We start from the raw sequence: 68,000 nt of genomic DNA, 5'->3' as shown, positions 1-68,000 counted from the left end.
TACGCCTGCAATACGGCACCCCAGGCAACGAGGGGCTTTTCTCCCTTCTTTCTACTGCATGGCCGAGAACTGTCCTTCCCCATTGGCACTATTCGTCCTTACCGTCGCGAACTGTCAGAGGGTGCAACGGTTTCCGAAGCCTCGCGATATACATAATAATGTCGACAATTAGCATGCTCACTTACAACGCAAGGACAAGCGCTGCAGAAATTGACGGTTTGCAAGAATGCTGTTGTGCATGCTCGAACACGGCTGTCACGTGCGCCCTGTATAGCAGCCATTTCATAGCTGCCATCCACAATCCGCCTTTTTTCATGACGCGACAGCACATGAACTCTGTCCTAGCGGATTAATCGCGAAAGATTTTGGAAGGGTTGCGCGCGTGGCCTGGCGCCGGTAAGTCCCCCGAAAAAAGAAAAACGCGCTCGGACGCGCGCTCCTAAAGAACTCGTGCCGTGTACCGTGTTGGAATTCTACTGGTAGCTCGACGTCGGTACGGCACCAAAACATGCCTAGCGTAAGACTGCAACTCCACTTTAAGATAGGAATCCGCCAGGGCTTCGTCTGGGTCGTCCAGACTGCACCGTGAGCCGGGCAGTTGCTGCCTTTCATTGATGGCTACCAAATTTAACAAAAAAGGTGTGCGTTACACTTGGACGACACCTAATTAGATCAAGCCGCTTACGAAGTCTTCTTGCAACGTCGGTCCTCACTTCCTGGTGGTGGCAGCGCTACCTGACTTCACGTACTCGTAAAGCGCGCTAACACAGGGTCGATACGCGACCGACAAGACGCTCATTCCAACGATTGACCGACTATTGTGGGTCACCGAAACGATCCGATCGTACCAGGCCTACAACGACGCAACCGACGAGTGCTAATTGTCGTACTGCGACGGGTTTTCTTGTCGACGGCACCGGCAAAATCAGCGTGCCGACCATCGTTCGACCGAACCCCACGCGATCGCCCATCGAACCGACAACACGATAGCGACAGCGTCTTCGCTTGTATGTATAATTATTCGTGCTGAAAATGAGCTAAACACGCCTACGAAGTTTAAATGCACAAGCTTCAACCATATCAAGCCCTGCCCACGAAGTTTAAGCCAATGTCAATCCTGTTCAGCGAAGGCAAATCCTGGCGCCGTCGAGTTCATCCTCTAACGGTGGACCTGAACTGAACTGTAGGCAGTTAGGTCGAACGATACTGCTTATGTAGTGAAGTCCTGGCCTTAGCGATTTGAAATCAACTATACTTCACTTCGCATGACGCGCACACAATGACCAGGAAGTGGCGATACAGCGCTGAGCCAACAACTGTGATATATGTATCTGGATGACAGCTGCCATTGCTTAAATGGTTCGGCCGCTCATAATAACATGTCTCAAGCTGTAACAAAACGGCACATAGGCAGAGATATGTATGTTTTCCTACGTCTTGACATTAGTTCATATCATCGATGCACCTTTTCCACAATATTTGGCGATAACAACGATCTGCAGATGTAGATGTCGATGTAAACAAGTGCACCCCTTTGTTAAATCCGACGCAGAAGGTTGCGATCGAAGCCTTCTTAAATAAGTGATATGTCTGAATACTGCGTAAAAAGAATACAATAAGCGATGTCCCAGTGCTGAGTTCAGCGACAAATTCCAAGGCAGTCGCATCACCCAACGGAACTCGGCGTGCCATTACCGGCCGCACTGTTTGCAGAACAGCGCACTCAGGCTAAGCCACCCTACTCAGGCCTGCTCACCCAGCCATATTGTTTCTCACTATATTACCTAGAGGAAAATCTGGCGCTGCTGCTCTAGAGTACACTCTAACTGCGCTGTGGTATGCATGGTAATGCCGGTATATTGTGGATTCGCATTGGCATCGTTCTTGGAGAGCCAGGGAAGCACAGTCTCGTCTGTCACGATGATTAATTTTTTTACTAAAAGAGCATGCAAAAATCTCTTATATCTTCATTGTTACATAAAAACATGTTTTGTTTAACTATGAATTCTTGTTACTGCATGTACAATTATATGCAATGTAAAAAGCATCAGCGGGCCTCTAAAGTTGGGAGAGAGACGACAAGATTCGCCCTCACGTTTGAAGCATTCGTCATCTGTTCTTTCTTTTCTTCGCTTGATTATGAATTGTAGGTGAGTAAACGTCACTGGAAGATGTAATATACGTTAATGGAAACATTTTATGAAGATCTCACATTAAGAATGCATTATTTGTGTAGCGAAATCTACGTTTTAGCCGAAGCCTCTTACAACACCAGCCAAAACAAGACTCGCCGCCACGTACACCGTCAATCCCATGACGGCACAGGGCACCTTAGCAAACTCCCATAGACGGTGGCGCCAGATTTGCCTCTAGGTGCTATAGTGAGAAACTCTATGCACCCAGCAGTCGGTGAGCGCTACGTGGTTTCCAGGAAATACATGCGGTTCCGAAGAAGCCATGAACAATGATTCGCGATCCCGGAAACGCACAACCGAGGCGCACTCAAAGTGGACACAGGTACACAAATCAACCGGCGAAAGCCCCGGGATCCTTCCAAAATGTTTTCAGCGGCATGCGGCATGCGGCAGCGCAGGAAAATAAAAAAGGCGGATTGCGACACGGGTCGGCTTGGGGTGACTCTCTCTCTCACAATGGGCCGGTTCCGCCTAATATTCCTTTGGGCTTGCCATCGTGGACAGGAAGGGCCAGGTGCGGTGCTGACGCCAACAACGTCTTTTTGCTCTTTCGTGGAAGTAGAAGCCCAAAGTGCAAAAAAACCGGCTCGCACGGCAAGGGTCAGCAGTTCTCTGGAATTCTGAATGCTGCCAATTGATTCTTTGTGGAGGTCGGTGACCTTGAACTATTTAGTTCGGAAGGGTTCGGCAGTTTCGTGGAACTTTGCCTGCACCAAAGGCAACTACTTCAGAAGAACGGGGAGGGAAGAGTGGAGTTTCATTTCCTCCTTCTTTCGAATCACTACATATATTTGTAAGGGATCACGAGAATTTCTTGTTGAAAGCGTCCACTAGTGGTGCCTCTCTATTCGGCAAGCAATTTAGTCTCGCTCATCCACAATCGCGTTCGACTCAGTTGGAGCGGGCTCGCCAGAGAGCACGAGACCAAAGGAAGAGTTGCTCTCTGCCATTTCGCTTTTGCCTGCCTGTAGTGAAGTGCGTGGATATTATTTGAGTGGTCGCATCGCCTATCAGGAGCGACGCCACGTGTAGCCGTGCGGGACCACAACTCGAAGCATCCGGCACTCGTATAAGGTGAGTCAATATCTCGTGTCTTGTCGATGCATTATATTACGGCAACAAATTTTAAGTCGAAATTATATTTTACAACGTTTTTATGAGCGCTCGCGCAACAAGCGTCGATGAATGTTTGGAAAATGACGAAGCCAGTCATAAATGTAAGCGGTTTGAATTGGTAATGAGAACTCGTGTACATGGCCTTTGCTTCGTCTTTGGTTGTTGAGAAAGACATTTCGTCGCCGAACCCAAATGGCCGAGAGTTGGACGAACGTCATTGCTCCTTAACGCGGTGAGGTAAGCTAGCGCTGCATGTCAGATCTTGCGTGCGCATGCACGACATTTAAATGACGAACACTGAAAACACGGGTCCGTAATTGCGAAGCGGTCGCTTTTTGTCATCAGTGGTTGATGTCAGTGAGGCGCATGTAAAATAACATTAACACTATCTTGACAAGGTCACTACTGCCAGGGGCAGGTGCAGTTGTCACCTAAGCGTTTGAAAACGGTATTTTCATTGCGGCGATTTTGTCCTAATAGATGATGAGACAGGGACAATGCTTCGATAACGCTGAAATATTTCAGCATACCTCCAAGTGATAAACTTGGATTATAGTTGTGTTTATTTACGTTGCTGTAGAACTGCTATAGGAAGGGGGCATATTCTCTCCCTATATTTGCTGTCATACATATAAAAACAATTCAGTTTCATTGGGCACCAGATACAGTGGGCGCGTTCAGAAATACTTTATTATACATGTCAGCGTCCCTCTACACATTATGATATCAAAAATAATCACACGGAGGTATGTCATTTCTTGAAAAAACGGATATTTGTGGGGACGACACGATAAGCAAAAATGTATACATATATGCAAATTTCAACACTTTCCTTGTGCCTGCTATTAGTTTACGATACTGCTGAACGCTAGGCGCCGCTATGAAGGCATGCGCTCGCTGCTGATAGTACAGATTGAAGGCATATCGTCTGTAGCTATGCGGGAATTAGTTTATCACTATATATGCCGATAATTTACGTCTCACATGAGGTGCTTGAGAAAGTTCTTTACGAATGCAGGTTACTATATCAGGACCTGCAAAAGCAGCTGTTCTGCGCTACCATAATTTGCGCCCAACAGTGGCGCAACAAGTCCTTGCTGTAAATGATGGGTGCGATGCACAGTGTCTGCGCCTGCATGCCGATGTTATAGACCCCTTTGTAGTCTCTCTATCAGCTTTGTCACGCCATTATGATTGCAATATTTCATCTTGCAGTGGCGCTCTTACGAACTGCTCCTGGAACTCAGCTAAGGCAATTGCAGGAGCCATCACTCGCGACATTGCAACGACGATGGGGCGGCCGCCTTCGTGCATGAACTTTCACGGGGAAAGATGGCGGCCGCGAAAGACTTTTGCAACACAGTCGACCAGATTTGCTATGAAGTTATGCGAGAAAGCCACACGCCCCGAGAATAGGAGCGCGCGGCATTGCCAGCAGTGTTTTACAGCGAAGCACACCGCGTCGTGGGAGGTGGGGGTGGGTCACTGGGTGTGCATACATGACAGGAGCTAGTCGGCGTAGAAACGCGAAGCTAAAAACTAGTTTCACCCCACCTCTTGATAGCTGTAATTATGCGTGACTCCCCCCAGAAGCTGCAGCGCTTCCTTTTCTACTAAGGTGCGAGTCCAGAGGGGACGTAGATAAAACTGCAGATTCGAGGAAGGACAAAAGGCAGTTCACATACAAGGGAAGTGGGACGTCCGGATGGAAGGCAAGCAAGCCTATTTCTATACGAGCTGGATAAGCTTTGGTTCAAGGTACGGCACAGCATGCTGCTGCTATTTCTGAAAAATAAACACCTTACAAATATCTCAAGCGGACAAACTACCCAGGTCACGCAGCAGCAGAGGCGCATTAATTAAAGCGCAATGCAACATCCAGGCAACACTAGCGAAGCAGTCGGCAGTTAAATGAACATTTCTGTGCCCGCCGGGGTAGCTCTGCTGCTATTGCATTCCTAGAGGTCGTGGATTTGATCTCAGCCGCGGCAGCCGCATTTCGACGGGTACGAAATAGAAAACGCACGTGCACATAGATTTCGTGACAAGTTAAAGGGACCCTGAAACGATTTTGACAATTTTGTACAAACGTATTCAGTCGTTAGAGTAGGTCCTTCACATCATTATTTCAGGCATATCAGTGCTCCGCGTAAAGCGTGTGATTTATTATAAGATTTTAAAAATGCACATCACTGCCGATTGCAGCACACTGATGCGGAGGAATTTTAAGCCTCCCCTACCTATATTATGCAAATCTCCCCAATGACGTCAGGGGATCGAGCTATCCCATTGGCTGACCAGGGCGTGTGATTGATAATTTTTCCAACTTTATGGGAACCAAATGATGTTCGTATTAGTTGGAATGTTAGTTGTTTGTTCTTATAAAAAGAAAGAAACATAGAGGGAATGCACAAGAAAAATTTTTAAGTACACTTAAGCACTTCCTGCACCCAGCAAGTGTCGTCTGCTTCTCTTATAACCTGGTCCATCTTTCACGAGAACTGCGCCGTCAGTGTCGGTCTGTGTTTTCGCGAGCGCTATGATTCGACTTTGTTGCTTTGTGGACCGCAAACGTAGCGGCTGGCAATATGTCAAGCTGCGACATCGTGTCCCTCTGTAAGCCAGTAGACGAGTGGACTGACTGCAGTGCATTGTACTGCCGCTATCGGATCCGCGCCTGGATTTGCGCGATTGCGGCCGTCACTTTACACCGGAAGATTACTAACGCAATCGCGTTTCGCGAGTCCGGTATTAGGGTGAACGCAACCGCGAAGGGGACAGGGCCTGGCCGTGTCCCCTTGCATGTCGTTTCAATGGATGAATAGACGCGCAAACGTGAATGGTCTGCGCGGAGCAGCCACCTGGTTACATAGAGCTCAACCAGACACAGTAACAGTAACAAAATGTATTCTTTGCTGCTGGTGTAAATTTCTCGCACGAGTGTAATTCTTTATACGTTTTTTTGGTAAATGTTTAAAATGTTTTACACTTGGTTAGAGCAATATCAGCGCTTTTGCTGGTTAAGCTCTGTGCCAACGGGTGACTGGACCGTGGAGACCAATCATGCAGCTGACGTACGTCTACGGTTCATCAGTTCCTTCATCATCTTGAGTTTATGCTTCCGCCCTTCTGTCGAAACGTTCCGCTAGTGTGTGCTTAACGGAATACCAGACACGTTCGGCGCTGTGACAGAATGCTCGCAACGAACGCTGCTTCGATAGCTCTCGCTTGGTGTGGACGGCCAAGCGGCCAGCGGAGAGGTTTCGCGCGGGCGGGGGGTGTTCCACAACAACCGGGAGTGGACGATGTAACGTCGCATCGTGATGCAGAACCAGTGAAGGCGGAGCTTAGCAACGATGGCTCGGCGAGCGAGCTGAGGAGGAACAGAATGGCTAGGGAGCAGGGTACCTTGTAATCGCTTGTAGCTCCATTAATACGTAACGCTTCACTTAAATTGTGGTGCGAATGTTCTACTTAAGCTGTACCCTACGCGTCTACAAAATTTGTGTGAACCGCTTCAGGGGCCCTTTAAAGGACATTACCCTGTCAAAATTAACCCGGAGTCTGCTTGTACGGCGTGCCTCATACTTCTGGTTTTGGCACGAAAAGCCCCATTAACCAAACCAAGTTCTGCCACAATGGGATGTGCCATGCGAGGCAATGCCTATGCTTAACCCACTCGGAGGAGATGAAATGTGGCGCACAACAACGCCTCAAGCAAACCCCTCTCCCAGTGTGTTCTGTGCACTACACAGACAAACAGCAGTGGTGCACGCAAGGTAACGTTTAATACCAACTCATCAGTCTCGTGTTAAACTAAACGCTGCCGAAATTAGGCTTTCGCCATCAACATCGGCGCTAATCATCGTCAATCAAAGCATCCAGGACAGAATGCTTCGCTTACATCTATTCCCACACAGCGTGGGATATGCATAAAATTTTCGTTGTCTTCCGTTCTTTTCTTCATATTTACCTATGTTGCGAGTAAAAGTCAATCTGTCATCCGAAGTTGTGGAGCCTAGACTTTACGCTTAGGTGCCTTAGTATTGTGATAGTGCCTATGATAGCCGTCTACCTATGGTAATAACCAAGAACCTGCGTCAGCGCACAAGTTGCAGACGCTGAGAGTCTAGCACGAACTGGAATCTCTTGCCTGCTACCTTGAATGATTCACTGTTAGGAGGCGACTTGTGCATATGGGCATCTGAGTCAAGTACTCATTGAGGCCGTTCATTAAAATCCACAAGCTTGTCTAACGCTAATATTTATATCTTTCGAAGCAGAGGCATAATTATTTCACAAGAGAAAACTGCTACATTTACTTTTACAAGGAAATGCCTCTATAAGTTGGTGATAGTGCGTTGTAGTCGCAGCTCCCGAAGCGCACACAATATACCTCTTGCATAAACTTTGGCAGCCAGCGGTTTTCGCGTTCCCTCAAATGAACGGTGAAATCGCGACGAACACCGGTGGTGCGTATTTACGCTGGTGCTTTCACAATAAGGGTTCAACGCCCCGGGGTGCATATTGAGCGAAGTTAAAGCGAACGGACGCCTTTGATTTCGTTTTGCGTCGCCGAGAGGGCGATGTTACCAGCTGCCAGTGTGACGTCGACGTCCCCGCACTTGAGATGCAGATCGCCGGCGTTAACATCACCGTCAACAATTCCGCACCTGGCTTCGCAATCCGGTGGTCAGGGCAACATTACCGTCCCTTTGGACGGACGGGTGGCCATTTCGTTCTTGGAAGTGGCCACTCCAGCGCACCTGTAAGACTGTCGCTTCCAGTAGCACACTCGTTGGAAGTCGGTTGCGGGTCGGTACTGCATGTTTCCGACAAGGCGATGATGTCTGCTTTCGGCATTGCGCAATTCGCTTAAATGTATGGAGCATGTAGACTGAACATTGAGGGACACGATTGAGACTTATTCGGTTCTTGCCGACCGTTGCAGCTTATCGACTGTGTGATCATGTGGTTAATTACCGCTTATTCAGAAAAACCATCCCGTCACGCAGCGTTCGATCCATGGTACCACTGCGATGCTTAAGTGTAAAGTCATTCTTTCAATTTATAAGGTAGAAGCCTTCGAAGGCGGTCGCACGCAATAGTGCGACGTACACGATCCGCAGAGGGTGCCTCTTATCCCATTCGTGCGCAGCCGATGATTTGTCGATGGTCATTGCATTGGCTTGTACTAGGAGAAAGCTGACCCTCTCGCAAGTAACGTTGTCGCGCATGTACGAAGTTACGGTCACATTGCGCCTGCCTATGGGAACCCACTGGGGTCGTATTGCAGGCTGGCGCACTCTAGCGTGTTTTGCCTTGGCCTTTGCGACGGCACCCGCAGATGCACCCGGAAAGTCCCGAGTCACAGACGCTGTGCATAGTCGTTCTTGTTATTTCCTATGTAGCTTAGTACAGCCGACTTTGCAACGGACTAAGTCGCCTTTGTTGACTGTTACGATGGAACGTTTTGCAATGTTCAACCTGAATTCTCTGGGCACAGAACACAGGGCATGCCATTCATTCACTCACTCTACACAACAGACCTGAAGGAAGCATTGTTCATTTGCAAAGCTTTTTGGCGGCGCAATATCGTGCCATCGTGTCAGGTTACGTGAACTGGCATGAGCGCCAGAAGTGTAAGGTTATTCACCCCTTTCTTGACTGCGTCGGTTTGACTGTGTCGGACTGATTCGGTTGTACCCTTTCCCTTCCTCCTCCCTGGTCAGTCGTTGCTGTCACATGTGAACACGGAGGCAAACGCGGCAGTCCCTGCAATGCTTCTGCAGGGGGAGGGAGGGGAGTCACGCCTAATTACGGCGTCCAGAGCGCAACTGTGTACCCGCTATGTCGAAACGTGGCTGACGTCACCTACCTTGCTTCCCGCACCCCTGCCGCGAGGTCAACCCCCCCACACTACCCCTCCCCCCCCCCGCCGCCTTCAACGCGGCGTACCAGGCAGCCACACAATCAGCAGGGGTGAAAATGTTGAAGACTCACGTTAACCGTGTTGTCGGTCCCTTCAAGCAGTGAACTAAGGCTGTCGGTATTGAACTGGACTCAAATTCTGCAGCGCCATGCTTAGATAAAAAAGAACAGTCGTTTATTTCCTTTTTTTTAACACCCGTAATACTGCAAGGGTTATTCTTGTGTCCATGACAATGTTTATGCAATTTAACCGCGACAGCATTTACGAATATACATCTTTCGGCCAGCAACATCAAGAAGTGATCAAGAGATTTCAGCGGAGCTAGTCAATGAGCAAAAACAAAAAAACTACTTCTACGAATGAAGTACCGCGTGCGTTGAGTTTTTTTCGACGTGGAATATTTGGGCACAATTTTAACGTATAGAAGAAAAAATGAATATAGAATTTTTCAGTCCATGTGTGAATGTGAAATACACCAGTTCTGGAGGAGGGCCCGATAATGGACACCTGCCTAATGACCTTTGAAATGTTTAGCCAACGTAACACACTTTCAAGAAAATGAAATCAATTTAAATTACGGGGTTTTACGTGCCAAAACCACGATCTGATTATGAGGCACGGCGTAATGGGGGACTTGGGAATAATTTCGTCCACCTGGGGTTCTTAAAGACGTGCCTAAATCTAAGTAGCGTGGTCTGTTCGCGTATCGCAAGAAAATCAATGATGCTGATAAATATGACACGTTATTCCACTAGGTTTGTGTGCTTTAAAAACCCCAAGAGAACGACACTGCATCTGGCGATGTTATGTCGAGATTTATTGATTTATTACGCTGAACTAGTGCTTATGGCGCAGCATTTATTAGCATATACAGAGTAAGCGAACAATCGGGAAGGCAACACATTTAAATGTTTGGAGAATCACAACTGCCAGTAAAAATTATAAGCAATAATTGCATCGAACATGTCTGCGTCATTAAGAAGCACGCATAGGACGACATTATAAGTACAGTGATTCGCCGTGCATGCTCTATTGTACAAGTACGGAAAAGAAGCTCACACGCATTTTAATTAGTCGGTCAGTGAATATTCATCATCTTAAGTGCTCGTTTCGTGGAGCCAAGATCATTCATATATGAGAAGAGAAACCAAGAACACACGCGAAAAGCCGTGGCAATAGCCTTCGCAAAGTAGTCTTCGCTTTAATATTCACCTAAGTACGTTTTCTTTAAATTTTGTTTGCAGTGTCCCAATATACCGGACACGAAATGCGCTGGTACGAAATTTCAGGGAAACGCATCCTCTACTTTTATCCTGTGACTTGATATAGCGATTTCCACCAAGAATAAAAATTCTTACTACCAAATTAATTGCACTGAAGTCTTTTTGAGCGTTTCATAGTTAAACCAAAATAACATAAAATGTAAGTAACACGTATAAACACTTATCAGAGTTTAGTTAGCTCCCGTCGAACAGGTGTCAACATAATTTCGAGGCCGATACATGAGCTCGTGCTTGCTTAGACATGTTGGCAATCTTGGACCGTATGACGCAAAACTATTGCTATCTGCTTTTATGCCACTCTCCTGACGTCAAAGTTACGTAACCAACAGCACAAGCTTCGGGCGGTGACCTGCAGCATTGTCTGAAGAGCTCAATCAAACGTTCAAAACGAATAACATTGCCTACATTGAGCGGTTTTTCTTATCTAATTGGCAGTCAAAAAGTGAGGAGTACGCTAAAGTAGAGAGGCTTTCGATGGGGCTGAGCCACTGCAGTGAATATAGATAACCATATAGATATATAGATACCATATAGGTATATATATATATATATATATATATATATATATATATATATATATATATATAGATGACCGTATAGATATAGATATATAGATATATATAGATAAATCAAGAAATATAGATTTCTTGATTCCTGCGCCTAGACACTCCCAGAGGATGGACTCGGCGGATACGCTAGGCCTAAGTTTCGGTGGGGAGCGATCTCGGCGCGGGTAGTTAAAATAGCAATCGCAATTGAAAATCGATGTTGTGGCACTTCGAAGCATACTGCTGAATACGGACAGCCACTTTTTATTTCTGGTACAGGCGTGAGTTTTAGTTGCTGGGCTCAAACTAAACAGACATGGTTGCGCATCAACCATGTCTGTACGAGACGTAGCTCTGCGAAACAAACTGCTTCTCGGCTTTGACATGGCAAATTATCCCCAAATTTGTTCCTTCCAGTGCGATCGGGAGGACTGGGTTTGATTCATTTGTTCGTGAGACAAATTGTCTCTAGGTTCGTATATTATCGCAATGAAAGAAATCCTTTTTTAAGAACCCAGGTAGCACAAAAGAGATACGTAACGTTTTCGTAGCGTTTATCCAAGACGATAAAAACGGGTTAAAGAAGACACGAATGAGAGAACTTCGGCGGGAAAACGTCGTATATCTCTGCTAATGTCCGGCTTAATTACTTTCTTTAGACGATCTAGAACAGGTTTGCAAGACGTATTCGAAAAGCTGGTCTAGAAATAGGATTGGGAAAGACACAAGTAATCCCTTTGCCAAAACTATTCGTAACCAATTTCTAAGCGTTTTTAGGAGGTTATCAAAAAGCTGGTCTAGAAGTGGTCTTGGAAGGTTTGCGATCATCTGAAGCTAATTTTCGCGGGTGACGGGTGCGATCAGACATCGTTGTTCAAAACACGCGTTTAGTTTCGCCTCACGCGACTGGCCTATGCCGCGCAGACGTCGTCAGCCGCACCCGTCGGCACGGTCTAGGCCAATCGCGTGAGGTGAAACTGATCGGGCGTTTCGAACAACGATCTCCAATCGCGCCCCAGATGAGTAGAAGCGTCGTGTTGACTGTAAGAGCCATGGCGCAGTGCCAAGCATTGTTCCCCGCATGGCCGGCGTATCCTCTACCAAGTCCCACGAAAATAAGCCTGTTAGGAATAATTAATCCTTAATACCACCTTTAGTAAGCTACGATGCTTACAACCAAAATGGGAATGACATCCTGCAAAGAACAAATGGTCACGACTTGGCAGGCGGCAAGACCGAGCCCTTCATGCCAAAAGTGAATGAAATGAGAACATTGTGACCAAGCAAAAACACTTTATTAAAATGTAATGCTTATGCAAGCTTCAAACAAACTGTGTGAGAAATGCAAATAGAAGTAAAAGTACATCAACAATGACAAAAGTCGCAGAAAGTATTCGTAATTAACTCGAAAGTGAACATTCACTAGCACATAAACAAAATTCCAAGTACACATACAAAAATGAACAGAAGAACCTGGAGTGTACTAAAGTTTCTCATTTATCATAGTAAAGAGCACGTGCTATTAGATGGACTAGAGTTATGCAGAAGTGACATTCGGAGCGAATGGAAGTAGACTGAAAAATGCAAGAGTATGAGTCGGATGGTAACTGCCTCCAAGCAATGTTACCAATCAGCTAGAAGCTTGAAAAGAGCACAAAAAGAAATACCACCGCATACCATTATAAAATAATCCTGTGACAGAAATAAAAAAATGGGAACAATGCAAAATTGGAAATATCGCCTTTAGGATATATCAAAGAAGGTAATGGCGAGAAAAATAACCATACAAGAAAAGCAATAAAGTGAAATTAGTACAGAATACTTAAACGGGGGATTCAGTGTAACAAGTGAACACTACTGTAGTACAGCGAGCGATGAGACAGTAATGCTGCATCTTGCCACTCCAGAACGTGAGAAATGAATATGCAAGCCTCATATTAGTAACTTACATAAACATGGAAATAAACTGAAATGCACTGGAAGCTGCATTTGTGTAACAAAGGAAGCAATGGTCGTAATAAATAGTAAGTGTTTAAAAAACCCTGTACAAGAGGCAAAGTTGTACAGGCGCCCAAATCTTTAACTGGTGTGCGGGAGCGGCGACTTTTCCGGGCGTCAGCGCCGTATGACGCGGCGAGGCTGGAAACAGCCTAGTAGACGATGGGCCCAGCTGAGCGCGCTTTGTCCGCATGCGCTTAGCCTCAGACTGTTTCCAGCCTCGCCCCGTCAAACGGCGCTTACGCACGGAAAAGTCGCCGCTCCCGCACACCAGTTAAAGATTTGGGCGCCTGTACCTCTCTGGCAAAGACAAAGTTGCAACGAATAATTTGCAAACCAGCAAATACATTAATTAGCACACTGACATGTCACACTTTGCGAACATCTTCAGTCTCATAAAGTAAAAAAAAAAAGCACTCTGAATGAGAAAAAACGTTTAACACATGTAGCCCATAGCAAATTCTTTGCCAGTTCACCCACACTTTCACATCCAAAAACATTTGCCACAAAGTCCAGGCACAGTTCCACTGATGTTTACCAATTCACCCCCACTTTCACGTCCAAAAATATTTGGCACACAGTCGAGGCAGAGCTTCATAGATAAACAGCTTGAGCGCACCCTACTGATTATTCTGCAGTCCCGCCGGAAATAGAACTGCCGCACAAGCTGGTAGTGGTTTAAATGTAGACACACTTGCTGCCCTGGACAGGTATGCTTAGATATCTGCACTGGTGCTCCGTTTTGTGAAGTAGACACATTGATGCACTAAGCTGGTAGTTGAAATGTTTTGAATGCACAAGTATTGGCTTCACCAGAAAGACTTGCCCACATACCACCACTGGCATGTATATGCACTTGCTCTTCACTCAGTAGCATTGAACTTAAAGTGTTCCCTATGTGGGAGCCATGTGTAAAACCGGTGTCTCACGACCACTCTCAATCGCCATCACGCCCGATCCGGATCGAAATTATCGATGCGACTGGCTCACTCTCGTAACTTGCGCAAAGGAGCCAATCACGACCGAGAAATTCGATTTGTAACGGATTGGATAGCGGTTAAAAGAGCCCCGTGTGAAACCGGTATCAAATAATGCACAGGCGTACGCTAGGAAAATGTGTTGCACAAGGACAAAGAACTGCGGCATGCCGTGGTGTGCGAAGCGCGCGAACAGAACACATATAAAAAAAAACCGCGCGAGCGCTTCGCAAACTCCACGCGCACACATTGCACCCGCACGAACTCGGCAGGCCGCCGACTAAATAAAGCGCGAAGGGCGCACAGCGTACATTCCGACACATGTCCCAAACGGCAAATAATCGTACTACCTGAAGCATACTCGACTCACGTACGCAGTATCCACAAGCGAGTTATGCAGCGTACATGCTGCATCCATTCGCCAAGTAGTAAAATTGATAACGAGCACAAAGCTACAAGGGACTCAATACATTAATACCATTTGAGGCGTCAAATAAAATAGAGTTGGGCCGTTTCATATATTGGACACAATATATGGACACAAGTGGTACCCCGTAAGACCATGAAATACCGCTCACGTGGGTAAAGGGAGCGAAAACACAATCGAGAACCTAAAGCGTAAACGATAAAAGCACGGTATATATGGTGCACGCAAAATTCTGTAAGTGCGCTGTAGCGCGAGGGAAGAAAATAGGGCGAGCACTTGACCTCACCTTTTGGGATACCGTACTAGTACTGTATCATAAAAAAAAGCCTGTTTGAACCAGTTATCTTGTCTGCAACACTCTTGCTAAACGGGAGACTAAAATACCACGATGACGGCTCTATTGCGGAGATTGGCAAGGTGCGCAGCAATTTTGCCATCTTTCTTCGCATTCTGCAAAATGCTTTCTTGTTAGGATCACGCGTAGCGGCCGATCCCGACGCTAGGGACACACAGGCACGATTTCTTCCCCCTAACTTTCGTCCTTATACTGCCCTTAACGCCTGAATTACGCGTCAGTGAAAAGGCGCCTCAAATAACATGACAACGAACTTGAAGAGCTGATTAGTGCCCTCCACTCGGCGCCCTGCAATTGAAAACACTACTGAATTCGAAATTAAAACTACACAAACAGATCGCACAACCCAAAATAATCACAGAATGTCGTTTTCTTGACGGCAAAACACTGCAACACTTACATGACAAAGGGCAGCGGCAGCACATTCAGAACAGCCGCAAACATACCACAGCGCAATGCAAGTGCGATAACGCAACTATGCCAGGCTTCACGAATAACGTGGCCGCCATGGTCCGATAACAATTGAAAACACTACTGATTTCCGAATTAAAACCACACAAACAATTTCGCACAACCCAAAATAATCACAGAATGTCGTTTTCTTGACGGCAAAACACTGCAACACTTACATGACAAAGGGCAGCGGCAGCACATTCAGAACAGCCGCAGACACACCACAGCGCAATGCGAGTGCGGGGACGCGACGACGCCATGACGACGCGACTATGCCCGGCTCGCCCGGCTGCCCGGCATCAGGAATCACGTGGCCACCTTGGTCACATGATAACTAAAGAGATAGAGCGAGTCATATGAAGTCGTTTTCAAAACGTATTCACCCCTCGTTTTTAAGCTGCCAGGCTTCCAACGTTATCAAAACGTATTCACCCCTCGTTTTTAAGCTATCTTGTTTGGAACGTCTTTGATGCGTCGATTTTGGTCAAAAATCCGTTTGAGACGTTGAATCCCTTAACACGACGTTTTCAAGACTTTGTGTGCTACCTGGGAAGTGTTATGCAAGTGAGATTGGCGAACGCATTGCCAGATGTCATTGTGTCATCATGCGCCCATATGCAACGCAATGTCCGCGGATACATGCATGAAATTGTTGCGGCTGTGCAGTTTCTAAAAGAAGATTTTCAATGGAATATCTCAGCGAGGTCAAGAGAAAACGCCTCTACAAAGATCTAATTGATGTGATGATGCCTGTTCCCTTGTATCGAAGGATGTACAATCCTGGGCCAGGCAGCAATGTTTTAAAAAGGGTTAAAAGTATGACTATCCGATCGTCAGTCAAAACTTTCTTTTTCATGCTCCATAGTGGCACACTTTCTACAATACCGTGGCTAAAGGAAAAAGGGTTGTTGGTACCATGGTCGGTTGACTGTGTAATATGCGAAAGGCCTGAAACAATCGAGCACATTTTTATCGATTGTTGGGATGCCGTATTCTTATGGGACATCTTGCAAAGAACCCTGAAAAAGGAACTGCCGCTTACACCCTACGGCATTCGATTTCTTCCCGTCGAAAGCGAATGTGTGCCGTACGATATGCTAATGATTCTAGTAATGCACAGTGTTTGGAAAACCAGAATGCCAGTGCGTAATGCGGACGTCAACGCGAGGTCAGCCCGGGACAACTTCAACAAAAGCATCGGATATTTACGAGATGTGTACAAACAGAAGGAAGAAAAGCCAGATTGGTGTGTTTATCTGGACGAACTCCTGACCGTAAAGCGTTTTTTTATCCACTTATGCTAGCCAGACACAAGCTAGCATTTTTAATGTGATGTTATGATGGTGTTTTTCACTGTATTGTGCCAAGTTGGCAATAAAGACAAAAAAAACTGGCGTGGCGTAGTGGTAAAGTGACGGGGTTGGGATCTGCCGGTCGGTCGTGCGAATGCTTGTCGGAGCAATCTTATTTTTCACGTTTTTTTTTCTTTTTTTTGTTGCACTAAAGCGCTCTTCCTTGCTTTCTGTATTCAAAAAAACATATACGGCGTCCAGGCACCCCATATTTAACACGCTAGAGCTGTTTTACGCACGAGTAGCCAGTGCCTCCCAGTACGCCGCACCCTCCCAGCGCCTTCCCAGCGCCCCAGCGTCCAGCGCGCTGCAATGGGCCCATAATCCGGCGCACTGGGTCCCAGTGGCGCTGGTTTTTGCAATGGGGTATTGAATGTTTCTTATGGACGATGCACGCGGGCGCCCTGACGAAGACGACGAACGCTCTCCGGCTCTCTAGCTGTCGGCTGAACTGGCCAGCGCTGCTTTATCCTTAGTAAACATGCATTGTAAATAGTCTCCACTCCTTAATCCTTTTCCTTAATCCTTTCACACGGCTCATAGGCCGTGTGAAATTTCTGGCCCAGTCGATGCTTAACGATAACAAAAAAAGAAAAAAAAAGCGGTACATCCTCGCAGCGTTTCTTACCTTTTATATACATGGCCCATGATTGGCGATAATCTTTCTCTTTGTGGTCAAAACATGCTATACAACAAAGCTAACATCCCTTGAGGTAAACGCGCTCGTCATCTTTCACCGCGAAGCAACTGTTTACTCGCTAAATCTTTCGTGCACCTTTTTGTTTTCTCTTCTTCTACGCGCAGGTTCTACGATTGACGACTAAAGGACTGCTTTAAGTGGGCAGCACAGCGTTTGGCCAATCAAGCGGCCTGTGAAGCATGTCTGAATACTCGCAAGCTGTGGTCACCAAACCTGCACCCGACAAAGTCACCACCGACTGGAGTGCGCTGAACATCCCGTGCACCAAGAAGGATGGTGCCAGCTGCAGCTTAATGAAGCACCGTCGTGAGTTGAACAAGGTCCTCCTAGGTGCTTGCCTGGAGCTTACGGAAGATGGGCGAGGAAAGAGCAGAGGTGCCGTCCTGATCGAGTGTGACGAGGCATACGCTTGCGGGTTCACTGAACACAGCCTGGAGCATGTCTCGCGCGAAGCGAGGGCGCTGGATCTCGCCGAGCGTCTACTCGCCGAGCATCGCTGCATCACAGCGATAAAATTCAGGCCTTTTTTGATGGATCGCGCTTTGATGCGTTCAGCAATCAATCGCAATCGCTATTTGAAAAGCATTACCATCTGCCGAGGACTTATATTATCACCTCTAGACGACCCTATCATGCTCGAAATGCTCAATCCGATCCCTCAGCGTGGAAATGCCGCCTTCAATGTCAGCGAGATCGAGGAGGAATGGGGAATCGACGTGCCCATGCCTGGAAGGTCACTCGGATTAGGCATGGATCATCTGACAACACTCGACGTGTCAGAGGTTGAAATGAACGGTAATCACGCATGTTGGCTGATACGGGAGCTCACTGAAAACAAGAGCATCACTGAACTCGGTGTCTCAAAATGCGTGTTCGGCTACCGCGACGAAGCTTCCAACGCGCTGTTCGCCAGATACCTCGGCAAAGAAGACTGCGTGCTGCGCAAACTGACTCTGAAATCGCAGGCCTTTTACTACAGAGGGTTGCCCCTGAAGGAAATCGTCGATGCAGTCTGCAAGATCAATACGTTGGAGGAACTGAACGCAGACATCGAGACGACGAGCGAAGTATTGTAAGTATAGCTTATAATTGCATTACGAAGCGACGCTACCAGCAGGGCATCTCGCAGCATGCATTACGGGAATTTGGCTGCTTCGCCCTGCAATGCCCAACATTTCATATAAGAAAATTTGAAGCATCATACGTACTGTGAAATGTAATTTAAAGGGCACAACGTAAAGCAGTGCCTATATTATTGTATTTCATAAGCTGTAGCAAGATTTTCAATTATTGAGAGTTCAGCGAACAAATTCTTAATTGTATATTTGCCCCACAGTTTATTTAGGCTACCGCAGATTTTTTTTTTAACGAAATCACTCTTCATGGCATGAAATAAAATGGCACCTGTTGTTTTATACAAGGTGTCTCAGCGAACATCTTCAAACTTTTTTAAACGTTGCCTGTGACAGATAACTCAATTCTAGTTTTTGAGCAGGTCTACACGAAGCGACCGACACTACTTGCACAAGAGATTGAAATCCAAAATTAACTAATTAACAAGAATTCACTAATTAGGTTTCAGCTAATGATCGTATTACCCATATTGCATTTTAAAATTCTAGCAGTGGACTTCGCCTCTTGGAACGAATGTTTAAGGTGACGCCAGTTTCCAGATATAAATTCCCGAACTTCGCGGAGAAATGCAGTGGCGTTCCAGTTACTTGTGTACTCCAGTGCATGAAACGACGTTATGTTAACAATTTAAACCAGCTCATAAACTAGAATTGTTATATCTGCCACAGGCAACCTTTACAAATTTTTGAAAGTGTTCGCTGAAACACCCTGCGTTTCCATGAAGTCGAACTAGGATTGGAAATTGTGTGCCTATGAACGCGATTTAGGTCAGTGCGAGTTTAGTTATTTTTTTGGACTTCGTACTGTCATTTGTTGAGATTGCCACAGGTGTCATGTATTCAAGCTCGTGTTTTATTCGTTACTCTATACGACAGCAGTGACTGGTCATTAGCCAAAATTGAACTTGCCCTTAAAAGAATACGAAAACGCTCTTTTTAAGTGATTGTGATTACGTATCGCTTTCAAATGAATGCTAGTAATTGCGAAGGAAAAGGATGAGCACCGCCAGAGAAAAGACCAAGCTTGGTTGTGGTTGAATCTTGTGCCGGAATCTCAGCGCCTCATTTCGATATGATCTCATGGATATCAAAATGCCTTTTTTTTTTTACTGACGCCGTTTCATTGACTAGACAGTTGTCGACACCTTGAGGATCTTTTGAAATATAATGTGGTCCTTATTTCTTGAAACATAAATTCTCTTGTACACGTTCAGAAACGTCGATTTCTGTTTCTTGCAGTTCAGTGTATTGGAGCTCTAAAACACTTTTTTACTTGAGGCATTATTTTTCAACAACTATATTTTTTTTCCATATGTGTTTCCAGCATGAGCGCGGTCGCTCTCTTCGCCGAAGTCATCACACGCAGTGCCACACTACGCCGACTGAGGCTACCTTCGACGTCATGCGAATGTCTTGCGTCATCCTGGAATCCATGTCTCCAGCTTCCGGATCACCAAGCCGCGAAGTACATGGAGTCCTTGTGCCAAGCCCTGCGGAAACAGAACTCGATCCTCAGCCGACTCTGCATCGACATGCGGACTTTAAGAGAAGCAGATTGCAACGCCATCTTCCGTGCAGTCGCAGACAACAAGGCACTGAATACGGTGATCGTCAACACCTTGCCCTGCATCGACGGACTCGGGAGCGTCTCCAGAACTATCCGGGAGTGGGGACTCGATGACCGCGTTGTCGTCAAGGGACAATGCCCGCACGACAACACAAGGCAGCTGCAGCAGTGCCCGCAAATATGCAATGCAACCATCCATGCGGAGATTCTAATTGTCAACGTCCCGCGTACGATAATCCCATCTTTACGTGTTGTCAGCGGTTGCCATCACATAACTTCACTGTGGGTTGTATGCTATAGCTGCGAACGCAATGAATATTCTGCCTTGGCAGCATATATAAGGGGAGCTACCACGCTCACTGAGTTAGAAATAATGCTGGTTCCCACGCGTCTCCTTAGGAGAAGCCCGGAGCTTCGGGAAGTGGAGGCAGAACTGGTGTCAGCTGTAGCTTCTAACACCAAGCTAGTCAGAGTGAACCTCAAGGGTTTGAAGCTGTCATACGACGACTTGAAGGTGCTCGCGCGAGGCGCTAGCAGGAGCCTCAGCCTCACCGAATTCGCCGCAACTTCTGCGTGGATCTTGTACGAGAAGCGTGCTAAACAGGTGCGCAGCTGTCCTGTACACGAGACCGAAGCGTTCCTCGAAGCATCCGACCCCAAGGACGGCGCGCTGGCGGACATCATGGTATGACTCTGTCCTAACATCTTTTTTGTCTGTTGGCCATAACAAGGAAAGTGATAACCTACTAAAGACAACGCACGCATAGGACTGTTCACATTGAATCTTCTATGGAAGTTACAAGGTGGAACTCTTGATTGTCATTAGCATATTGCGTCCTAAACGCCACCATTGTCCTTGATCTGCGCATATTCGCAGAGACTAATATAACTGCTTTGAAGACAGAGTACTTACCTATATAGAAAGCTAAATGGTGCCATAAGGGCGTCGCAAAGGTGCTCGAGGCTACAAGTAGCTGCTGACAAATGTACCTATTATCCATGATTCACATGTTAGCTGAATGATGAAGATTTCCCTGTGGGAGACGGCGTACGACTTCCGGAGTTAATCTTGGTACCGACTAGTCGTACAGTAAGCTTCGCTCGGTCGTTGACACATAGGACTGCGACACACTGCGCCTTTCTTTTCGTGCAGCTTTTAAACTAATGAAGTGCATTGTTAAGCCTCCCATATGCAAAATTGTCCCTCCGGTACTTGAATGAATGAATGAATGAATGAATGAATGAATGAATGAATGAATGAATGAATGAATGAATGAATGAATGAATGAATGAATGAATGAATGAATGCTTTTTTAGACAACACATTGTCTGGGATGTAGAAGCTGAAGGCAGATGCAATGTCTGACAAAGGCCCCCCTAACCGTACATTGCTCAGGGGTTGGAACATCATGAAAATACAGTGGAACAACGTAGAAACAAGAAAAAAGATGTATGCGGCAAGCAATCAAGGATACAAAGAAGTAAGATACTTACACTTTATACGTAATATATCATCACTAATGCGTGAGAACATCGCAATATTTTGACAAGCGAATAATACGTATGTCTGTTACAAAACATCATATAGCAAATAGGAGAAAAAATGTAAAAGAAGAAACGACTAAAATAAAAAGAAAAGTTACCGAGACCACAAGTACCGTTAAGTACCATTAGGAACTTAGCATAAAATAATTCCTAACCTTTTTCTTTATACTATAAGTAGATCTGCATTCCTGAATCATAGTAGCGATTTCTGGATTATAATTGAGGAAATGAGGTACTAGGTAGGCGAGTGTCTGAGTACCATATTTGGTTTTAAACATAGGTGTTCTAAGTCTGTTATGCCTACCGTGATATTGTGAGTGGTCGAATGACAAAAATGTGGACAGGGTATTTGGGTCATGCAGAATTTCCCTATGTGTATACATAGCGAGCCTAAGTTGGAATAGATGATCTATTGTCAGTCTGTTTAGCTTGAAAAAGTTTGGTGCAATGTGGTGACTACTTTGAAGGCTTTCTTTTAAACGCAAAACTCTTTTTTGTAAAATTATTAACCTCTCTAAATTTGTCTTATTAGTTGTATCACAGATGAGTGGACAATAGTGTATATGCGAATGAAAAAGAGCACAGTATAGCAGTAGGTATAACCATTTTGGCACCAAGGTTCTGGTACTATCCAACATAGAAATTGACCTGCACATATTTGTATGTATTTCGTTTACATGGTGCGTCCAGCTCAAGTTTTCTTCAAAGACGACACCTAGAACCTATAAGTAGAAACCCCTACGATAGCACAATTCTTTAATCTAATACAGGTACTATAGTCTTAAGTTTTGTTACGGCTTTTTAAAATAATATACTTAGCCTTTTGTACATTTTATTGAAGTTCATTACAATGCAACCAGTTTGATAGATTAGTTAACCATCTATTAGCTGCCTTTTCAAGTTCAAATAAGTGTTTACTTGTAAAAAAAATACTTGTGCCGTCTGCATTAAGAACTAAGTCAGGAGTTCACGGTATGTTCAGAAGGCCATTTATATAATGAATAAAGAATAATGGTCCAAGGATAGAGCCTACTTTATCCGCTGTAATTGGGAACGGTACCATTTAGGCTAGTAAGTTGCACCCTGTTGGATTAGATAACTGCCTATCAAATTTAACACCAAACCTCTAACACCGTAGTGTGGGAGTTTGCGAAACAAAATGTGATGTTTAATAGAATCGAACGCATTTTTAAAGTCTAGAAATAAACCAAGAAGGTATTGCTAATTATCAATATCATTAACTATTTTTTATTTAATACCTAACAACGCTGTTTCAGTTGATTTCATTTCACGAAGCCAAATTGCTGTTTGAAAAGCATTTGGGGGTCGCCAATAATCTTCATTAATCGTGATTTTAATGTATATTCTAACACTTTATAAAATAAAGGTAGCACAGATATAGGCCGATAGTTATTCACGTCATTATGAGAACCACCTTTGTGAATTACTACTACTCTGCCTATCTTCATCCCTTCAGAAAAGTTACCCGTAGTGAAAACTTTATTGCAGAGATGTTAAAGTGGGCCACATAGTAATTCAGCAACGCGCTTAATAAGGTCAGCCTTAATATTGTAACGATGTTAGTAAAACAACGATATTTATTAAAGGCGAACTTGTGCCCACAAGGAAAAGTCACTGCGGTCGCGAAGAAGTCCGCGGCAGTCGCGTTCGCAAAACTGGGCTCGAACCGTCTTCCTCTTCCCCTCTCGTGACACCTCGTGCGCGTGGCGCATTCGAGCCGGGTCTAACTGGCTGCCCGTGCCACGAAGATCGCTGCCTGTTGTTGCTGAACAACACCGTTGTACGGCGTGCACAGTACCCAATGCAAAGGGCGCGCAACTTGAATGTCACCAAGTTTGTCGTGGCAATATCATCATAGCCAGCGGCAGTATTCTCATTTAACGATTTCAGGTATGTAACTATTTCTAATTCACTACATGGGGCCAAGAAAACAGATTGCGCGCACGAAGAAGAAATGTATTGTTCACAGTCATTTGTTGTACCATTTGTCTGACCTGCTGCACCAGAGGTTAGGAACAGATTATTCAATTTGTCCACTAGGTCGGCTTCAGTGAACTTAACGCCGTCATGGTTAGTGTCGTAGGAAGGCTAGCCTTTGTTTTTCTTATGACCAGACGTGCCGAGTTCCAAGCTTTCCTGGGATTACGGCAGACCCAAGCAAACCTTGCCTGATAATATTGAATACGAGCTCTCTTCAAATCTGAGTTCACATTCTTGCGAACTTTTTGTATTCACGTAATATAGATATGTCTCCTAGTTTAATGAAGTTATGGTATAGTTTATCACGTTCTCTAATTCTACTGTAAAGATATCTGTTAATCCATGGTTTCCTGAATTGCTGTGCCTTTTGTAGTATTCATCAAATTGAACCTGCTTTTCGCCTTACGTTCACGTAAAGACGCTTGTTCGAGATATGCGAGTTGAGCATGACCGAACCACCAGAAAGCGTTACTGCGAGACCGGTGAGGTGCTCGAAGCTGGGTGTGGCACAACGATTATTCTTTGTTTCGACGTTCCAAGCTACCTTGTAATCTCCAGCTCCACCATTCACCTAAGCGCGAAGAAAAAAAATTACTACGGATCTCCGCAGCCGACCACACTGGAATCTCACCTGCGTGTCACTGGAGCAATGTACATTGCAGAGTCGAACGCGCTAACCACTAAGTAATCGCGGAACATTGATGCTGGGTAATTAGTTCGAGGCTTCACGCTAAAGGCTGATGCTCAAAGGAGTGCAATATATTCATGCATTTAGAAGGCGAGAAGAAGCAGCATTGCAGTGCGCGAGGTTTACAGTACGTGGGCATTGGAAAACAATGTGTTCTTGAGAAGATGGCGGTGTTCTTTTCGCGATGTTCCTCGTTCTCATGGTCGTGAAAATAGCGTCGGTGGCACGAAAGAGACGCTACATGACAATAATGATAAAAGCTTCAAACAGGGCACGTAACCACAAGAGGAGATCCACTGAAATTTAAAGTTATTTGTGGAAGACAACCTGAATATGCATCGCTAACGTCAATGCTCAGCAGCGACGTCTAAGCGTCAAAGGTCGCACGCATATCTCGTGGAGCCGCACTCCGTTATTTCGCTCCTCGCCTCAGTTGTAGTGAAAGATGTTGGCTCCAAACTCTGCTTGAAAGTCTCAAGCGGGAACTTCGAAACGAGTCACCGGGCCTTAAAACCATAAAGCGTTTTAATAGCGCAACGATTCCTTCACCGGCGTCCTACATGGTCATACAAAAGCCGAATTAATGAAACGCTGGCAGGAGACTTCCAAGTCGCAAGTCATTTCGAAAGCTACGCTGGGGTGACTAGATGTGTCACTGAGACTTTGTGTTAAAGAACGAAGGAAATACTGTGTCCCTTTTACACAAAGCAAAATTAAAAAAAAGAACGATTCACCATGTTTACCTCAAACATATTTAAAACTAATGCGTTGAATGGTCGCGAACAAGTGGAAAGGAATGGTCGCGAACAAAGGAAACTGCAAATATACAGTTCTAGAAAGTTCTTGAAATAGTTTACTAAATAAACGTAGGCAACTTCGACAAGGGGAGTCTGAGAATGCTAAGGACTCTGTGTAAAGGTAGTTCGAATTTAATAACATGTTCAGCGTCACGTAACAGGAGATCTTAGGTCAGTAGGCATGTGGCTAATAAACCTTCGCCCGCTACCTAATGACATCAAGGCTGCCAGATTCGAGACCCTCACCACCGGGCAAAAATAAAGGGGGATGTTACAGATACGTTTAGCAGGAGGGGTGCTGGCTAACACTCCTACAGCCTTATTTATATATCTAGTAAATATGGATACCCAAGTTAGTGGCCGGATTGATGACCTTGGCTGTAGCACAACTGGTAGTCCAACGCACGAGTGATGCTGAAGTTGTGGGTCCAGCTCCCAACGGCGACAAGTTACCGACTCGTCCGCTATCATTTCCATTTTTTTTTTACTATTTTCCACATTTCAACTACAGATAAATTCACCTATGCTTTCCTTGGATTCATTGCATGTTTTCTATACACACATATATATATATATATATATATATATATATATATATATATATATATATATATATATATATATATATATATATATATATATATATATACGCACACAGACCAGGCAGGAGCAGTAAGTTATCGTTGGGGACACGATTTATGCCAAGTAGGTTTTTAGTAACCGGTGAATGCTTCAAAATACGTAGCAGTGGAGCGAGCGGGCTTGCTTCGGCTTAGTGCTTAATAACACAAGCAATCTATCGTGTCGGCAGATGCCAAGCCTCACGGCCCATTGCATTGCAGAGGAGGCATGTGTTACGCACTGCGGCCATCACGATGTCGCAGCACGCTCGTCAATCACGTCGGACACTTCCGTCAACTGCACACGTGCGAAAATTTTGTGAAGGAATATATTGCGTACTTTGGTAGAGTGAAGAAATCGGGAATTTGCAAGCTACACTTGGAATCAGCTCGCACAGCGGTGATTCGAGATTTCTGTGAGAGGCCTTCGTCCTGCAGATGACGTAAAAATAGACTGCTGCTGCTGCTGCTGCTGCTGCTGCTGCTGATGATGATGATGATGATGATGATGATGATGATGAAGGTGATGTTTCTGCACTTACAACGGCGTTCGCCTGCAATGTTTGTTTGCTCTATGTGAAATCCTGTGGTTGCCCTGGATGGCGCTCGACGTTAAAATGCTCATAATCACGTTGCGTAGACTTCATATCGGCTATCTACGAGATTATTTCTGGGGTGAAGCAAGCGATGCTGTGATCGAGACGGCACGTCATGTTTTTATAGTATGTGCACGGTTATACCTCCAATTTTCTTATCGATTCGCACGCGCTATCCACTTCAGTTCCGTTTTCGCGTAGACTATAGAAATGCTTGGAGCGTTTGACTTTCGCAGGCTTACATTTATTTAGCTTTGTACCAACCATGGCTCATCTCTGTACACGCAGGAAGTGGCCAGGAAGAATGCATCCGCCGTCTTGGACGCTGCAGACTTCGTGCTGGGCGAACAAAATGGCGTCGAGGGTGCCCGCGCCATCGAGCTGATGCGTGACCACCCGCGTCTCCTCGAAAGGGTGATGGAAGGTGCTGACGTCACTAAGACCGAAGCCAAGAAGAGGATCCGCAGCGCCCTGCTTCGCGTCCGCAGGAGCAGCATTGACGAATTTATGACAATGACTGGCGTCGTCAAGGAGGTGGTGCAGTGCCTCAGTCATCCCGGTGCCAGGAGGCGTCAGCTCGCCGACATTGGCCACGACTGCTGGCTCCACATTCGAAGTTTCCTGAAGATAGCGGACGTCGTGTCATGTTGAGCCAGTCAAGGTCGGTGAAAACAATCTAGAGGCTTTATTTTTCGCCGTTTTCATAGGGTCGGGGCTTGCAGCAATACCTCGTTTAACAACGCATGACGAGAGCGAATGTGGCTGTCTATAAACAAAAAATGAAAATAACACAAATATGTCGAAGATTTCTGAAAAGGAATTCGACAAAAACTTGCGATGAATTTGTTGAGTTTGTCACATTCCTGCTGCGGTCGGCATTAGCCTTTTCATGACTTAATCGTAAAGCTCAGATTGATTTTTCTATGCGCCACATATTTGGTTTGATAGTATAAAACGCCCAAGCTCAGAAGGCGCATAATTAGTAAATATTCATTGTCGTTTTGGATAGTGTTACATTCACATGGGGTATTCACCATTTTTCATAAACAATAATCTTGTGATCACATCACAGACAAACCAATTGGTTCCAGATGGTCGGATTTCTTTTTCGTTGACAGCTGTACAGGCGAGTGAGTTTATTCAAAGGTGAACATACCATGTCACTTAGGCAGGCCTTGTTAGCTCAATCAGTGAGAACAAAATGGTAGTAGGAGGAATAGAATGAAAGGGAAAAAATAATAATAAACGAGCTTGACAGTTGAGATACCGTGTAGCATTTACCAATTGCTTCTTTTTTTGTGGCCGTGTATATATACCGAAATCTGACATGCCATTTCATCTAGTCATCTTTCGCATTAACCGAATGTATTCGGCATTTACCATATAAAGAATGCCAACATCGCTAAACGAACCTAGAACATGTTTTATACTAGCTGGTCTACGGACTACATTTGGTTTCATTTCTCGGGGCCGCGACACAGGGCCGCGCAGTAAGTAACTGTGTAGGACACAATTGAGAATTTCACTCGAGTTAATTAAATGACTTTTCATAAATTAACTTGCTAATGGCCATCATTTCCTCACGGTTTTATTTTCAAGGCCCACAAATTAAGATGTTACACAAGTAAAAATATGATTTTGAAAAGAGTTAGGTGGCGGTTGGTCATACTTTCTTCTTGCTCTATGTATATAGTACTTAAAAAGAGAGACCCGAAATCATAATGCCCAAACTTCAACTACTGTCAGTACTGTCATGACACAGCGACACAAACGGAACATATAAACTGCGATTTATTGAAAGATTAGACTTCTGCAATATATACTTCATTCGTAACTAAAACAGAGTTTTATAAGGTAGAAAGTGATGGAATATCACGACCTCTTATTTTGAATGAGTTGGCATGCACGTAGCTTTTATTTTCTACACAACCTTCAGTTTGAGACGGAGACGAGGAAGAGTATCACTTCGTCGTTGTGTTGTTAATGCTAATCAATAAATTTTACCAATATCTGCTTCATTCTGCAGTCTTCGGCAGCAGAGCTTGGCAGCCCGAGGGAAGAAGAAACCAAGGTGGCTCCTCCTGCCGACGTCGAAGTGCGGCTGTAGAGAGGGGCTGCTACGTTTCATCTAGTAGGGCTCGGTTGTTCACAACTTGACTTTTCCCACTCGTTACATCGCCGACCCAGGAAGGTGCTAGGAAGCCATTGAACACCATTTGCCATCGCCGATGTGGAAGTGTTTCAGCGTCAATTGAATGTGCTTTGAGGTGGTGGCGTTGAAGCAGTGGAGGAGGCGTCCGCTCGTTTCCGTTGTATTACTTCACGTGACATGAATGGCGATTGGAGTTTGCTTGACACGTGCCAGTTTTGCAACCATAGTGGCGTGCCCATCTTTCTTTGTTGACCATGATTTCAGTCCTGAAACAAAGCTTAGGTGTATATCTTTCTCACCCGATACTACATTTAGCTGTTTTAATTTGCATTGTGCAGTTCGGAGCGAGTGATTTAAAGCACTTATTAGGCGCTAGTGTTCTGCAAAGTAATGGCCATGGTTTTATTGAGGTAATTAGTAACATGCAATAAAGCGGACATGCGTCTTCCGGCGTGTCTAAGACCCTGTGTTTGAGTGCCGAGACCATTCTTGTACTCTTGTATCACTGTGTCCGTAAAGTGTCAATTGTCAGTGTTGTACTGTGCATTGTAATCGTCATGCCTGACGAAAGTACGAAATAATCCATGCATGTTTCTGGAGTGGAGCCCGAGCTAGCATTTAGATCTGGAATCAGTTCGCTACAAGCGTAGAATGTGAGAGACAAGAGACAAAAACTTGAACGTATTTGAATTGAACGTGACGGAGTTTCGTTTATTTCCCTCAACGGATTCATCTTTCCTTTTAAAGCATTGTACTTAAGTTACTTTTCACACAGAGGAAAAGTCTAGTATACAGTACCACGCGCTCTACATAAACGGTCAGGTATAGTTATATTATCGCACTTATTATCTCGGTATTTAATGCTACATCGACAGTCAGAAGGCGTTTCGTTCTTGAACTAGACGTACCAGAGTATGTATAGTTCTCATCTCAAACCAAGCGTTGATACTGCAGAGGTGAAACTCAATGGACACAATTAGCTTCCCAGACCAAAAACACTAGTGATGTTAGGATTAGCCAAGCATATCGATTGCCTAACTCTATTACGATGAGATACTGACACAGTAGATGTGGACGGCATATAGATGGGGGGCGGAGGGCAGTGAAAAACTAGGCGCAGTGACAATTTCTAGTAATTTTACCACCATAAAGTGAGTTTCATTCACGCAGGAACCACTCACCTTGTGTTAGCAGCAGAATGTCAAAGCCACAGTGGCACGTCAACAAACTGGTCGACTGATTTGTGTTTTTTGTTGCCTGTAAATAAAAATTGCAATAAACGGGCATGCCATGGCAAAAAGACTGTTTGTGGCCATTTAATAAATAAAGTGCATGCTGTGTATACAAGAAATGCAGAAATTTAACACTCCCAGGGTTAGTATAGTAGAAAAGTACCGACACCCCAGATGGTGGATGGCAAAACGGCGCCGCGGTATCTCAAATGGTAAGAATATCACTTGATCCACTTTCATCTCCATTAATTTATCATTTATTTAATTCGATTAGTAAGTACAAGTAATTTACCCTATGATGTTCTCCTTGGTGCCCTCGTTGGTTTCTTATGACATGGTTAATAAAAATCGGGCCCCTCGGCTCCCTTTCTTCTCGTCATTACATTACGAGGGTCTCGAATCCGCCAACATTGATGCCTTGATTTACGTTGTGTGCGTTTATCGACCAGCTGCCGTCACCCAAATAGATCACCGTCTCGTGACTCCTGCGACAACAAAGGTGTTTCACATTCGACGCCTAGGTTCGTGGGGGGTGGCGCCGGCTAACACTCCCAGGTTTAGTTGTAGCAGTAAACCGCATAGAGTGAATGGCAAACCGGGGTCCCCGCAGTAGCTCAATTGGCAAGAGAATCGCACGGTGGTTCGTATATCACCTGCCAGTTCTTCAACCATTTTCATTCCCATTTGATTCTCATTTTTTACTTAATAAGTGCGTAATTTCGCCTACGTTGCTCTGGGTGTCCTTGTTTATTGGCATATGTTGTGGTCAACAAAATTGATGCGCCTCGGTTCCCTTACTTCTGGTTCGTAATATATATATATATATATATATATATATATATGTGTGTGTGTGTGTGTGTGTGTGTGTGCGTGTGTGTGTGTGTGTGTGTGTGTGGAGAGAGATAGAGAGAAAGACGTGAAGAAGAGGGAGGAGTTGTAGTTTTTGGCAAAGAACAGCCCCCCCCCCCCCAAATACTTTTCTTGCTAGGCCACTACATTCTTCGTCACTTTGAGCCGCACATGTCGGCTTCCCACTAACACCAGCGTTTCATGGATATCGCACTCTTCTATCCCTCTTTCCAGCAAGTTTAATGAGCACGACAAGATCGGTAAAAGCATATCGGAAAATTTTCACTAAATATGTGCCATGCCGTTTTGCGCGTTACCACTATGTGATTGGATACTCAGTGCAGTAAGCTTTCCGTTGCACTAAAACAATGGGTACCATAGAAATTAGTTGTCAGTCTCTTTAAATCATCGTTTTCAATCTTTTCAGAGACTGTTGAGGTGAACGAGTGACTTTGGTAATTCGTAAAAAAAAAATTAGTTTCGACGTGAGGGCCAAGCAATGAATGCGATGGGCATGATTACACGAAGTGCAACGTTCGTAGCTGTAGTGGCAGTACCTATTAGCGTAAACGTATGCAGCCTATGTAAAAACGAGCTGTTGCGTTAGACAACCTCTCTTTGAATCCTTCCATCGGACTATCTCATTTTATTTATTTTGAAAATTTTATTTCAGTACAAACTAGAGGCCCTGGGTTGAAAAATATTACATAGAGGGGAAATGAAACATCGCCAAAGGTAACATGTAAGAGGTGACAACAAAATTAAAAGCAATATAAAAATGAAAGCCAATGTCTTTCTTGGCGAACACCATTTTTCCGTATCGGGTATGTTTCAAATCTCTTTTCTGGGCCGATCACGGAGGTAGTGCAAATCCGGGTCTAATAAAATAGCATCACTTTCAGGTTTCCGCTCTGTAATTGTTTCGCACTTCTAAAATTTAAGTCTCAATGGAATTATGGATGTGCTGCCGTTGTTTTTTTTTCGTGGCATTTGTTTGTGGGCTGCCATTCTCAAAATTCTGAGGAATAACTTTATCAAGAATGTACTTCCTGGTCTGAACATCTCTCTGTCAGGGACAGATGCTTGAAGGTGTTCTCTCTGTCCTCAAAGTAGCGGCTGATAACAGATACAAAACTGGCACCCATATCTTCCCAGAACGTCAGATAAAACTGAATGGGTAACCCGTCCAGCCCTGGGGCCGAGCCACGCTTCATGGAAGATAATGCTCCCTTCTCTTCATCCGCTGATGGTCGGGCGCAAAGACGGTCAGCTACCTCAAGTGGAACCTCATCAAACCAGCAAGTGAGGGTGTTGGCATCACGCTTGTGAGCCGCCTTGCAACATCGCGCTGCGTCAAACTGATCTTCAAAGGAGATTGCTTACCAACACACGTCAAAGTCTGTCACTTCCGACACCCTGTTCGGCTCTTCGTACAAAAGCCTCTTCAATGCCATCAGTGCTTTAGGCTTGGACATGTCAAGGGTGTCTGCCCAAACTCGATACTGTGTCCCCATTGTGCTGAACCTCACGCGGAGTAGACGTGCTCGGCTACTGTACTGAAGTGCGGCAACTCTAATGGGTCCCATGCTGCCACGTCTAGGGGCTGCCCTAGCATCAAGAGGTCGATGTTCTCAAGCAAATGATTTGGGACAATTCGACACACAGGGAGGCTGCTGCAACGATCCGGCATCGGCGTCACCGAACCTCCTCAAGAAAGGCAGAGCCGCGAAAGGAGAGGGCCGCTTCCATTGTAGCACCCACATTCTCCAATCAGGCCAAAAAGGGGCTGAACAGCACAAGGAAGTCGCCTGAAAGGAATTTGTCTCAAGAAGAATGGCCTGCGCGTCCGAGCCAGCAATCTCCCACAGAATTACAAATTGTCAAGGCCGCTCGGGAGCCTACTCCTGCCGCTGATGCCACGCCCAAAGCAGATTGTCAAGTCCTTTCAATGCTGCTTCCCCTCATAGATGCCATTCCAGTGATTCTGTCGAACCTTGGAACTACGTCTGCTCAAAATGCACTGAAAGTACTGGACGCCTTAAGCCCAGTGCTTGAGTCCCTCGAATAGAGACATGGCCAACCATCGCCCATCGTTTCGAGAGGAAGTCAAGGCAGCGTCAATCATACAGTGGAACGCAAGAGGTCTAAAATTACGCCTTTCAGACTTTCGTCAGTATATATATACTAATTTGTTCCCAATCATTGTCATATGTGAGCCTAATGTGTCAAAAGCAGTCAGATTATCGGGATACGAAGCTGTTACATCCGCAACAACTGTTGCATGCAGCAAAGTCGTCGTTTTCATTCGTCAAAAACTGACATATGTTCGCCAGCCGATTCCACCTCATGATAAGAATCAATATGTTTGCCTAACAATTAAAAAGGGCAAACTCATGTTTACACTTGTAGGCGTTTATATAGCGCCTTCAAGAATTTTCGATCCCAAACGATTAACGATTATCTTGTCTGCGTGTCCAGCCCCATATGTCATCATCGGAGATTTTAATCCGCACCATATAGCATGGGGAAGCACAAGGACAAATGCAAGAGGGCAAAGACTTGCAAATGTCACCTGCAACCACGGCCTTTCTTTGCTGAATGACGGCAGCCCAACGTTTATGCGAGGCGTGAATTATGGCAGCTGTCTTGACCTAGCTTTCGTCTCCAGCACTTTCACAAGATAGGTTAAATGGCTTTCGGATATTGAGACACACGGGAGTGATCACATTCCCACATACCTTGTCATCAAAGGGATGTCCAGTCCCATCTCACGGAAGACCATTCGATTAATTGATTGGACCAATTTTACTTCCACCATGGAAGACGCTTGTCGAGAGGGGTTGTCCTCTGGATTAGAGGAAGCAATAAAGTCTGCAATGCTACACGACGAGCGCACGGTCACGGTTTCGTCGAAGCACACGGAATTGGATGTAGAGTTGGAGCGACTTCGTGCACTCCGTCGTCGTGCGGAGCGCCGTTACCAGCGCAGAAAATCCGTCGAAGACCTTAGGACAGCCAGACGACTACAAAGGAGGCTTCAACGTCACATGGATAGATTGGATAGATTGGCATCTCGACGTTGGACAAGATTTTGCCAGACACTAGACCCCCAAAAGCCATTTTCCCACATATACGTTCCCTCCCTGAACAACGCTTCTCATTCAAACCGCTGGCGCTCTTCCAAGGGCGGCTAGAGGCTGATGCTGCAGAAGTCTTGTGCAAGGAGAATCGTTTTCTCTGGTTAACCTCCCTGCCTTTCCCCTTTCCTCTCTCTCTCTCTCTCAAGTGGAACCTGAGGCAGCCCACTAAGCATTACACGAAATCCACGAGAGAAAAAATCTATTTGCATAGTCGTACGGGCCATGTTTTCAATATGCGTTACAATGAGCGAATAATTAGGAGAGGGAGGCGACGCAACCCGAAGTGCTCTTGCGGCGCCGAACCGAATGCATGCGCCTGTCTAAAAATCGAGTTTCTTGCAAACCGCAAAACTACAGGGTGTGCACACGGATTACGCATGCATCGCCAAGCAGCAGCTGACAAAGTGAACGCTGCCATGACGGCATCAACGGAGTCAGTTGATTGACCCGAAGGGCAACACGGAGCTTCGTGGCAGTATCCGCCAGGTTTTCTGACACACGTCGTCCGAGTGCACGTCTTCCGGCTGAACAATGCATACGCCACTGCACCTTGAGCGCATCCCATGACTCTGGCTCAGATCTAGAATTAGAGGCCTGCAAAACTCTTGACAAACAATAGCACGAGTGCGCGTGTAGAATGTGGATGTCTAGACGCGATGGTTTAGGTGAAGGGAAAGTTGGGAAGCGAGTTTCAAGCATAAATGATGTGTGATTGGAAATATAAACGGGGGATCAAGGTAAAGTTATCACATCAGATCGGTGAATGGCTACAGTTCAACATAGGGCTCTTTGTTATCAGCAATATCTATGGCAAATGTGTTCTGTTGATTTTTTTTTGAAGTTATGCCTCTATATACTGACAAATATCATTCGCGATAAGAAAGGAGAAGGCTGCTTTTTAGGCAGGAAACGTCACACCTTATTTCAAACTCTCGAATTTAGAGAACTGATTTGGTTTAAAGCACAGTTGTCACGGCAGGAACTGCAACAGCATTCTACACTGACGTCTTTGACCTGAAATTTCGCCTCGCAGCTTGTGAAGGAACTCAGAGCTGGCCAGAATGTGTTGTGAGATGTTGAGGGAAATGAAATGACCCTGATTCATAGTGATAGAAACCAGCACGCTGTTCGCGATTTAGGTTGGAATTGTAATTTTACGATTTCGTGCGAGCAGCATTCCTTGGGATTCTTGCTCGGCGAATTTCCCACGCTAAGGCGCTAAGCGTGCGAACGTCGCCTCGCACCTGCTTAAGCTTTTCCTGTAGCCTCTAGAGCCGCTCGAGTTTCCTCTTATTGACAGTCGGCCATTTTCCCAAGAAAGTATGCCTTCCAACCACTGGGACTCAACCATCGCCGACAACGTCAGCGCCTTTCCACTTAGGTACGAAGATCAGGACAGGGGCTGTGCCGCTTCAAGGTAACCTGGGGCCTGGCAGACCAACCTAACTGAGCCATCTTTCTGGCGAACATCCAAGGATCACGAGTTCAAAACCCCGATTTCCTTCCTTTTCTTTATCTCTTTTCTTTAAGTTTATCATTATAACAGAGAATTACATATCTTCGCCACGACCATCCGCACAGGGACCCTCTTAAATATTTTTTCTTCAAACACTGGTTGTAATTTTGTTTCCTCTATTATTTATGGCCATTCACGTGCAGGTCATAAACTACGCGGTTTCTCCAGTTTAGTGCCATGTGTGCGGTTTAACCGAGCTCAGATTGGCCGACCTTGACTATCGATGAAAGGAACACTGTAGGTTAAATGAGGCATACAACTGCCGTCTCCCTAGTGTTTAGGGTCGCTGCGTTCCTAGAAAAACTACGAAGTCAGTTACCCCCCCCCCCCCCCGCCATTCCGTCCTTCTCATTAGTCCTAGTATAATCACGGTCCAAAGCTGTAGAAAGGGTGAAGACACTACTGAGAACCGTCAAGGTCGCCTGCTTTGTGCGAATCTCAGCCCGATAGTGCGACTGAACATTCTGACTACCACCCGGGAACGCGGGTGTTCGGACGATAAGAGACAAGCAGTCGGGACGAGTGGATCATACGGCACCCGGAGCCTCTTGGTAAGCGCTGAAAGGCTTCCCTGTTTTATTTTTTGCACACAAGTGTCAAGCCCTCTTCAAATTTAGCAAAAATGTATCGTGTACCTAGGCGCGGTCAAGACCGCGTGCAAGCGTAAGATCCGGGAAACAAGAGATTACGGCAACCGAGAATTGGCACTATGTCGTGCAACCTACAGCGATCAGCAAAAACCTGCAAAGGGTGGACAAATTAGCGGATCTCTTACGCATGAAGGGCCCTCTGAGCCGTAATTGTCAGAGACAAGGTAGCTTAACCACCTGCGGAAATATCTTACTGAGCTAAGCCTTACGCTGGGTTGCGGTAGTCGGAAGTTCCAATCGGCCCCTATTTCTCTTTCTGTGTTTTTTCTTTTTTTTTAACGGTGGTGTATCTGCGTATGACATCCTCCAGTGCACTGCATATGTAGGCTTGGAGTGGCACCTGACACCGGCGAAAGATGCCGAGAGCGAATGGGGCTATAGTAATCAAGGTGCAACCAAATTAGGAAGGCCGACTATGCTTGAACAAAGACACTCCCTCACCAGAACAGCAATTGGCCTCCCTGGTGCATTATTCCGCCACAACCTTACTAATGAAATCATCTCCTCAATGAAATGGCCCTCAGCCTCCAGTGGCTGCGGAGCACCTGACCAAGGCGGCGGTCAGACTTGCAACGCAGCAGAGGGTGCTAAGAATATCTGGCTCCGGACAGGCCGCCAATGGAAACTGACCCTTGCAAAGTTTAACACCCGAACCCTCACGAGTGGGGCAAGCTCAGCAGGACTCTTCGAAGAACTATCAGACATTGTTTGGGACATTATCGGCCTTAGTGACATTAGAAGACCTGGTGAGGCTTACACATTGCTGAATAACGGTCATGTCCTCTTCTATAGAGGTCTTCCGCATAACAAGCCATACGGGGTGGGATTCGTAATCCATAAAGACATAGCGGGCAACATTGACGAATTCTACAGCATCAACGAGAGGGTAGCACTACTCGTAACCAAACTCAACAGACCTTTTCAGTGGGCGAGGAGGAAAGGGCACGCTGCGAGCCTTTCTTTCTGCTGGCTTGTGCGATCCGCCGCGGCGCTGCTTGAAATTATTGCTTATGCGTGCTGCGGAATGATTTCGAGATGTTTTAGACAGTACTTGGTGAAATTTACGCAATTTCCGTTCGTATAAGGTTGTCAGGGGAATCTTTCGGTGTATAGGTAACTACAGTACGGGGAAATATCTCTTGGGGGCGCAAAGATGTGATGCGCATTGTCAGCGGCAGTATGTGTTGTGAACTGTTTTGCGTATATCGGTTTTGATTCAACGAAGACAACCAGCGTCTCTGTATTACCTGCATGAAATGGTAAACCTGCTCACTACCTGATTGCTTGGCGTAAGGACTAAAGCTAGATCGCCTGCTCGTGTACGGTCAACCTAAGTCAACTATGCAACATCTAAGCCGCAAACGCAATCAAATAGTTGTGATACAGCGGTGTCGTTCTCGCGACGATTCAAGTCTAGTAGGCTTGAAATCACTATATGTCTACACTAGCCTCCTGCATGAGGCCGATGGCGCTGTACAACACAGTGATCACTGCGGTTGGCGTACCAGCATGATACATATGAATAAGCTATGTGCTTCGGCATTGTCTTTTTGCCCTGTAAATCCATAATATCCGACATGGGTCCCATAAAAAGAATGCGATGGTTATCTTGAGGACAAAATAGATATGCCTCTAGGTGTTATAGTGAGTCAATTTAAGCACCCAGCAGTTGGTGAGTGCAACATGGTTTCTAGGAACTACGTACGGACTCGAAGAAGCCATTAATGATGATTCGCGATCCACGAAACGCACAATCGACGCGCCCTCAAACTGGGCGCAGGTACACAAATGAACCGGTGAAAGCCTCGGGATCCTTTCAAAACATTTTCAGCGCCGTGCCGCATGCGGCAGCACAGGAAAATAAAAAAGGCGGATTGCGACATGGGTCAGCTGGTGGCGACACTCTCTGTCACAATGGGCCGGTTCCACTTAATATTCCTTTGGACGCCCCATCGTGGACAGGACGGGGCCGGTCCGGTGTTGATGTCAACGGCGTCGTTTGTCTCTTCCGTGGAAGTACAAGTCCAAGCTGGATAGAACAGGTCTCCAAGCTAAGGATCAGCAGATCTGTGGAATTCTGAAGGCTGCCCATAAATTCGTCGTGGTGCTCTGTGGCCCCCGACTATTCAGTTCGACCCAGGGAAGGCTTCGGCACTTTCGTGGAACTTTACCGGCACCAAGGGCAACCACTTCGGAAAAATGGGGTGGGGAGAGTAGAGGGTGATTTTCTTCTTCCTCAGAATCACTATATACATTTGTAATACAAAACCAGACGTTCTTGTTTAAAGTGTCCAAAAGTGGTGCCTCTCTTTTCAAGCAATTTGGTCTCGCTCATCCACAATCGCGCTCGACTCAGTAGGAGCAGGCTAGCCTGATAGCACGAGAACAGAGGAAGAGTTGCTCTCTGTCATTACACTCTTGCTTGCCTGGAGTGAAGTTTGTGGATATCGTTTCAGCGGTCGCATCGCCTATCAGGACCGACGCCACGTGCAGCCGTGCGGTACCACAATTCAATCCGGCACAGGTGAGTCTAGAACTCGAGTATTGTATAGAAGATGTTATATACGTGAATGGAAACATTTTATGAAGATCTCACTTTAAGAATGCATTATTTACGTACCCAAATCTAAGTTTTCGGCTAAGCCTCTTACAACACCAGCCAAAACAAGCCTCGCAGACACGTACACCGTCATTCCCATGACGGCACAGGGCACCTTAGGAAACACCCATAGACGGTGGCGCCAGATTTGCCTCTAGGTGTTATAGTGAGACACTCTATGCACCCAGCAGGCGGTCAGTGCTGCATGGTTTCCAGGAACTACGTGCGGTCCCGCAGAAGCCATGAACAATGATTCGCGATCAACGAAACGCACAATCGACGTGCACACAACGTGGGCGAAGGTACACAAATCAACCGGCGAAAACTCCGGGATCCTTCCGGAAAGTTTTCAGTGGCATGCGGCACGGGGCAGCGCAGAAAAATGAAAAAGGCGGATTGCGACACGGGTCGGCTTGTGGCCACTCTCTCATTAACAATGGGCCGGTTCCGCTTAGTATCCCTTAGGGCGTCCCATCGTGGACATGACGTGGTAGGTCCTGTGCTAATGTCAAGCACGTGGCTTTCCTCTTTCGTGGAAGTAGAAGCCCAAAGTGCATAAAACCGGCCCCCACAGCAAGGGTCAGCAGATCTCTGGAATTCTGAATGCTGCCAATTGATTCTTCGTGGAGGTCGGTGGCCTCGCACTATTCAGTTCGGAAGGGTTCGACAGTTTCGTGGAATTTTGCCTGCACCAAGGGCGGAGAGTGGAGTGGGGGAAGTGGGCAGAGAACGGGGTGGGGAGAGTGGAGCGTCATCTCCTCCTTCCTTCGAACCACTAAATATATTTGGAATGGATCACGTGAATTTCATACTGAAAGTGTCCAGAAGTGGTGCCTCTCTTTTCGGCAAGCAATTTAGTCTCGCTCATCTACAATCGTGTTCGACTCAGTAGGAGCAGGCTAGCCTGACAGCACGAGACGAACGGAAGATTTGCTCTGTCATTTCGCTTTTGCTTGCCTGGAGTGAAGTGCGTGGATATTTTTTGAGCGGTCGCATCACCTATCAGGACCGACGCCACGTGCAGCCGTAAGGGACGACAACTCGAAGTATCCGGCACTCGTATAAGGTGAGTCAATTTCTCGTGTCTTGTCGATGCATTATATTACGGCAACAAATTTTAGGTAGAAATTATATTTTACAACGTTTTTGTGAGCGCTCGCGCAAGAAGCGTGGACGCATGTTTGGAAAATGACGATGCCAGTCGTCAATGTAGGCGGTTTGAATTGTTAATGAGAACTCGCGTATATGGCCTTTCCTTCTTTGGTTCTTGAGAGAGACATTTCGTCGCCGAACCGAAACGGCCGAGAGTTGGACGAACGTCGTTGCTCCTTAACGTAGTAAGGTGAAGCTAGCGCTGCATCTCGGATCTTGCGTGCGCATGCACGACATTTCAATGACGACCGCTGAAAACACGGGCCCATAATTGCGAAGCGGTCGCTTTTTGTCCTCAGTGGTTTATGTCAGCTAGGCGCATGTAAAATAACATTAACACTATCTTGACATGGTCACTACAGCCAGGGGCAGGCGCAGGGTTTGCCTAATCATTTGAAAAGGGTATTTTCATTGCGGCGCTTTTGTCTTAATAGATGCTGAAATAGGGAACATGCTTCAATGACGCTGAAATATTTCAGCATACCTCCAAGACATAAACTTGGATTATAGTTGTGTTTATTTACGTTGCTATAGAACTACAGGAAGGGGGCATATTCTCTCCCTATGTTTGCTGTCATACTTATAAAGACAATTCAGTTGCATTGGGCGCCAGATACAGTGGGAGCGTTCAGAAATACTTTATTATACATGTCAACGTCCCTCTGGACATTATATCAAAAATATTCACATGGAGGTAAGTCCTTTCTTAAAAAAAAAAAACAGATATTTGTGGGGACGACACGATTAGCAAGAATGTATATACATATGCAAATTTCAACACTCTCCTTGCGCCTGCTTTTTTTACTATACCATACCATACTATACTATACCATACTATACTGTACTATACTATACTATAGTATACTATACTATATAGTTTGCTATACTGCTGAACGCTAGGCGCCGCTATGAAGGCATGCGCTCGCCGTTGACAGTACAGACTTACGGCATATCGTCGGTAGCTATACGAGAATTTGTTTAGCACCGTGTATGTCGATAATTTACGTCTCGCATGAGGTGCTTGAGAAATTTGTTTACGAATGCAGGTTACTATGTCAGGACCTGCTAAAGCAGCTGTTCTGCGTTATAAGAATTTACGCCCAACAGTGGCGCAACAAGTCCTCGCTGTAAATAGTAGATGCGAAGGGGAGTGTCTGCGCCTGCATGCCAATGCTATATACTTTTGTAGTCTCTCGATCAGCTTTGTCACGCCATTATGATTGCAACATTTCAGCTTGCAGTGGAGCTCTTACAAACTGCTCCTGGCACTGAGCTAAGGCAATTGCAGAAGCCATCACTCGCGACATTGCAACGACGATGGGGCGGCCGCCTTCGTGCATGAATTTTCACGGGTCAAGATGGCGGCCGCGAAAGATTTTTGCAACTCGGTCGGCCATATTTGGTTCTAAAGTTATGCGAGAAAGCCACACGACTTGAAAATAGGAGCACGTGGCATTGACAGCAGTGTTTTAAAGCGAAGCACACCGCGTCGTGGGAGGTGGGGGTGGGTCACTGGGTGTGCATGCATGACAGGAAGGAGTCGGCGAAGAAACGCGACGATAAAAACTAGTTTTCCGCCCACCTCTTGATACCTGTAATTATGCGTGAGTCCCCTCAGAAGATGCAGCTGCAGCGCTTCCTTTTCTACTAAGGTGCGAGTACAGAGGGGACGTAGACAAATCTGTAGATTGGAGGGTGGACAAAAGGCAGTTCTCATACAAGGGAAGTGGGAGGTCCGGATGGATGGCGAGCAAAGCCTACTACTATACGAGCTGGATAAGCTTTGGTTCATTACGGTACAGCATGTTGCTGCTATTTCTGAAAAATGAACACCTTGCAAATATCTCAAGCGGACAAACTACGCAGGGCACGCAGTAGCAGAGGCGCATTAATTAAAGCGCACTGCAACGTCCAGTCAACACTAGCGAAGCAGTCGACAGTTAAATGAACATTTCTGTGCCCGCCGGGGTAGCTTTGCTGTTATTGCATTCCTAGAGGTCGTGGATTTGATCACAACCGCGGCCACCGCATTTCGACGGGGGCGAAGTAGAAAACCCACGTGCACCTAGATTTTCGGACAAGTTAAAGGGACCCTGAAACGATTTTGACAATATTGTACAAACGTACAGAGTCGTTACAGTAGGTCCTTGTGATCATTATTTAACGCATATAAGTGCTCCGCGTAAAGCGTGTGATTTATTATAAGATCTTATGGCGTTTTTCACTCGTCGATTCGGAGCAGGATTTTTTGCTCCGCGGCAACGCATCCGAATTTCACTGGTCGATCTGGAGCGGGTTCGCGCGTTCCACTGGTCGTTTCGGATCAACTCGCTCCGCCCCGGATCGCTCTCACTTGCTCCGCCGCCGAGACGCGGATTCGGGCGGAAATAGAACGCGTCACATGGCGTCACTTCCGTCTTCAAGCGAAATCGGTACCCGGTTGGTACGCACAACATTGTGCTGGGCATAGTTTGCGGAACCGGTTTGTGTCACGTGCACGTACACTTCCTGTGTGATCTCCCGCAGAGCGTTCGTGCGCTCCACTGGCAGACTAGGATTCGTGAAAGCCGAGCGCTCGCTCGAGGATTCAGGCGGCTGCTCCAGTTCGACCAGTGAAAAACGCCATTAGAAATGCACATCGCTGCCGATCGCAGCACACTGCACGGAGGAATTTTAAGCCAACCCTACCCATATTATGCAAATCACCTCAATGACGTCCGGGGGGCGAGCTATCCGATTGGCTGACGAGGGCGCGTGATCGATGATTTTTCCAACTTTACGGTAACCAAATGATGTTTGTAAAAGTTGGAATGTTAGTTACTTTGTTTTTATAAAAAGAAAGTAACATAGAGGCAATGCACAAGCAAAATTTTTCAGTACACTTAAGCACTTCCTGCACCCAGCAAGTGCCGTCTGCTTGTGTTACAACTTGCTCCGACTTTGACGAGAACTCCGCCGTCAGTGTCGGTCTGTCTTTTCGCGAGCGCTATTATTTGACTTTGTTGCATGTTGGACTGCAAACGTAGAGGCTGGCAATATGTCAAGCTTCGACATCGTGTCCCTCTGTGCGCCAGTAGACGAGCGAACTGACTGCAGTGCATCGGAGTGCCGCTATCGGATCGGCGCCTCGATTTGCGCCATCCGATAACAAAATGTTACATCCGTCAGTAACAAAATGTATTCTTCTTTGCTGCTGGTGTAAATTTTTCGCAGGATTGTTGTTGTTTATACGTTGTTTTGTAAATGTTTAAAATGTTTTACACTTGGTTAGAGCAATATCAGCTCTTTGGCTGGTTAAGCTCTGTGCCCACGGGTGGCTGGACCGTGGAGACCTAATCAGGCAGCTGACGTACGTCTACGGTTCATCAGTTCCTTCATCATCTTGAGTTTATGCTTCCACCCTTTTGTCGAAACGTTCCGCTAGTGTGTGCTTAACCGAATACCATACACGTTCGGCGCTGCGACAGAATGCTCGCAAGGAACGCTGCTTCGATAGATCTCGCGTGGTGTGGACGGCCAAGCGGCCAGCGGAGAGGTTTCGCGCGGGCGGGGGGTGTTCCACAACAACCGGGAGTGGACGATGTGACGTCGCATCGTGATGGAGAACCAGTGAAGGTGGAGCTTAGCAACGATGGCTCGGCGAGCGAGCTGAGAAGGAACAGCATGGCTAGGGAGAAGGGTACCTTGTAATTGCTTGTACCTTCATTAATACGTAACGCTTCACTTAAATTGTGGTGCGAATGTTCTACTTAAGCTGTACCCTACGCGTCTACAAAATTTGTCTGAACCGCTTCAGGGGCCCTTTAAAGGATATTAGCCTGTCAAAATGAACCCGGAGTCTGCTAGTACGGCGTGCCTCATACTCTAATTCTGGTTTTGGCACGAAATGCCCCATTAACCAATTCAAGTTTAATACTTCTGCCACAATTGGATGTGCCATGCGAGGCAATGCCTAAGCTTAACCCACTCCGAGGTTATGAAATGCGGCGCACAACTACGCCTCAAGGAAACCCCTCTCCCTGTATGTTCTGCGCACTACACAGACAAACAGCAGTGGTGCACGCAAGGTAACGTGATAAACTAAACGTTGCCGAAATTAAACTTTCGTCATTAACATCGGCGCTAATTATCGTCAACGAAAGCATCCATGACAGAATGCTTCGCTTAAATCTATTCCCACACTGCGTGGCATATGCATAAAATTTTCGTTCTCTGCCTTTCTTTTCTTTATATTTAACTATGTTGCGAGTAAAAGTCAATCTGTCATCCGAAGTAGTCGAGCCTAGACTTTACGCTTACGTGCCTTAGTATTGTAATAGTGCCTATGATAGCCGTCTACCTATGATAATAACCAAGCACCCGCGTCAGCGCACAAGTTGCAGACGCTGAGAGTCTAGCACGAACTGGAATCGCTTGCCTGCTACCTTGAATGATTCACTGTATGGAGGCGACTTGAGCATATGGGCATCTGACTCAAGTACTCATTGAAGCCGTTCATTAAAATCCACAAGCTTGTCTAACGCTTATATTTATATTTTTCGACGCAGAGGCATAATAATTTCACACGAGAAAACTGCTACATTTTCTTTTACAAGGAATTGCCTCTATAAGTTGGTGATAGTGCGTTGTAGTCGCAGATCCCGAATCGCACACAAAATACCTCTTGCATAAAAGTTGGCAGCCAGCGGTTTTCGCGTTTCCTCGAATGAACGGTGAAATCGCGACGAACACCGGTGGCGCGTATTTACGCTGGTGCTTTCACAACCAGGGTTCAACACCCCGGGGTGCATATTCAGCGATGTTAAAGCGAAGGGAAGCGTTTGGTTTTTTTTTGCGTCGCCGAGAGGGCGATGTTACCAGCTGCCAGATTAACGTCGCGTCCCCGCACTTGAGATGCAGATCGCAGGCGTCAGCATCGCCGTCAAGAATTGCGCACCGGGCTTCGCAATCCGGTGGTCTAGGCAACATTCCCGTCCCTTTGGACGGACGGGCGGCCATTTCGTTCTTGCAAGTGGCAACTCCGGCACACCTGTAAGACTGTCGCTTCTAGTAGCACACTCGTTGGAAGTCGGTTGCGGTTCGGTACTGCATGTTTCCGACAAGGCGATGATGTCTGCTTTCGGCGTTGCGCAATTCACTTCAATGTATGGGGCGTGTAGACTGAACATTGAAGGACACGATTGAGACGTATCCCGTTCTTGCCGACCGTTGGACCTTATCGATTTTGTGATCAAGTGGTTAATTACCGCTTATTTAAAAAAACTATCCCGTCACGAAGCGTTCGATTCGCGGTACCACTTCGCTGCTTAAATGTAAAGTCATTCTTTCAATTTATTAGGTAGAAGCCTTCAACAGCGGTGGCACGCAATAGTGCGACGTACACGAGCCGCAGAGGGTGCCTCTTATCCCATTTGTGCGCAGCCGATGATTTGTCGATGGTCATTGCATTGGCTTGTACAAGGGGAAAGCTGACCCTCTCGCAAGTAACGTTATCGCGCATGTACGAAGTTACGGTCACATTGCGCCTGGATATGGGAACCCACTGGGGTCGTATTGCAGGCTGGCGCACTCTAGGATGTTCTGCCTTGGCCTTTGCGACGGCACCCGCAGATGCACCCGGAAAGTCCCGAGTCACAGACGCTGTGCATAGTCGTTCTTGTTATTTCCTATGTAGCTTAATACAGCCGACTTTGCAACGGACTAAGTCGCCTTTGTTGACTGTTACGATGGAACGTTTTGCGATGTTCAACCTGAATTCTCTGGGCACAGAACACAGGGCATGCCATTCATTCACTCACTCTACAGAACAGACCTGAAGGAAGCATTGCTCATTGGCAAAGCTTTTTGGCGGCGCAATTACGTGCCATCGTGACACGTTACGTGAACTGGCATGAGCGCCAGAAGTGTAAGGTTATTCACCCCTTTCTTGACTGCGTCGGTTTGACTGTGTCGGACTGATTCGGTTGAACCCTTTTCCTTCCTCCTCCCTGGTCAGTCGTTGCTGTCACATGTGAACACGGAGGCAAGCGCGGCAGTCCCTGCAATGCTTCTGCAGGGGGAGGGAGGGGAGTCACGCCTAATTACGGCGTCCAGAGCGCATTGTGTACCCGCTATGTCGAAACGTGGCTGACGTCACCTACCTTGCCTCCTGCACCCCTGCCAGGAATAACACTGCCTACATTGACCGGTTTTCCTTATCTAATTGGCTCTCAAAAAGCGAGGAGTACGCTGAAGTAGAGAGGCTTTCGATGGGGCTCAGCCAGTGCAGAGAATATAGATAACCATATAACGGCACTGGCGCTGGCATCCGCGATTGGTCCGCTTCCCCAACGTGATGAGCACTGGTTGTGCTCATCACGTTGTCACAGAGACGCGATCGTCGTGTCGGGCGCGTTCCGATACGTTGGCGGCGCCACTGCGTCATACCATCGGTTGCACTATGGGCGCTGGTTGTTCTCAACAACCTGACGTCACGTGTGCGCGCGCTGACGCTACGTCGGACTACATTCAGCCACACAAAGGGCAACTCCGGTGTTTTTTAAACCAGATAAGACTATTTTGAAGTAGTATTGAAAGCCGCTGGGGTGGTTCAATTTGCATAGAAATCGAACAACAATTTAAGTAACCCATAAACGTAATACTGGAACGGGTGCCTGCATTGTGTAACGTCACGATGAGTCGATGACGTCAGATCATACACTACCACAGTGTAAACACGCATAGTACAGCGTAAACGCGTGGTAGACACGCAATACACGTGGCGCTGACGCCAAAGAAGCGCAGCTGATGGCCGATGACATGTCCTGACGTGATTGACAGACAACGTGATTTCAGCGACAGTGGCGGCGTAGTCTTTGACGTCAGAAGCAGGGGGTGGCTAGAACTCGCGACCAGTCTTCAAAATTCAGTTTAAGTAAACCTAAATGTCTTTCAGCCATATTGTTTGGCACCGGTCGATAACCAGAGTGCAAAAGCGAGCGTATTTACAAACGTTTATGAACAGAGATGGACACCGAGAAATCGACAGGGTTGACCTTTAAGGATTTCCATCAGTCACTGTCGCAGCAGAGGGAAAGGCCGACGCACGCAGAATCACCGCCGGCGATTGCCTCAGTGAGGAAGGATTGGGACCGATTGGGACCTTGCCCCACCCTATATCACTCTTGCGTATAATTATTCGCGTCACGACACTGCCGGTTATTCGCTGTTCTTTCTGCTGTTTGGCCGAGAACCCACATTGCTACTGGACGCATCCCTTCCATCCGCCGCAGCAGAGACCACCGAAATGCACTTGACGCCATCATGAGGGCAGGGCAAGCACGCGAAATTGTCCGCGCTCGCCTCCTGTACTCGCAAAAAGAGCAACGGCGTTTGTACGATTGCCAACACAGAGACGTCCACTTTTCGCCTGGATCTCTGGTACTCCTGTGGTCCCCGACTCGTCATGTTGGTCTGTCAGAAAAACTCCTGTCTCTGTACACAGGCCCATATCGAGTGCTGCTTGCCGTGACTCCAGTTACGTACCAAATCGCCCCAGTCAGTACCAGTGCCTCATCTGCCTCGAATTTCACTGACGTTTTGCATATCGCACGCCTCAGACCATATTACTCTCCTGTTATCACCGCTATTTAGATGCACCGGGACGGTGCTTCTGCCACCGGGGATAATTACGCATGCACATTGAATGTTTCTTATGGACGATGCACGCGGGCGCCCTCACAAAGACGGCGAACGCTCTCTGGCTTTCTAGCTGTCGGCTGAACTGGCCAGCGCTGCTTTATCCTTAGTAAACATGCATTGCAAATAGTCTCCACTCCTTAATCCTTTTCTTAATCCTTTCACACCGCTCATAGGCCATGTAAAATTTCTGGCCCAGTCGATGCTTAACGATAACAAAAAAAGAAAAAAAAAGCGGTACATCCTCGCAGCGTTTCTTGCCTTTTATATACATGGCCCATGATTGGCGATAATCTTTCTCTTTGTGGTCAAAACATGCTATACAACAAAGCTAACATCCCTTGAGGTAAACGCGCTCGTCATCTTTCACTGTGAAGCAACTGTTTACTCGCTAAATCTTTCGTGCAACTTTTTGTTTTCTTTCTTCTACGCGCAGGTTAAACGATAGACGACTGAAGGACTGCTTTCAGGGGGCAGCACAGCGTTTCGCCAATCAAGTGGCCTGTGAAGCATGTCTGAATCCTCGGAAGATGTGGCCAGCGAACGTGCACCCGACAAAGTCAGCACCGACTGGAGTGCGCTGAACATCCCGTGCACCAATTGTGCAAGCTGCAGCTTAATGAAGTACCGTCGTGATTTGAACAAGGTCCTTCTAGGTGCTGGCCTAGAGCTTGGGCACGACGGGCGAGGAAAGAGCAGAGGTGCCGTCCTATTCGAGTGTGACCAGGCATACGCTTGCGGGTTCACTGAACACGGCCCGGGGCACGTTTCGCGCGGAGCGAGGGCACTGGATCTCGCCGAGCGTCTACTCGCCGAGCATCGCTGCATCACAGCGATAAAATTCAGGCCCTTTGTGATGGGTCGCGCTTCGATGCGTTCAGCAATCAATCGCAATCGCTTTTTGAAAAGCATTACCATCTGCCGAGGACTTATATTATCACCTCTCGACGACCCTATCTTGCTCGAAACGCTCAATCCTATCCCTCAGCGTGGAAATGTCGCCTTCAATGTCAGCGAGATCGAGGAGGAATGGGGAATCGACGTGTCCATGCCTGGAAGGTCACTCGGATTAGGCATGGATCATCTGACAACACTCGACGTGTCAGAGGTTGAAATGAGCGATAATCACGCATGTTGGCTGATACGGGAGCTCACTGAAAACAAGAGCATCACTGAACTGAGTGTCTCGCAATGCGTGTTCGGCTACCGCGACGAAGCTTCCAACGCGCTGTTCGCCAGATACCTCGGCAAAGAAGACTGCGTGCTGCGCAAACTGACTCTGAAATCGGAGGCCTTTTACTACAGAGGGTTGCCCCTGAGGGAAATCGTCGACGCAGTCTGCAAGATCAATACGTTGGAGGAACTGAACGCAGACATCGAGACGACGAGCGAAGTATTGTAAGTATAGCTTATAATTGCATTACGAAGCGATGCTACCAAGAGGGCATCTCGCAGCATGCATTACGGGAATTTGGCTGCTTCTCCCTGCAATGTCCAACATGTCATATAAGAAAATTTGAAGCATCATACAGAGTGTGAAATGTAATTTAAAGGGAACAACGTGAAGCAATGCCTTTATTATTGTATTTCATGAGCTGTAGCAAGATTTTCAATTAGTGAGAGTTCAGCGAACAAATTAATAATTGTATATTTGCCACACAGTTTATTTAAGCTAACGCAGATCTTTTTTTTTTTTAACGAAATCGCTCTTCATGGCTTGAAATAAAATGGCACATGTTGTTTTATACAAGGTGTCTCAGCGAACATCTTCAAACTTTTTTAAACGTTGCCTGTGACAGATAACTCAATTCTAGCTTTTGAGCAGGTCTACTCGAAGCGGCCGACACTACTTGCACAAGAAATTGAAATCCAAAATTAACTAATTAACAAGAATTCACTAATTAAGTTTCAGCTAATGATCGTATTACCCATATTGCATTTTAAAATTCTAGCAGTGGACTTCGCCTCTTGGAACGAATGTTTAACGTGACACCAGTTTCCAGATATAAATTCCCGAACTTCGCGGAGAAATGCATTGGCGTTCCAGTTACTTGTGTACTCCAGTGCATGAAACGACGTTATGTTAACAATTTAAACCAGCTCATAAACTAGAATTGTTATATCTGCCACAGGCATCCTTTACAAATTTTTGAAAGTGTTCGCTGAAACACCCTGCGTTTCCATGAAGTCGAACTAGGATTGGAAATTGTGTGCTTATGAACGCGATTTAGGTCACTGCGAGTTTAGTTATTTTCTTGGACTTTGGACTGTCATTTGTTGAGATTGCCACAGGTGTCGTGTATTCAAGCTCGTGTTTTATTCGTTACTCTATACGACAGCAGTGAATGGTCATTAGCCAAAATTGAAATTGCCCTTAAAAGGATACGAAAACGCTCTTTTTAAGTGATTGTGATTACGTTTCGCTTTCAAATGAACGCTAGTAATTGCGAAGGAAAAGGATGAGCACCGCCAGAGAAAAGACCAAGCTTGGTTGTGGTTGAATCTTGTGCCGGAATCTCAGCCCCTCATTTCGATATGATCTCATGGATATCAAAATGCCTTTTTTTTTTCACTGACGCCGTTTCATTGACGAGACAGTTGTCGACACCTTGAGGATCTTTTGAAATATGATGTGGTCCTTATTTCTTGAAACATAAATTCTCTTTTACACGTTCAGAAACGTCGATTTCTGTTTCTTGCAGTTCAATGTATTGGAGCTCTAAAACACTTTTTTACTTGAGGCAATATTTTTCAAGAACTATATTTTTTTCTCCATATGTGTTTCCAGCATGAGCACGGTCACTCTCATCGCCGAAGTCATCACACGCAGTGCCACACTACGCCGGCTGAGGCTACCTTCGACGTCATGCGAATGTCTTGCGTCATTCTGGAATCCATATCTCCAGCTTCCGGATCACCAAGCCGCGAAGTACATGGAGTCCTTGTGCCAAGCCCTACAGAAACAGAACTCGACGCTCAGCCAGCTCTGCATCGACATGCGGACTTTCAGAGAAGCAGATTGCAACGCCTTCTTCCATGCAGTCGCAGACAACAAGGCACTGAATACGGTGGTCGTCAACACATTGCCCTGCATCGACGGACTCGGCAGCGTCTCCAGAACTATCCGGGAACGGGGACTCGGTGACCGCGTTGTCGTCAAGGGACACTGCAGGCACGACAACACAAGGCAGCTGCAGCAGTGCCCGCAAATATGCAATGCAACCATCCATGCGGAGATTCCAATTGTCAACGTCCCGCGCTCGATAGTCCCATCCTTACGTGTTGTCAGCGGTTGCCATCACATAACTTCACTGCGGGTTGTATGCTTTAGCTGCGAACGCAATGAATATTCTGCCTTGGCAGCATATATAAGGGGAGCTACCACGCTCACTGAGTTAGAAATAATGCTGGTTCCCACGCGTATCCTTAGGAGAAGCCCGGAGCTTCGGGAAGTGGAGGCAGAACTGGTGTCAGCTCTAGCTTCTAACACCAAGCTAGTCAGAGTGAACCTCAAGGGTTTGAAGCTGTCATACGACGACTTGAAGGTGCTCGCGCGAGGCGCCAGCAGGAGCCTCAGCCTCACCGAATTCGCCGCAACTTCTGCGTGGATCTTTTACGAGAGGCGTGCTAAACAGGTGCGCAGCTGTCCTGTACGCGTGACCGAAGCGTTGCTCGAAGCATCCGACTCCAAGGACGGCGCGCTGGCGGACATCATGGTATGACTCTGTCCTAACATCTTTTTTGTCTGTTCGCCATAACAAGGAAAGTGATAACCTACTAAAGACAACGCACGCATAGGACTGTTCACATTGAATCTTCTATGGAAGTTACTAGGTGGAACTCTTGATTGTCATTAGCATATTGCGTCCTAAACGCCACCATTGTCCTTGACCTGCGCATATTCGCAGAGACTAATAAAACTGCTTTGAAGACAGAGTACTTACCTAAATAGAAAGCTAAATGGTGCCATAAGGGCGTCGCTCGAGGCTACAAGTAGCTGCTGACAAATGTTCGTATTATCCATGATTCACATGTTAGCTGAATGATGAAGATTTCCCTGTGGGAGACTCCGTAAGACTTACGGAGTTAATCTTGGTACCGACTAGTCGGACAGTAAGCTTCGCTTGGTCGTTGACACATAGGACTGCGACACACTGCGCCTTTCTTTTCCTGAAGCTTTTAAACTAATGAAGTGCATTGTTAAGTCTCCCATATGCAAAATTGTCCCTCCGGCACTTGAATGAATGAATGAATGAATGAATGAATGAATGAATGAATGAATGAATGAATGAATGAATGAATGAATGAATGAATGAATGAATGAATGAATGAATGAATGCTTTATTTAGACGATACATTGTCTGGTATGTAGGAGCTGAAGACAGATGCAATGTCTGACAAAGGCCCCCCTAACCGTACATTGCTCAGGGGTTGGAACATCGTGAAAATACAGTGGAACAACGTAGAAACAAGAAAAAAAAATGTATGCGGCAAGCAATCAAGGATACAAAGAAGTAAGATTCTTACACTTTATGCATAATATATCATCACTAATGCGCGAGAACATCGAAATATTTTGACAAGCGAATAATACGTATGTCCGTTACAAAACATTATATAGCAAATAGGAGAAAAAATGTAAAAGAAGAAACGACTAAAATAAAAAGAAAAGTTATCGAGACCACAAGTACCGTTAAGTACAATTAGGAACTTAGCATAAAATAATGCCTAACCTTTTTCTTTATACTATAAGCAGATCTGCATTCCTGAATCATAGTAGCGATTTCTAGATTTTAATTCCGGAAATGAGGTATTAGGTAGGCGAGTGTCTGAGTACCATATTTGGTTCTAAACATAGCTGTTCTAAGTCGGTTATGCCTAACGTGATATTGTGAGTGGTCGAATGAAAAAAATGTGAACAGGGTATTTGGGTCATGCAAAATTTCCCTATGTGTAAACATAGCGAGCCTTAGTTGGAATAGATAATCTATTGTGAGTATGTTTAGCTTGAAAAAGTTTGGTGCACTGTGGTGACTACATTGAAGGCTTTCTATGCAACGCAAAGCTCTTTTTTGTAGGATTATTAACCTATCTAAATTTGTCTTAGTAGTTGTATCCCAGATGAGTGGACAATAGTGTATATGCGAATGAAAAAGAGCACAGTATAGCAGTAGGTATAAGCAATTTGGCACCAAGGTTCTGGTACTATCCAACATAGAAATACCTGCACATATTTGCATGTATCTTGTTTGTATGGTGCGTCCTGCTCAAGTTTTTTTCAAGGACGACACCTACAAACTTATAAGCAGAAACCTGATCGATAGCACAATTCTTTAATCTAAAACAGGTACTATAGTCATCAGTTTTCTTACGGCTTTTCAAAATATTATACTTTCTCTTTTGTACATTTCATTGAAGTTGATTACAATGCAACCAGTTTGATAGATTAGTTAACCATCTATTAGCTGCCTTTTCAAGTTCAAATAAGTGTTTACTTGTAAAACAAATACTTGTGCCGTCTGCATTAAGAACTATCTCAGGAGTTCACAGTATGTTCACAAGGTTATTTATGTAAAGAATAAAGAAGAATAGTCCAAGGATAGAGCCTTGCGGTACGCCATATTTTATCCGCTGTAATTGGGAACGGTAACTATTTAGGCTAGTAAATTGCACCCTGTTGGATAGATAACTGCCTATCTGATTTAATACCAAACCTCTAACACCGTAGTGTGGGAGTTTGCGAAACAAAATGTGATGTTTAGTAGAATCGAATGCCTTTTTAAAGTCTAGAAATAAACCAAGAAGGTATTGCTTATTATCAATATCATTACTAATTTTGCTTTGATATCTAACAGCGTCGTTTCAGTTGATTTCATTTCACGGAAGCCAAACTGCTGTTTGAAAAGCATTTCGGGGTAACCAATAAACTTCATTATACGTGATTTTAATGTATATTCTAACACTTTATAAAATGAAGGTAGCACAGATATAGACCGATAGTTATTCAAGTCATTATGAGAGCCACCTTTGTGAATCACTACTACTCTGCCTATCTTCATCCCTTCAGCAAAGTTACCCGTAGAGAAAACTTGATTGCAGAGATGTTAAAGTGGGCCACATAGTATTTCAGCAACGTGTTTAATAGGGTCAGCCTTAATATTGTACCGCTGTTAGCAAAACAACGATATTTATTAAAGGCGAACTTGTGCGCACAAGTAAACGTCACTGCGGTCGCGAAGAAGTCCGCGGCAGTCGCGTTCGCAAAACTGGGCTCGAACCGTCTTCCTCTTCTCCTCTCGTGACACCTCGTGCGCGTGGCGCATGCGAGCCGGGTCCAACTGGCTGCCCGTGCCACGAAGATCGCTGCCTGTTGTTGCTGAACAACACCACTGTACGGCGTCCACAGTACCCAATGCAAAGGGCGTGCGACTTGTAGTGGCAATATCATCACAGCCAGCGGCAGTATTCTTATTTAACGATTTAGGTATGTAACTATTTCTAATTCACTACATGGGGCCAAGAAAATAGATTGCGCGCACGAAGAAGAAATGTATTGTTCACAGTCATTTGTAGTACCATTTGTCTGACCTGCTGCACCAGAGGTTAGGAACAGATTATTCAATTTGTCCACTAGGTCGGCTTCAGTGAACCTAACGCCGTCATGGTTACTGTCGTAGGAAGGCTAGCCTTTGTTTTTCTTATGAGCAGACGTGCCGAGTTCCAAGCTTTCCTGGGATTATGGCAGACCCAAGCAAACCTTGCCTGATAATATTGAATATTAGCTCTCTTCAAATCTGAGTTCAATTTCTTGCGAACTTTTTGTATTCACGTAATATAGATATGTCTCCTAGTTTAATGAAGTTATGGTATAGTTTATCACGTTCTCTAATTCTGCTGTAGAGAGATCTGTTAATCCATGGTTTCCTGAATTGCTGTGCCTTTTGTAGTATTCATCAAATTGAACCTGCTTTTCGCCTTACGTTCACGTAAAGACTCTTGTTCGAGATATGCGAGTATGACTGAACCACCAGAAAGCGTTACTGCGAGACCGGTGAGGTGCTCGAAGCTGGGTGTGGCACAACGATTATTCTTTGTTTCGACGTCCGAAGCCACCTTGTAATCTCCAGCTTCACCATTCACCTAAGCGCGAAGAAAAAAAAATACTACGGATCTCCACAGCCGACCACACTGGAATCTGACCTGCGTGTCACTGGAGCAATGTACATTGCAGAGTCGAACGCGCTAACCACTAAGTAATCGCGGAACATCGATGCTGGGTAATTAGTTCGAGGCTTCACGCTCCAGGCTGATTCTCAAAGGAGTGCAATATATTCATGCATTTAGAAGGCGAGAAGGAGCAGCATTGCAGTGCGCGAGGTTTACAGTACGTGGGCACTGCAAAACAATGTGTTCTTGAGAAGATGGCGGTGTTCTTTACGCGATGTTCCTCGTTCTCATGGTCGTGAAAATAGCGCCGGTGGCACAAAACAGGCCCTACATGACAATGATGATGAAAGCTTCAAGCAGGGCACGTAACCACGATAGGAGATCCACCGCAATTTAAAGTTATTTGTGGAAAACAACCTGAATATGCATCGCCAACGTCGATGCTCAACAGCGACGTCTAAGCTTCAAACGTCGCACGCATATCTCGTGGAGCCGCACTCCGTTATTTCGCTCCACGCGTCAGTTGTAGTGAAAGATGTTGGCTCCAAACTCTGCTTGAAAGTCTCAGGCGGGAACTTCGAAATGACTCACCGGGCCTTAAAATCATGTAGCGTTTTAATAGCGCAAAAATTCCTTCACCGGCGTCCTACATGCTCATACAAAAGCCGAATTATTGAAACGCTGGAAGGAGACTTCCAAGTCGCAAGTCATTTCGAAAGCTACGCTGGGGTGACTAGATGTTGCACTGAGACTTTCTGTTAACGAACGAAGGAAATACTAACTGTGTCTCTTTTACACAAAACAAAATTAAAAAAAACGATTCACCAAGTTTACCTCAAACTTATTTAAAACCTAATGTGTTGAATGGTCGAGAACAAGTGGAAAGGAATGGTCGCAAACAAAGGAAACTGCAAATATACAGTGCTAGAATGTTCTTGAAATAGTTTACTAAATAAACGTAGGCTACTTCGGCAAGGGGAGTCTGAGAATGCTAAAGTCTCTGTGTGAAGGTAGTTCAAATTTAATAACATGTTCAGCGTCACGTAACACGAGATCTCAGGTGAGTAGGCATGTGGCTAATAAACCTTCGCACGCTACCTAATGACATGAAGGCTGCCAGATTCGAGACCCTCACCACCGGGCAAAAAGAAGGGGGGTGTTACACATACGTTTAGCAGGAGGGGTGCTGGCTAACAATACTACGGCCCCATTTGTATATCTTGTAAATATGGATACCCAAGTTAGTGGCCGGATTGATGACCTTGGCCGTAGCACAACTTGTAGTCCAACGCACGCGTGATGCTGAAGTTGTGGGGCCAGCTCCCAACGGCGACAAGTTACCGACTCGTCCGCTATCATTTCCATTTTTCTTCACTATTTTCCACATTTCAACTACAGATAAATTCACCCATGCTTTCCCTGGATTCATTGCATGTTTTCTATATTACATATATATATACACGCGCACACAGACCAGGCAAGAGCAGTAACTCATCGTTGGGGACACGATTTATGCCAAGTATGTTTTTAGTAACCGGTAAATCCTTCAAATTATGTAGCTGCGGAGCGAGCGGGCTTGCATCGGCTTAGTGCCTAATAACACAAGCAATCTATCTTGTCGGGAGATGCCAAGTCTCACGGCCCATTGCATTGCCGAGGAGGCATGTGTTACGCACTGCGGCCATCACGATGTGGCAGCACGCTTTTCAATCACGTTGGACACTTCCGTCAACTGCACACGTGCGAAAATTTTGTGAACGAATATATTGCGTACTTTGGTAGAGTGAAGAAATCAGGAAATTTGCAAGCTAGATTTGGAATCAGCTCGCACAGCGGTGATTCGAGATTTCTGTGAGATGCCTTCGTCCTGCAGATGACGTAAAAATAGAATGATGATGATGATGATGATGATGATGATGATGATGATGATGTTTCTGCACTTACAGCGGCGTTCGCCTGCAATGTTTGTTTGCTCTATGGGAAATGTTGTGGTTGCCCTGAATGGCGCTTGACGTTAAAATGCTCATAATCACATTGCGTAGACTTCATGTCGGCTATCTACGAGATTTAGTCAAGAGTTCGACGAAAGTTCGTCTGGTCAGGTAACATGATGTTGAAGAAATTACGGCCACTGACCAAGTCAAGGTGAAAAACACACAGAGACGTTTCGGGACCCGTACGGGTTCCTTGATCACACTCGAGTGTGATCAAGGAACCCGTACGGGTCCCGAAACGTCTCTGTGTGTTTTTCACCTTGACTTGGTCAGTGGCCGTAATTTCTTCATTATCTACGAGATTACTTCTGGGGTGAAGCAAGCGATGCTGTGATCGAGACGGCACGTCATGTTTTTATAGTATGTGCACGGCTATACCTCCAATTTCCTTATCGATTCGCACGCGCTATCCACTTCAGCTCCGTTTTCGCGTAGACGATAGAAATGCTTGAAGCGTTTGACTTTCGCAGGCTTACATTTCTTTAGCTTTGTACCAACCGTGGCTCATCTCTGTACACGCAGGAAGTGGCCAGGAAGAATGCATCCGCCGTCTTGGACGCTGCAGACTTCGTGCTGGGCGAACAACATGGCGTCGAAGGTGCCCGCGCCGTCGAGCTGATGCGTGACCACCCTCGTCTCCTCGAAATGGTGATGGAAGGTGCTTACGTCACTAAGGCCGAAGCCAAGAAGAGGATCCGCAGCGCCCTGCTTCGCGTCCGCCGCAGCAGCATCGACGAATTTATGACAATGACTGGCGTCGTCAAGGAGGCGGTGCAGTGCCTCAGTCATCCCGGCGCCAGGAGGCTTCAGCTCACCGACATTGGCCACGACTGCTGGCTCCACATTCGAAGTTTCCTGAAGATAGCGGACGTCGTGCCACGTTGAGCCAGTCAAGGTCGGTGAAAACAATCTAGCGGCTTTATTCTTCGCCGTTTTCATGGGGTCGGGGCTTGAAGCAATAGCTCGTTTAACAACGCATGAAGAGAGCGAATGTGGCTGTCTATAAACAAAAAATGAAAATAACACAAATATGTCGAAGATTTCTGAAAAGGAATTCGACAGTAACTTGCGATGAATTTGTTGAGTTTGTCACATTCCTGCTGCGGTTGGCATTAGCCTTTTTATGACTTAATCGTAAAGCTCAGATTGATTTTTCTATGCGCCACATATTTGGTTTGATAGTATAAAACGCCCAAGCTCAGAAGGCGTATAAATAGTAAATATTCATTATGGTTTTGGATAGTGTTTCATTCACATGGGGTATTCACCATTTTTCATAAACAATAATCTTGTGATCACATCACAGACAAACCAATTGGTTCTAGATGGTCGGCTTTCTTATTCGTTGACAGCTGTACAGGCGAGTGAGTTTATTCAAAGGTGAACATACCATGCCACTTAGGCAGGCCTTGTTAGCTCAATCAGTGAGAACAAAATGGTAGTAGGAGGAATAGAATGAAAGGGAAAAAACAATAATAAACGAGCTTGACAGTTGAGATTCCGTGTAGCATTTACCAATAGCTTCTTTTTTGTGGCCGTGTATATATAACGTATAACGAAATCTGACATGCCATTACATCTAGTCATCTTTTGCATTAACCGAATGTATTCGGCATTTACCATATAAAGAATGCCAACATCGCTAAACGAACCTAGAACATGTTTTATACTAGCTGGTCTACGGACTACATTTGGTTTCATTTCTCGGGGCCGCGACACAGGGCCGCGCAGTAAGTAACTGTGTAGGACACAATTGAGAATTTCACTCGAGTTAATTAAATGATTTTTCATAAATTAACTTGCTAATGGCCATCTTTTCCTAACGGTTTTATTTTCAAGGCACACAAATTAAGATGTTACACAAGTAAAAATATGACGTTGAAAAGAGTTAGGTGGCGGTTGGTCATACTTTCTTCTTGCTCTATGTATATAGTACAAAAAAAGAGAGACTCGAAATAATAATGCCCAAACTTCAACAACTGTCAGTACTGTCATGACACAACGACACAAACGGAACATATAAAGTGCGATTGATTGAAAGATTAGACTTCTGCAATATATATTTCATTCGTAACTAAAACAGAGTTTTATAAGATAGAAAATGGTGGAATATACGACCTCTTATTTTGAATGAGTTGGCATGCACGAATGCTTTTATTTTCTACACAACTTTCAGTTTGAGACGGAGACGAGGAAGGGTGTTCACACATTTGCATGATTATCACATCATCGTTGTGTTGTTAATGTTAATCAATAAATTTTACCAATATCTGCTTTATTCTGCAGTCTTCGGCTGCAGAGCTTGGCAGACTGAGGGCAGAGGCAACCAAGCTGGCTCCTCCTGCTGGCGTCGAAGTGCGGCTGTAAAGAGAGGCTGTTACGTTTCAACTAGTAGGGCTCGGTTGCCCACCTCTTGATTTTTCCCACTCGTCACATCGCCGACTCAAGAAGCTGTTAGGAAGCCACTGAACACCGTTTGCCATCACCGATCTGGAAGTGTTCCAGCGTGTATTCACTGTGTGGTGGCATTGAAGCAGTGGAGGAGGCGTTCGGTCGTTTTCATCTTATATTTCACGTGACATGAATGGTGATTGGAGTTTGCTTGACACGTGCCAACTTTGCAACTATAGTGGCGTGCGCATCTTTCTTTATAGGCCCTGATTTCAGTCTTCAAACAAAGCTTATACGTATATCTTTCTCACCCTATACTACGTTTAGCTGTTTTAATTTGCATTGTGCACTTCGGAGCGAGTGATATGAGGCACTTATTAGGCGCTAGTGTTCTGCAAAGTAATGTCCGTGGTTTTATTGAGGTAATTAGTAACATGCAATAAAGCGGACGTGCGTCTTCCAGCGTGTCTGAGACCATGTGTTCGAGTGCCGAGACCAATCTTGTTCTTTTGTATCACTATCTCCGTAAAGTGTCAACTGTAAGTCTTGTACTGTGCATTGAATCGTCATGCCTGACGAAAGTAAGAAATAATCCATGCATGTTTCTGCAGGGGAGCCCGAGCTAGTATATAGAGCTGGAATCAGTTCGCTACAAGCATTTACTGTGAGAGACTAGTGACGAGAACTCGAGCGTACTTGAATTAAACGTGACGGAGTTTCGTATATTTCCCTCAACGGATTCTCATTCCCTTTTAAAGAATTGTATTTAAGTTTCTTTTTTCACGGGAGAAATGTCAATTACGCAGTACCACGCGCTCGACATAAACTGTTAGGTATAGTTATTTATCGCACTTGTTACCTTGGTATGTAATGCTACACCGACAGTCAGAAGGCGTTTCGTTTTTGAACTAGAAATATAACAGTATGTATCAATCTGATCTTAACCACGCCTTGATACTACTATGCTGGAACTCAACGGACACAATGAGCTTCCCAGACCGAAAACAGTAGTGATGTTAGGATTAGCCATGTATATAGATTGCCTAACTCTATTACGATGACATATTGACACAGTGGATGTTGGCGGCATGTATTTGGAGGGCGGAGGGCAATGAAGGACTAGGCGCACTGACAATTTCTAGTAATTTTGCCTCCTTAAAGTGAGTTTCATTCGTGCAGGAACCACTGACCTTGTGTTAGCAGCAGAATGTCATAGCCACAGTGACACGTCAATAAGCCGGAGAACAAGTTCGTTGTCGACAGATTTGTGTTTTTGTTGCCTGTAAGTAAAAATTGCAATAAATGAGCGTGTAATGGCAAAAAGACTGTTTGTGGCCTTTTATTGAATACAGTGCATGCTGTGTATACAAGAAATGCAAAAATTTAACACTCCCAGGGTTAGTTTAGTAGCAAAGCATAAATACCCCAGAAGGTGGATGGCAGAACGGCGCCGCAGTAGCCCAACTAGAAAGAGTATCGCTTTATCCACTTTCATGTCCATTCATTTAGCAGCTCTTCAATTCAATTAGTAAGTAAAGTGATTTACCCTATTTTGTCCTTGTTGGCTTTTTATGATATGGTTAATAAAACTCAGGCGTCTCGGTTCCTCTTCTTCTCGATCATTACATTACGAGGGTCTCGAATCCGGCAACATTGATGCCTTTAGGTATATTGTGTGCGTTTATAGGCCGGTTGCCGTCACCCAAATAGATCACGTACTCGTGCCGCCTGCGACAAAACGGATGTTCCACATACGACGCCTAGGTTCGTGAGTGGTGGCGCTGGCTAACACTCCCAGGGTTAGTTCTAGCAGTAAACCGCAGAGACTGAATGGCAAGCAGGGGCCGCCGCAGTAGCTCAGTTGGCAAGAGCATCGCACGTTTGATGCGAGCACGTCGGTTCGTATATTACCTGCGGCCAGTTCGTCCTCATACACTTTCATTTCCATTAGTTTCTCATTTCTTTAATTAGGTGTGTAATTTCACCTATGTTGCTCTTGGTGTCCTTGTTTGTTGCCTTATGATATGGTCAACAAAAATGGGGCCCCTCGGTTATATATATATATATATATGTATATATATAGAGAGAGAAAGGGACGTGAAGGAGAAGGAGGAGTGGTATTTTTCGACAAAGAATGCGCCCCCCCCCCGAAATATGTTTCTCGCTACGCCACTGCCTTCGTAGGCTAGAGCCGCACTTGTCATCGGCTTCCCACCAATGCCAGCGTATCATCGATATCGCACTCTCCTATCGCCGAACCTCGCCCTCTTTTGGCGGTGGTTCAAAATCTTGGGCATGCATTGCTCACAAAAGAGCCGATAACCGAGATGGCCACAAATTAAGGTGTGAACCGAACCTGGACTAATGTTCACACACTCTGCCAGTTCATCGATACTTATTCTCCGTTCTTGCCTAATCAGCTCACCGACCCTTGTAATCGTGTTGGGCCTGATTGCATGGTGGCTTTGGCTAGGTCTTGGATCGTCCTTGCAACTTTCACGTCCATGTTTGAAACGTTTGCTCCAACACTTTACAGTGGCCAATGAAACGAAATTTTCAACATAAAAAACAGCCACAATTAAGGCTACTAATTTCCCTTGGGAATCACCTGCGGCAGTCAAAAACGTTGTTCAACTTTTGGAGCGTCCATTATGTCACGTAACCATGCTCAACCAAGTCTATCAGAGCATTAAAGAACATTTATCCTCACACCTGCGTGTCGTTTTTGTAAATGAGAGATGCATGTGTGCTACGCGTATGCCTGGCAGATCAACCAAACCATTATTGCGTATGGTGGGTTGGCTCACTTTCATTTGACTTGCCCTATAGTACACTAAAAATTCGAAGATACAATGGAATATACAAATGCGAAGATACAGCTTCATAGAGGGCAAAAGAAGTGTCACTGGAAAGAATGTTCACTGCTCATATGTGCACAAATTCTCGCAACATGGGAGGGAGAGAGAGAAAACAAGGATAGGAAAAACAGCATCCGGTTTGCTACCCTACAATGGGAGTTGGGGAAAGGACAAGAAAATTGAATATATGTATAAGTCTCCAATAAATCTAGGTATCTAAGAAAAATCCAATGTATTCATTGCAGCAAACAAGGCGAATAAACATGTTGCGAATCACAGATTACAGAATACTAAGGCCTCCTGATAATCGCGGTCTACGGGAGGCGGCGCGCTACCTCCCCGTTTTCCTCCCTTGCACACACAAGACTGCGCCACCATCGTGGGAACGCATGCCACTGCCCTCCACCGCCCCTTTTCACTCACACATACAGCATGCGGCGTGCGGTCACGATGTTACCGCCCTCTGACTTTATACGCAACAGGAGGGAGACGGGGACGGCAGGAATGCGCCTGGTGTGTCCTATAGGAGAAAAAGAAAGAAACAAATAAAGCGCCGTAGCACAGTACGTCACGAGCCCATGCCAGCTAGCCGGCAGGTTATGCTATTGTGTCATTGGGCCCACGAGAAGTGCAGATAAAATAAGATGCCAGAAATTTCATGGGTGCTCCTTTTTGTTCACAAGAGACTGTGGAAGTGTTCTTGAAGTGCACAGATGACTTACCCTCGCCTCCTCATATAGTTCCCACGCTTACGCCGATTACGTCGCTTCGTGGTCAATCTCTCGGCCCTGTGGAGCCTTACAATACCCTTACCACGTTGAAACTTCCTGTTGGATCCTGAGACGTCAACACCCTCTACTGTAGTCCCGTAACTGCCGCAACTGCGCGCTCCTACCACAGGTCAAGATACTCAAAAAACGCAAGCGGTCGCGTTTAGGCGGCTCCAGACAAACACATACCCACACCCAAGGTACATTAAGAGAATCGCAGCGGGCAATTGTGAAAGCGACCAACGTAGGCTCTGTTCGCAAACAGAGACACTCGCACACATAATGTAGGAATGCACGTCGCTCCCACCTTCTCAACCCCCGGTCAGCAGCGAGACTGACTGGACAGCCTGGCTCAGGTCCGGGGACGTCACCCGACGACGTCAATTGGTGGACTGGGCAGAGAAGGACAAGCAGGCCCAGTGCCTTACTTGAGCCCGAACCCTTAGCCACCTCCCCCTTTCTATAAAGCTTACCACCGCCAACACCACCACTTCCATTTAAGACATCTTCACCTACGTGATCGACACCACCGTAAACTCCGAGCAACGGAATGACCTTCTCTGTCTCCTCGACAAATTTCCCCGTGATTTTGACTGCCATAGCGCTTCTCTGGGCCGAACGGAAACTGTGTGACGGTATTAACACCGATGCTCAGTCGCTGCTAGAGCAGCGACCATACCACGTATCATCGACAGAACGCCGCGTCATTGATTACCAAGTAGGTGAAATGCTAAAGCGCGGTGTCATTGAACCGCCAGCTGTTTTAGTTTGAAAGTAGGATGGCTCGGTCACTTTTGCGTCGATTACTGTCGCCTAAACCATCGTCAAAACCTACGCCAGACTACGTGTTATAGATATTATTGGAGCGGTATGTATACACCCCTCTGCAAAAGTACATTCGCTCTGGCACACAATGTCAACGCCGCAAGCATTGTCCTTGTCGCTCGTCTGGACCAATGGAACCCTTACAGTGCCCGACCTTTTGACCGGCTTGGGATATACCTATACAGGCCTCTGACATACAGAGCTGCTGACAATCGTTCGGTCGTCGTGGCTATAAACCACCTCACGAGGTATGTAGAAACGGCCGCTTTGCCAGGTGCGACGGCTCCTCACGTAGCCTCCATCCTGCTTCAACGCTTCGTTCTACGTCACGGCGCCCCACGCGAACTTCTGAGCCACCGATGCCGCGTCTTTCTCGCCGATGTCATTCCAGAGCTTCTCACTGAATGTCGCGCTATTTATCGCTGTATGAACGCATTTCGCCTGCAAAAAAAACGGCTTGACAGAGCGCTTCAACCAAACTCTTGGCGACAGGCTTTCGACATATGTCGCCTCCAACCACACCAACCGGGACCGCGACATTCCTTACGTAATATACGGCTGCAAAACGGCGCCCCAGGCGACGACGGGCTTTTCTCCCGTCTTTCTACTGCATAGCCGAGAACCGTCATCTCCCATTGACACTATTCTTCCTTACCGTCCCCAATTTACAGAGGGTAGAATGGATTCCAAAGCCTCCCGGTATACAGAATAATGTAGACAATTGGCATGCGCACTTACAACACAAGAACAAGCGCTGCAGAAATTGACGATTTGCAAAAATGCTGTTGCGCATGCCCGAACATGGCTCTCACGAGCGCCCTATATAGCATCCATTTCATAGCTGCTATGTCGCATGCAATCTGTCCTAGTCGGCGCATGCGCTCTGCCCTAGCGGATTAGTCGCGTAACGTTTTGGACCGCAATGTCCCCCGAAGAAAAAGAAAGCGCCAGGACGCGCGCTGCTGGAAACACTCGTGCCGTGTACCGTGTTGGCATTCTACTGGTAGCTCGATGTCGGTGCTGTGCCGAAAACATGCGTAGCGTAAGACCAACTCCACTTTACGATAGGAATCCGCCAGCGCTTCGTCCGGGTCGTCCAGACTGCACCGTGAGCCGGGCAGTTGCCGCCTTTCATTGATGGCTAGCAAATTTAACACAAAAGCTGTGCGTTACACTTTGACGACACTTAATTAGATCAGGCCGCTTACGAAGTCTTCTTGCAACGTCGGTCCTCCCTTGCTGGTGGTGGCCGCGCGTACCTGACTTCACGTACTTCAAAGGCGCGGCAACACTGGGTCGATACGAGACCGACAAGACATTCACGCCAACGATTGACCGACTATTGTGCGCCACCTAAACGATTTCATCATACCAAGTGACAACGGTGCCACCTATACGAGCGCTAGTTCTCATACTGCGACGGGCTTTCTTGGCGACGGCCTCGGCAAAATCAGCATGCCAACCATCGTTCGACCGAACCCCACGCCATCAGCCGTCGAACCGACAACACGGTAGCGACAGCGTCTTCGCTATTATATATAATTATACGTGGTCAAAAGGAGCCAAACACGCCTACCAAGTTGAAACTCACCAGCTTCAACCATATCAAGCCGTGCCTACGAAGTTTGAGCCAATGTCGATCCTCTTCAGCGAAGGCTAAGCCTGGCGCCGTCGAGTTCGTGCACCCTCTACCGGTGGACCTGAACTGAACTGTACGGAGTTAGGTCGAACGAAACTGCTTATATAATGAAGTTCTGGCCTTAGCAATTTCAAATCAACTATACTTCACTTCGCATGGCACGCACACCATGACCGGCAATCGGCGACACAGCGCTGTGCCAACATCTGTACGTCACCTTATACCTGCAGGCTGTCGGGAACATTCGCTATGCGCATACGGGTGGGTCCGTACGTGATGCTTTGCCGACACATTTCACAATCTCGGAGGTGCACTGTTTGCCTCCGCGTCAAACAGTAAACAAGAGACGGTGCATTCCGTATACCGCAGCATAAACATCCGTCTCGCTCAGTTATAGCAACGCCGTGTGAGCGATGGCATCCGCGCGTTTTCGAGAGGGAATAAACAGCCTGGAATTGAGCGCTCATGAGAGCGCAGTTTTCTCTAATAATGCTCTATGGCACGCGCGAAATGTAACTATGATGGAGTTAAAGAAAACCGTCCATCAGTGATAAATTAACAGCCCGTAATATGTGTATCTGGATCACAGCTGCCGTTGCTTAAGTGGCTCGGCCGTTCATATTAACAGGCCTCGGGGTGTAACCACATGGCACATAGGCACATATATGTATGTTTTGCTAGGTCTTTTCATTATTCCATATCAGCCATGCACTTCTTCCACAATATTTGACGATAAGAATGATCGCGGTGGTACATGTCGGTATAAACAAGTGCGCGCGTTGATAAATCCGACGCAGAAGGCTGCGCTCGAAGGCTTCTTGAATATGCGAAATGTCTAAATACTGCGTGAAAAGATTACAAAAAGCAATGTCCCAGTATAGAACTCAACGAGAAATTCCTATAGGCAGCCGCGTCGCCCACCAGGAACTTGGCGTGCCTTTATCGGCCGCACTGCATGTTTGCAGAACAGCGCACTCAGGCCTGCTCACCCAGCCATATTGTTTCTCAATATATTACCTAGTAGAAGGAATCTGGCGCTGCTGCGTTAGAGTACACTCTAGCTGCGCTGTGGTATGCATGAGAATGCCGGTATATTGTGACTTCGGATGGTCATCGTTCTCGGACAGCAAGAGAAGCAAATTTCCGTCTGTCACAATGACTATTTAGCTGCTACAACAGCACGTAAAAAGCTGATTTATCTTTATTATTACAGAAAAACATGGTTTTGTTTACCTATGAAAACTTGTTATTGCATGTGCAATTATATGAACACAAAGGAACTTTCCTGGTCAAAGCACTTTGACACAGTAATAGGAAACTGTCGCCGCAAGTTGTTTCTAAGACGCGTATTAAAATCCTCCACACCAACAGTACGCCTGTTGGCATACAAAACACTCGTCCGCCCCGTTTTAGAATATGCTATAGTTATAGGGGACCCGTTCACTGAAAGGCGATATTGGAAAGCTAGAAAGCTTACAGAAAAAAGCAGTTCGATTCATCTACAATACATATGGGCGTAGTTATATTACTACTAACATTTTATCTCGGAGCGGCTTGCCTTCTATAAGTGATAGAAATCGTGTATGTCGTCTAAAATTCTTTTTCCAACTAATAAATGGTCACTACAGTATCGACACGTCTCACATTAGACAGTTTTAGTTTAGCGTACGCAACTATAGCGTACGCTAAGCAGCGCACGTTTTCTACAAGTTTAGTTGGCCGACGATATCTTCGGATCTCTGAGGCCATATTCCGTCGTTACAGCTATTTCGCGCCTGTAGCGATAGGCGGCGCTGACATCTCAAACGCTTCTTTCGTTAGGCTTTGATTCGTTCGAAAAGAGAAGCGATCTCGAAAACACCACGAAGATATCCATAATACTTTGTCGTCGAAGCGGCCTGAGACTAAGCGAAAGCTGTTTACACAGTCATTTGCGACGAACGAAGTGCATTTTACAAAAGCAACGCCAAATTCAATTCGAAGCGGGCAGCCGGGACCGCCGCCATGTTTCCCGCAAACTCCGCAAACCCCGCAAAAACGCTAACGCTAACTCGTTTGCGTTGCGTACGCCCGCTATAGCCGCTATTTCGTTTAGCGTTCAGCGCATGCACCGTGACGACGCGCTATTTTTTAGCGTACGCAATGGAATAGCGTACGCTATACTAAAACTGTCTATTATCACCTATACAGCAGGTTACGCTACCAGACAGCGACACTAGACAGTTTCTGCGGGGTGCGTGTTGTGTTTTCAGCACCGGAAAAGCTGGGACGGATGTGTCGCTTTGTAAACCAATCCCAGAAGAAACCAGCCTGCAAAATCAAGCACACCAAAGCCCTCGTTGAATGTAACGTCGGCGTTGTGTACAGTATTCCCCTCGCCTGTGGGAAATGCTATATCGGCCAAACTGGGCGCTGTCTGAATGAACGCTTGCTAGAGCATCGCAGGAATGCTACATCACTAAGTGGCGCTGGTCATTTAGCCGACCACATACGCCGTTGCTCGCACAAGCCAGCATGCGATGCTTTTTTCGAACGAACACGCGTGTTGCGCAAATATAGCGATCAGAAACACCGGGAAATATTTGAAGCGTGTTGTATCTCCAATGCAAACGAGAACTGTGTCAGTGCCCCTTCTGTTGCACTCGGGAAAAAAGAAATTGATTATCTCAGGGCAAACGGATGTGATGCTCGCCTTTGTCAGTCTTTTCTCCGAGAAAAGGGCATTCTGCGTTGAAGACTGGATGCGCTGCAATTGATCAGCTAGGCAGGGCGGGACATGAACAAGATTGTACTGTGTGACGTAAATAGAAGGAAAAAAAAGAGGGAAAAGTTTCGCTTTTGATTTTTTTGACACCTGTGTTGCCTAGACCAAGGAAATATTTTTGAGTGGTCCTGCGCAGTAGCAGTCCCCCACCCCCTCCCCCTGTGTACATAAAGCCCTGTTTCCAATGAATAAAACTCAGTTGAAGTCCGGCATTTGTGTTGTCTTTCTCGCCTCGTCCTTGTTCAAATCTGCGCTGGAACTATGTTTGACAATTTCTACTAATTTTGCCTCCATAAAGTGAGTTTCTTTCACGCAGGAGCCACTCAACTTGTGTTAGCAGCC

General features: G+C 46.0%; 2 long non-coding RNA genes across 4 annotated transcripts; one reads left to right on the top strand and one right to left on the bottom strand.

The window, feature by feature from the left end:
• Nucleotides 1-28,056: 28,056 nt before the first annotated feature.
• LOC139053805 (uncharacterized) lies at nucleotides 28,057-65,229 on the bottom strand. 3 transcript variants are annotated; one of them, XR_011510793.1, is made up of 6 exons: nucleotides 64,847-65,229; nucleotides 62,084-62,180; nucleotides 59,993-60,082; nucleotides 58,676-58,772; nucleotides 29,617-29,692; nucleotides 28,057-28,701 (listed from the first exon to the last, which is right to left on the bottom strand). It is a non-coding gene; the product is annotated as an uncharacterized lncRNA (long non-coding RNA). The 3 variants fall into 3 exon arrangements; XR_011510795.1 differs by having other exon boundaries at nucleotides 62,090-62,180; XR_011510794.1 differs by lacking the exon at nucleotides 62,084-62,180.
• Nucleotides 53,605-58,836, top strand: LOC139053806 (uncharacterized). Its single transcript, XR_011510796.1, has 3 exons — nucleotides 53,605-53,734; nucleotides 56,934-57,306; nucleotides 58,698-58,836. It is a non-coding gene; the product is annotated as an uncharacterized lncRNA (long non-coding RNA).
• Nucleotides 65,230-68,000: the final 2,771 nt, after the last annotated feature.

Source organism: Dermacentor albipictus, unplaced genomic scaffold (assembly GCF_038994185.2).
Source record: "Dermacentor albipictus isolate Rhodes 1998 colony unplaced genomic scaffold, USDA_Dalb.pri_finalv2 scaffold_224, whole genome shotgun sequence".
Taxonomy (NCBI): domain Eukaryota; kingdom Metazoa; phylum Arthropoda; class Arachnida; order Ixodida; family Ixodidae; genus Dermacentor; species Dermacentor albipictus.
The sequence above is the reverse complement of the archived record's forward strand: the minus strand, read 5'-3'. Positions and strand labels throughout refer to the sequence as shown.